The 52,835-nt window shown below is 44.7% G+C and overlaps 3 protein-coding genes across 6 annotated transcripts; 1 reads left to right on the top strand and 2 right to left on the bottom strand.

Moving 5' to 3' along the window:
• The first annotated feature begins 4,642 nt into the window (after positions 1–4,642).
• Positions 4,643–7,742, top strand: LOC117412864 (heart- and neural crest derivatives-expressed protein 1-like). The gene is made up of 2 exons (XM_034021468.3): positions 4,643–5,533; positions 7,017–7,742. The coding sequence occupies exons 1-2, from the start codon at positions 5,051–5,053 to the stop codon at positions 7,110–7,112; spliced, it is 579 nt and encodes a 192-aa protein (XP_033877359.1). The 5' UTR covers positions 4,643–5,050; the 3' UTR covers positions 7,113–7,742.
• Positions 7,743–15,757: 8,015 nt separating this feature from the next.
• On the bottom strand, positions 15,758–21,713 carry LOC117431256 (histone deacetylase complex subunit SAP30L). The gene is made up of 4 exons (XM_058997253.1): positions 20,635–21,713; positions 19,535–19,657; positions 18,773–18,871; positions 15,758–17,250 (listed from the first exon to the last, which is right to left on the bottom strand). Exons 1-4 carry the CDS (start codon positions 20,818–20,820, stop codon positions 17,122–17,124), a joined length of 537 nt encoding a protein of 178 aa, XP_058853236.1. The 5' UTR covers positions 20,821–21,713; the 3' UTR covers positions 15,758–17,121.
• Positions 21,714–22,849: 1,136 nt separating this feature from the next.
• On the bottom strand, positions 22,850–49,692 carry LOC117431673 (polypeptide N-acetylgalactosaminyltransferase 10-like). 4 transcript variants are annotated; one of them, XM_058997251.1, is made up of 12 exons: positions 49,505–49,692; positions 42,667–42,775; positions 42,441–42,579; positions 41,582–41,748; positions 33,889–34,074; positions 32,884–33,067; positions 29,343–29,460; positions 28,787–28,894; positions 27,340–27,561; positions 26,680–26,796; positions 26,217–26,366; positions 22,850–26,003 (listed from the first exon to the last, which is right to left on the bottom strand). In XM_058997251.1, exons 1-12 carry the CDS (start codon positions 49,538–49,540, stop codon positions 25,842–25,844), a joined length of 1,698 nt encoding a protein of 565 aa, XP_058853234.1. In that variant the 5' UTR covers positions 49,541–49,692; the 3' UTR covers positions 22,850–25,841. The 4 variants fall into 4 exon arrangements, with proteins under 4 accessions (XP_058853234.1, XP_058853235.1, XP_058853232.1 ...); XM_058997252.1 differs by having other exon boundaries at positions 42,667–42,772; XM_058997249.1 differs by lacking the exon at positions 49,505–49,692 and adding an exon at positions 48,555–49,315.
• Between the last annotated feature and the right edge of the window lie 3,143 nt (positions 49,693–52,835).

The following is a 52,835-nucleotide window of genomic DNA, read 5'->3' as shown; positions in this document are numbered from 1 at the left end:
TGTTAGTCGCAGACATTAACAGAATAGACAGTAAAACATTTTTAAACGGACAGTAATGTAAGTAGTGGCGGGTTGGAACGCTTTTTATGGAATCGCTGTGTAACTGGAATCCGACACCCTCTGATTTACAGCTATATTTAGATAAGAACTGCAGTAAATGGTTTCTAAATAGCCTCCGTGTCATGTAATGTAATAGGGTAACGTTCCAGGCCGGTACAGATAAGGAGAGGCTGTGTATCCAGCGGTGAGGAATGCTGCTTCATTGAGGTGCATGAGAATTAACAATACACACGGCTTTCGTGAGAAGCGAGGTGATAAAACCACAAGCGGGCCTCTCAGAGGACTCGAGAGGCGTCTCACACTGCTATAGCCGCTACACGTATCTAACTTCCAAATAGTGGAGAGGCGTCTCACACTGCTATAGCCGCTACACGTATCTAACTTCCAAATAGTGGAGAGGCGTCTCACACTGCTATAGCCGCTACACGGATCTAACTTCCAAATAGTGGAGAGGCGCCTCACGCTGGTATAGCCGCTACACGTATCTAACTTCCAAATAGTGGAGAGGCGTCTCACACTGCTATAGCCGCTACACGTATCTCACTTCCAAATAGTGGAGAGGCGCCTCACGCTGGTATAGCCGCTACACGTATCTAACTTCCAAATAGTGGAGAGGCGTCTCACACTGCTATAGCCGCTACACGTATCTCACTTCCAAATAGTGGAGAGGCGCCTCACGCTGGTATAGCCGCTACACGTATCTCACTTCCTCTTTATAAATAGCGTGGATGGCACACCGGTCAGCACCGTCATATTCTTCAGTGGATATGAACAGCAGTGTGCACATGTAATACAACACCTCCACATCGGTGATTTGTATACCGACCTGCCTACCTGCATGGAAACCTCTGCGGGGAGGATTTCAGCTTTCGCTCAGTAATCACTGGTATAGAAACAACAGGTACGCGTGCTGTGTGGAAACGTGAGACCACGCTGTGCTTCAATTAGGCATCTTAAACAACTTCTGAAAAGACTCCTGCGTTTTACCACGCGTGGCCCTGCCTTCCTTTTCTCTTTCTGTTTCATATGAATTGCATGCGTGTCTTAATAAAGTCACCAATTAAATTCGACAATGAAGGATTAGCCTGGTTTGACAATCTTCCAAGACGTTCAGTTCCAGCGGTTTGAATTTATACGCGCTACAAATCAAAGCAACACAAGCGATGCGGTGTTTTAATAAACGCGCACGCTGCTTTTGAATTCATTCAGCGCGACTGTAGGAGCCTCCAGTGATAGCTCTGCTGCAACGTGGAGTTCCCTATATCGACGACGTGTAGCGCTAGATGTACAGACTGTAACAGACGGGTTTAATAGGTTCGGTACACGTGCTTTCAGATAGTCGTACTGTCTGTGCTGTACATACCTCACGAGTCTGAACAGCGGGGGTCCCCGAGTCAGGCCAGTGAAAGAGGCACGTGTATCTGGGCTCCCATCACGGGGCCGGTGCGTATACTACATCACAGAGAATATCGTGTAGGGTGCTGTGCGGGACACGGTCGTGGAGAAATGGTTATGTGACATCATTTCCGTCTGACACAAACTACCCGATTCAAAGAAATATCAGGGTCTCCTGTATATTATGTAAAACATGTAACATGCCTGCATCAAATCATGCCTATTATAAAGACATTTCAGGTGGCTGTATCACATCGATTTCAGGATATACTATATATTATAAAGACATTTCAGGTGGCTGTATCACATCGATTTCACGATATACTATATATTATAAAGACGTTTCAGGTGGCTGTATCACATCGATTTCACGATATACTATATATTATAAAGACATTTCAGGTGGCTGTATCACATCGATTTCAGGATATACTATATATTATAAAGACATTTCAGGTGGCTGTATCACATCGATTTCACGATATACTATATATTATAAAGACGTTTCAGGTGGCTGTATCACATCGATTTCACGATATACTATATATTATAAAGACGTTTCAGGTGGCTGTATCACATCGATTTCAGGATATACTATATATTATAAAGACATTTCAGGTGGCTGTATCACATCGATTTCAGGATATACTATATATTATAAAGACGTTTCAGGTGGCTGTATCACATCGATTTCAGGATATACTATATATTATAAAGACGTTTCAGGTGGCTGTATCACATCGATTTCAGGATATACTATATATTATAAAGACATTTCAGGTGGCTGTATCACATCGATTTCAGGATATACTATATATTATAAAGACATTTCAGGTGGCTGTATCACATCGATTTCAGGATATACTATATATTATAAAGACGTTTCAGGTGGCTGTATCACATCGATTTCAGGATATACTATATATTATAAAGACATTTCAGATGGCTGTATCACATCGATTTTAGGATATACTATATATTATAAAGACATTTCAGATGGCTGTATCACATCGATTTCAGGGTCTGTATATTATAAAGACGTTTCAGGTGGCTGTACCATTTTACCCAAGTTTAGTATAATGTTAGGACTAAACGCTGTGCTTAATGCTTAGCCTATATGCTACCAAAATTAAGAAGTGGGGACTTTGCAATAACGAAGGGCGTCTGTTTAAAGAACTGCCCGTTTTTTCCTTGACGAGTTTAATCCTGTTTGTTTTATTTATATTAATTCTGTTTATTATGTTTATATTAATCCTGTATGTTATATTTACGTTCCTTTCTGGTTGTACAAAAGAGGAACGGCGTTGCATTGGTTTGCTTTGGTTACATGCATGTCAAAATGATAGATAGATTCTATATAGATATATAGATATAAACAGACCTTCATTTTTAAGGGGCAGATTTTTTTTTAAATACATTCTGACAGACGCTTCAATATACACTCTGCCGCAATTTGGAAACTTCCGGATAAATAATAATAATTTCAATAAAAAATCAATTCGGTGCGCGTGCATATCCGCTATTTTACATCACATTCTCCAATGTGTTACAGAAAATATACACGTGTGTTTGTGTGTGAACCGTAATCATATCCACTGTATTAAACAATGAAAAAAATATTATATACACACACACACATATATTTTTTTTTATTTATTTCTTAGCAGACGCCCTTATCCAGGGCGACTTACAAGATATCACATTATTTTTACATACAATTACCCATTTATACAGTTGGGTTTTTACTGGAGCAATCTAGGTAAAGTACCTTGCTCAAGGGTACAGCAGCAGTGTCCCCCTACCGGGAATTGAACCCACGACCCTCCGGTCTAGAGTCCAGAGCCCTAACCACTACTCCAAAACTGCATTCGTTAGAAACGGCATGGCATTTGTTTGGTTAACTTGTTTGTAGTTTATATCACCGGTATGAAAACCTTAGACATGCTCACATTGGCGTTCTCCTTGTTCTATTAAAGGTTGGTGCATTTTTGCAACAAAAAAGAGGTAACTAAATTAATATTTAAAATAATAATAATAATAATAATAATAATAATAATAATAATAATAATAATAATAATAATAATAATAATAATAATAATAATAATAATAATAATAATAATAATAATAATAATAAATAAATAAATAAATAAATAATGCTTAATTCTGAAGGTTTAACTTCATAACTAATGTAAAATGTTAGCCTGCACGGATTTGACATGTTGAGTATTTCCCGGACTCGCTGCTGCTGTGAAACATCCGCTCTTTTACAATGAGTGGGATTCTCTGCTGCAGAGGTATTATTAGACAGGCTTGTTATGTGTATGTTTAATTCTAAAATATAAGTAACACATTTTAGTTCTAAATTATACACGCTATAAAACAGTAATGTTAGTGTGAGCGCCCCTATCAACACCTCTACCATCACGCCGTGTTTCCTCCGCGGCTTATAAAGACACAATGCAAACTCTCAACGGAGAAGCATCAGCAGGTGAAGGCAAAGTGGGTTTAATACAATAAAACCGTTTTCATAGGATTAAAAAAAAACAAAAAAAAAAAAAACAGCAAAGCTTTACCGAGAACAAAACTTGAAACCTCTGAAAGTTTGCTTGGAAAGGACCCAATAAATACAACCTGGCAATTGTGCTTCATGAGATGAGATTTTCAACATCCTCGGTATGTGTGTGCATATATAATTATCGATACATATATACAATACAATATCTAAATAATTGGGATATAAATAAAAAAAAGCCCTTTAGTCGTTTCAATAAATGTATATTTACACGGTACACTGCAGAACAATATTCATGCACTGGCTATATACAGCGGTATTTCAAATGAGCCGGTATATGTACACTGCGCAGTGATCAGACTAGTAATCTGTGTGTTAACATCACGGTAACACGACAGGACCAGCACTTGATGTATTATGTTCCCAAATGTAACCCTTAGTATGGAGTCGAGCCGCACAGACAAGCAATGCAGTCGCTCCCTAATTAATGAAAGTTTTCGGGGATTCTGTATACTGTGTCGTGCTGTCGGTCCAGTTAAACAAACAAACCATTTGGAAAAGCGCACTACGCCAGTCCCGGGTCTCCGCCCCGAGGCACGGCTCCGCTCTCTCCATTGGCTCGCTCGAGTTTGCGCGCAGCGTGTCCGACAACATAAGCCCGTGCCACGGGAGCGCAGAAGGGTTAATTCTGCAGCTCCAATGAAGATAAGTGCGATTGTATTGCTCACACAAAGGCCTATATATAGAAGTGCATTGATTCATTTCATTCCTTAAATAGAAATATACACATAGGCCTGTCATTTATTTTGCGGTTAAATACTGCACATTAAAATTATTTCAGCGATAGTTTGGGGGAAGTTTTTTTTTTGCTTTTCGTTTTTTGGTTTGTTTTTTTAATATGCAGCTGAAGTTCGTGCCGCTCTAGCTGAAGTAAGAAACCATATCGTTATAATTTGGCATTTAGCGAGCGGGCAATGGGATCGTTTTAAATATCGAATTGAATTTGAAGCGGATAATTGAATTAGCTGTTTTATTTCGTGTGTGGAGGGGGGTGGGTTTGTCTGTTTCCAGGCATCTTTCAATATGAATTTAATTGGGAGCTGCCAGCACCACCATATGATGCACGAATCGTTTCCGTTTGTTCAGCGCTGTCGCCAGGAGAACCCCTATTTCCAGAGCTGGGTACTGAACCACGCAGAGGTCTCCCCGGACTTTCCGATCCAGCCTCCCTACAGCGCGGAGTTCGAGGTTCCGGGTGCTGCGCAGGATCACAGCCAGTTGGAAGCACTTTCGGGGCGGCTGGGGAAGAGGAGAGGAGCCGGTCCCAAGAAGGAAAGGCGGAGGACTGAAAGCATCAACAGCGCGTTTGCAGAATTAAGAGAATGCATTCCAAACGTGCCCGCGGACACCAAACTGTCAAAAATCAAAACCTTAAGACTCGCCACCAGTTATATTGCATACCTAATGGACGTGCTGGCCAAGGACTCTCTCTCCGAGGAAACGGAGGGCTTCAAGGCTGAAATCAAGAGATTCGACAACAGAGACACGAAAAGAAAACGAGAACCGGTAAGAGAGATCTCATAACGTGTGTCCATTTGTTTTGGTTTAAAGCATATATTCAATTTTAATTCCTACCAAATAATAATAATAATAATAATAATAATAATAATAATAATAATAATAATAATAATAATAATAATAATAAATACATTTATAAAAAGCATAAGCTATAGTCTATATTAAAATTAAATATTTTAGCCTACAAACGAGAAAGGCCTGTTGTTGCATATGTGGACAGTGACTTGTATAACGATAGATTTAAAACGGAACAGGAAAAGAAAAAAGACAACACAGTAGAACATACATACAGTAAATACAATTAAATCCGATAATAAAATCAGTGAATAAATACCAGTTTGCATTGTGTAAGTGTGCTTTGAATAATGTGGCAGTGTGTTCTTCTGTATGCTGACAACACTGACACGCTAACAACTGAAATGTACAGGCTGCCTTCAAATTCACTACTAACAAAAGAAACCGGATGATTTAAGAAACACCATGTTTGTTCTGTCCATGTGAATTGTATTTAAACATGTTTTAAGTCGTAGCTTGTTGTAAAATTTGCTATATATTTAGAATTTTGATGACAACAAGCTGGCTGTAATATCTCAAAATGGAGCGATTCGGTTAAACGTGTTCCTACGGTATATACAACGTGCAGCTGTTCATAACATTGTAATGTGGAGATAGCAGGACAAAGATGCCTCTGTTTCACAGGGGAGATTCATCCCCGTGTGCGTGGGTGTGCTAAATATACAAGTATATCATATTATCATATATAGTATTTCATAATATGAACATTCCTGTAAACGCTGTCAAGTTATTTCCTGTTAGATTAAATATTATTGTATTTTTAAAAATTAAATAATTACAAAAACAATATTTGTTCGCAATATAATATTGTGCTGGAAGATTTAAATGCCTAATTTACCGATTTTATTTTTAATAATAATAATAATAATAATAATAGCTAATAATACTAATACTACTACTACTACTACTACTACTACTACTACTAATAATAATAATAATAATAATAATAATAATAATAATAATAATAATAATAATAATAATAATAATAATAATAATTACGCAAACCCTTTCAATCCTCACAGTTCTGAAGCCGGAATGTATTTCAGGAACCCGCAATGCAAACGCTCGTTTTAACCTGCTATTTTTACACCGGTTTAGCTTCAGTTATATAGATGATGGTACAGTACAGTCTAGATCACCCCTTATAAATGCGCACCCGTGTATTTTGCACTTCCCCCATGCTTTGCCGCGGTTAAGAGGCTTTTTACCAGTGTACCCTGGTTTGCAATGTTTTTAGTATTTCTGTTAATTTGTTTTCCAGTGCCTCTCTGTACTTTCCAGTGCTTAGCTGTGTTTCACCATGGCCCCACTGTGCTAGCATTACACTTTGCTGCGCTTTGCCCGTGAGGAGACTTTTCTAAGGGAGACTAAGCGCGTTCTCAATGTTTTCTTGCAGAGCGAAGTCCATCCGGGATCGCTGGTGAACGGAAAGAAGCTGAAAGGCAGGACGGGCTGGCCTCAGCAGGTCTGGGCTCTGGAACTCAACCAGTGACGTGTGAGGGAGATCTCGAGCCCACATTTCACATGGACTCCGATAGAATCCACCAAGACAAGCAGGCACTGCATCGACGGGGAATACAAGCGCGCACGCACGTGTGCGCAATGAGATACACCGGCACGTAGAAATGTCACGCCAAACCAAGCAATACACGAACACAGACAAGCGTGCAAGCATCGACCACCTAACACGGAGCACTATGAATACACAGGTGAAGAAACCCACAAGGAGGAGAACACTTCATTTACTCTCACCTTCAGTTTCAAAAGACTGAAAATGCACGCTGCGCATTCCATTGGGTTGGGTTTCTTTTCGGTTTTATACTAAAATGTTGCAAGGACTTCATTGACAATATAATTGTTAAAATGACAGGATGCTGGATGTTTGCAGAATGGTTGTTCTTCAGATGTATAGTCTTCTCACTTTAGCATTAGACGATGATGATTATTGATATTGTGATTATTATATTTGATCATCTGCTCGCACTGAAGCCCCGTTGTCGCAGCCGAGCGACGTGTTTGTTGTACCGTGTGCTGTTGCTGTTCAGTGTCCAGATCTACCTCCGGTTTGTTACTCCACAATTATTAGAAAATAAAGCAAATAAATATGAGGTGCTGAATGAAACTTGACCATATCATTGTGATTTTCAGTCCCAACATGTAACCCTCGTAGTCTTATAAAATACAAATCAAACGAGAGAAGACCCTTCCTTGTACTTCAAGCATGCTAAATGAACCTGAAACGCGGTCTGTCCTGCTGGGTATAGAAGCGAGACATTGAAACGTGTTTTCAGGATAAGGCTCCTACCGAGGCACTCAGATTTTGGCCCAATTGATGTAATCCGCGTCCGATTAAAAACAAACATTTACAAACTGAAAAAAAAGTCTTAAATATGAGATGCACGTGTTTCTGCGTTATTTATGCATAAATCTTTACAGTCATATTAATAAGAAGAAAATATATCAATATATGAATCTTGCTAGACGCTCACATTTTTCATATATATATAGAGAGAGAGAGAGAGAGAGAGAGAGAGAGAGAGAGAGAGAGAGAGAGAGAGAGAGAGAGAGAGAGAGAGAGAGAGAGAGAGAGAGAGAGAGAGGAAGGAGACAGTGTATACATGTGTACCTGCAGAACCCGTTTTGAAATGGTGTTTAAAATCACACTGACTAGAGGCATTAAACATACCGAGTCAGCCCGTTCGATCGTGACCTGTCGCGACTGAAAGGGACTTTACTGCACAGAGGACGAACTCTTAAAAGAAGGTTCAAAAACAGGAGACGGACCAATCCAGACGGAGCTGTCAGTAAACGTCTTTATGCATTTGCAACTCGACCATTGCATTATTATTATTATTATGATTATTATTATTATGATGATTATGATTATTATTGTTGTAGTAGTAGAATGGTATTCTCTACTACAGTACTACAATCCAGTTACAATACAGCACGGTGTTGTGTTCATGTAAAGCGCTCTATGTTCTGTATAGGCTCTTTAGCTACACTATAGAGGGGCACTTCTTTCCCCTTTAAAATGCAGGCAGTTGTTTCAAGTCCTGAGGACAGTACCGAGCGGTGATGAGTTACATTGTTAAAATATTAACTGAATGGTGTGTGTATATAGATATAGACAGATATATCTATATAGATATATAGATATATAGATATGTAGATAGATCTATACTTCCATCCGGGATTCTACTGACGTACACCGACAGCCTGGAGCTGCTGGGTTTTTTTTTTTTTTTAATAAAAAGGGCAAATTAATAATGAACCATAATGACGTAAGATGCCTGAATGATAACGGTGCTGCACTTCACAGGGACGGTGTCGGACTGCAGTGGTTTAAATGTAATAACTGCAGCCCAATCTATCTACATTCCATTCGTACATTGCGTTTAGGTGCCCATAAAATGTATTATTAGTATTAGGGTTAGTATTATTGCTATTATTATTATTATTAGTAGTAGTACTAGTAGTAGCAGTAGTAGTAGTTATTATTACTAGTAGTAGTATTCATTATTATTATTATTTATTATTATTTATTAGCAGCGGCAGCAGTAGTGTGTAACTGTTAGCATGTCCAAACCAATAGATTTTCAGTCCTGATTTTCATGCTCCTCTGATGCTGTTGAATTAGTTGTCATGGTATTATAAAGTCGCGTGTTTATTAGCATGCCGAGACGTCTTTACTGATGACTTTACTTCAGCCTTTGAAGAGAGAGGGATCGGCTATTCGTGATTCACTTTAGAAAAGAAACAAACAGCGCGTTTAGCTGCGGTTCCAGCGCTCTTTCTGTGTGCAATGCGTTTTACACGGCGCTGGAATAATAATAATAATAATAATAATAATAATAATAATAATAATAATAATAATAATAATAATAATAATAATAATAATAATACTGCGTGTCTGCACGGAATGCACGCTCTTAATAAGAGCGAGCACGGTGCCTCTGTCCTGTGTAAAGTATCTCACACGGCTCGCTCTGTGCACACGATAACGGCGATGTTGCTGCTCGTTTGTCGTTCTGGTCGGCTCTATACAGGTTGTGTTTGTTTTTGATCATTGCCGCGGTGTGTTTGTTTACTCCCATGGGAGTATCTCTTATCTCAGCTCTCTGGGGGATGAAACAGCGAAGGGTTAAACTGCAGAGCCCGGCAGACACCATGGAGCCACATAAAATACCGAATTGACATCGAAATTCATTTAGGATGAAAGGCAAACGAGGGAGATTCCACATCTGGGCTGCTGAGGCGGAGGGGTGGAGGGTGGAGGGGTCCTGAAAGTCCTAATTGCTCTGCTAACGTAATTAGATACATGCACAGCGCATTAGTATATCGCTGAGTCTCATAGGCGCTTTCCCTCTTTCTGCTACCTTTCCCCAGAGAGCTGGAAAAGAAAGCAGCGTCATGGCTGGATATTATCACGTGCTCACATATGCAAAACAAAACGCTCGATTCTCTAAATTAGAAACGTCAGGGGAAGCTAAGGACGTTGCTATCACATTGCAAGACTGCATAGTATGTATAATATACCGCTGGTTTACATCACTTTAACATCCAAGCGTCATGCTGCAGTCCAGCACGTTCCTCGTACAGTTACCAGGGTCCCAGCCTCCCGGGATCCAGCCTGCGTGAGCTGCAGTCCAGCGCGTTCCTCGTGCAGTTACCAAGATCCCAGCCTCCCGGGATCCAGCGTGCGTGATCTGCAGTCCAGCTTGTTCCTGGTGCAGTTACCAGGGTCCCAGCCTCCCGGGATCCAGCGTGTGTGAGCTGCAGTCCAGCGCGTTCCTCGTGCAGTTACCAGGGTCCCAGGCTCCCAGGATCCAGCGTGCGTGAGCTGCAGTCCAGCGCGTTCACTCATGCAGTTACTTCACTTGTGTTTTCAAACTTCGTCTCAAAGGATTAAAGCAGCTTTAGTGCTAGATGCCCCTCTGCCCACGAGGTTAACTTGCACTATTAATCAGAATCAGATGGGGTTTCCACTAGCGCGATGTGCGATTGTCTCATTAGCAGCCGACAGACTTGTGAAGGTTTGATGGTATCTCACCAGAACTCCCTAACCTGAGCTTCATTAGTCTGCTGAAGACTTTGTGGATATTCTATTAAATGATAAGGGCTGCTGCCCCATAAGAGGCGTTTCTCTCACTCTGTAACTGACAAGACGCATTAATACAGTAGAACTCCCCAAGGCTCTCAATGTTAACACCTAATTAACATTCAATAGTCCTCTTTCACAGCTCTGGTTTTTATAAAGATTTATACAAGTGGCTTTTTCATGGAACTGGCCACATGACAGTGTTGAGCAGTTTGATTTTGTATCTGGGCTTGTCTGAGGTCCAGTTAGTCTGCCCTTGTAACCGGTTGACTAACCCTTTGGTTTTGTTGTGAACTGAATCGAGTCTGTCCCAGTCTGGCTGGCTTTTACTATCCCTGTATCTGTATCTTCATAACAAACTGACATCTTGAACCTGGTCGCAGATCCCAGCTTCCCGAAGAGCTGGTCTCAAAAGTGTGAGGAGGGCTGTGACGCACTGTCCAGTGATAATGTCCATTAATTACATGTGCGCTGATAACAGTGGCTTGGGAGAGAGAGCGAAACAGAAAACATGCAAATCATGAAATAAAATATTGAGAATTGAAAATATGAAACATTTCTAATTATACAGAACCTGCTTAATGATGCACACCTGCCTTTCAACACAGCACACCTGCTTAACAACACACACCCGCCTTTCAACATAGCACACCTGCTTAACAACACACACCTGCCTTTCAACATAGCACACCTGCCTTTCAACACAGCACACCTGCTTAACAACACACACCCGCCTTTCAACATAGCACACCTGCTTAACAACACACACCCGCCTTTCAACACAGCACACCTGCTTAACAACACACACCCGCCTTTCAACACAGCATACCTGCTTAACACACACCCGCCTTTCAACATAGCACACCTGCTTAACAACACACACCCGCCTTTCAACACAGCACACCTGCTTAACAACGCACACCCGCCTTTCAACACAGCTTACCTGCTTAACACACACCCACCTTTCAACACAGCACACCTGCTTAACAACACACACCCGCCTTTCAACACAGCACACCTGCTTAACAACACACACCCACCTTTCAACACAGCACACCTGCTTAACAACACACACCCGCCTTTCAACACAGCATACCTGCTTAACACACACCCGCCTTTCAACACAGCACACCTGCTTAACAACACACACCCTCCTTTCAACACAGCATACCTGCTTAACACACACCCGCCTTTCAACACAGCACACCTGCTTAACAACACACACCCGCCTTTCAACACAGCATACCTGCTTAACACACACCCGCCTTTCAACACAGCACACCTGCTTAACAACACACACCCGCCTTTCAACACAGCATACCTGCTTAACACACACCCGCCTTTCAACATAGCACACCTGCCTTTCAACACAGCACACCTGCTTAACAACGCACACCCGCCTTTCAACACAGCATACCTGCTTAACAACACACCCGCCTTTCAACACAGCACACCTGCTTAACAACACACACCCGCCTTTCAACACAGCATACCTGCTTAACACACACCCGCCTTTCAACACAGCACACCTGCTTAACACACACCCGCCTTTCAACACAGCACACCTGCTAAACATTTCACACCCACCTTTCAACACAGCACACCTGCTTAACAACACACACCCGCCTTTCAACACAGCACACCTGCTTAACAACACACACCCGCCTTTCAACACAGCACACCTGCTTAACAACTCACACCCGCCTTTCAACACAGCACACCTGCTTAACAACACACACCCGCCTTCCAACACAGCACACCTGCTTAACAACACACACCCGCCTTTCAACACAGCACACCTGCTTAACTCACACCCGCCTTTCAACACAGCACACCTGCTTAACAACACACACCTGCTTAACAACACAGCACACCTGCAGTTCGGTTGGCACTTCATCGGTTGCTGTTGCATGTTATTCCCTATCTTGACCCTAACCTATTGCGGATTGTGCAGCTGCGGATTTGTCACATGGTTGCATATTCACTGAGCATTGCGAGTGTGGTCGCGGGATGCTTATTTATAGAAACACTGCACGAGCCCTGTCGCCTCTCTGTCTATCGCCCCCCAGTGGATATCATGTTCACTGCATCCATTTCACGGTCATTTAAATGCGTGTGGATAAGGTGCAATATTAATGCCCAATCCACGTGAAAAAGGGCTCCTTTTGATAACGCTCCATACTGAGTATTACTGGCACATCTTAGAAGTGTGTTTGTTTTGTTAAGATGGTCTATACGTAATGCTCAGTGCGATACACTTCTGCTAAAATCATTTTCATTTTTCACTATTTTGTGGTTTGCTTTCCCATTACGGAAATAGAAATGCGAGTTAAACTTTTTTTTTTTTTTTTTTTAACTTAAACAACACCGCCCTCAAGTGGAAGAACTGGGACATTACACAACCATGCGTTTAAATATAGAGAAGATACAGTATACAGGGCATAGACCTGCTATGCAACCAAATTGAACAAACATATTATTACATGTTCAATTGTTCTTTTGATAGTTTTTTTTTCTTCATCTCTAATTTCTGTATCAACCCAATATTGATGCAACTGAACGCATAACCCATTCAACAGATTTCACCAGCATGTGTTAAGACTCAGTTCATTGTGGACCCAGTACTGCTTTTATTAAATAAACAGGTGTGTTACAGTTACCTCATGCTGTGCAGCTCACGCACGCTGGATCCCGGGAGGCTGGGATCTTGGTAACTGCACCAGGAACGCGCTGGACTGCAGCTCATGCACGCTGGATCCTGGGAGGCTGGGACCCTGGTAACTGCACGAGGAACGCGCCGGACTGCAGCTCACGCACGCTGGATCCCGGGAGGCTGGGACCCTGGTAACTGCACGAGGAACGCGCTGGACTGCAGCTCACGCACGCTGGATCCCGGGAGGCTGGGACCCTGGTAACTGCACGAGGAACGCGCTGGACTGCAGCTCACGCACGCTGGATCCCGGGAGGCTGGGACCCTGGTAACTGCACGAGGAACGCGCTGGACTGCAGCTCACGCACGCTGGATCCCGGGAGGCTGGGACCCTGGTAACTGCACGAGGAACGCGCCGGACTGCAGCTCACGCACGCTGGATCCCGGGAGGCTGGGACCCTGGTAACTGCACCAGGAACGCGCTGGACTGCAGCTCACGCACGCTGGATCCCGGGAGGCTGGGACCCTGGTAACTGCACGAGGAACGCGCCGGACTGCAGCTCACGCACGCTGGATCCCGGGAGGCTGGGACCCTGGTAACTGCACGAGGAACGCGCTGGACTGCAGCTCACGCAGGCTGGATCCCGGGAGGCTGGGACCCTGGTAACTGCACGAGGAACGCGCCGGACTGCAGCTCACGCACGCTGGATCCCGGGAGGCTGGGACCCTGGTAACTGGCTCTCTCACACACACAGCCCTCAGTAAACCTTGCACTCAGTCTTTAAATAGCTTCTCAAATAAAGAGCACAAACTCTACTGTACAAAGAAGGTTTATTAGAAACAGGAAGCAACCATTTGTATTTATTTCTATGGAAGAACGTACAGCACAGCAATCATATCTCACCTTACAAAAACCCTGAAAGAAAAACACATTTCCTGGGATTGCTGTAAAATAACAGAGGATTCAATCAAAATAAAGCTAATCTGTCATGCACTGGACAGCAGAGGAAATTCCTGATTCCACTCCTGCAGATTGAAAGAATGGATTCAAGCTGAACTGCAATTCACAATGCGCAGATCAACTGGGAAGTCAGGAGATTTCATCACCAATGTCATTCTAAGGCATCAGTCTTTATTATTAGCATCTTTAACAGCAGTATTTACATCCAGGTTTGTGCCAAGAGTTATTGTGTTTGAAACAACAGCTGCACTTATTTCTTAATACTTGAATACCAAATGCTCATGATTTTGGTTGAATGGATTTCTGTATAAAGATAAAATGAAGGGGACACAATGAAACAGCAGGGTGGTACTGCAGTACCAATGTATATACCTGGATTCTGCAGGGTCACCAAACAACTGGCTCCAACGCAGGCAGCGACACAAGCTAGGGGGCTTACAAGGAAACTGATGCTCCAGTAAAAAAAAAAAAAAAAACGGGAAGTTGCTACTTTCAAAGTGAAAAGTCCCTATACAGAATACGTGCAGGTGTGCATGAAGCACAGCTCACTTAAAGCAGTAGTTTTTTATTTTTCCTATGCGTGTGTATTTGAGGCGATTGTGCTGCAGTAAACAGTGCAGGAGGTTCAAGGGGGTTTTAAACCTCAGCCCAGCACACAAAGCAGTGCCACTTCATTCTCTTCCTAACACAGGTTCAGGGATGGCAGGAAGACTCCGCTTGCTTAGCTGTTTCCCCCACTGCAGGTTTTACGACTACGAGCTTGACTAGCCCCAGTGTATAGGGAACACGTGCAGGTGTGTCTTATTAAAGTCTTAGTGAAACCAGGAATGGATCACACTGCTACGCAATGGGAGTGTTTATTTGCATCCCTGTGTGTTGCTGCTTTGGTCTCGGGGCTCTTGTCATTCACATCTCGATACAGCGGTTCCCTGTTTAGTGCAGCTCCCCTGTACTTTACCTCAAACAAAAAACAGCACATGCGATGTGCAGATTACTAACCAAGAGCCCAGCCCACCCTCCACTGCCTCGAACAAGAACCAGCCCACCCCCCACTGCCTTGAACAAGAACCAGCCAACCCTCCACTGCCTTGTAACAAGAACCAGCCCACCCCCCACTGCCTCGAACAAGAGCCAGCCCACCCTCCACTGCCTCGAACAAGAACCAGCCCCCCCCACTGCCTCGAACAAGAACCAGCCCACCCCACTGCCTCGAACAAGAACCAGCCCCCCCTCCACTACCTTGTAACAAGAACCAGCCCCCCCACTGCCTCGAACAAGAACCAGCCCACCCTCCACTGCCTCGAACAAGAACCAGCCCCCCCTCCACTACCTTGAACAAGAACCAGCCCACCCCCCACTGCCTTGAACAAGAACCAGCCCACCCCCCACTGCCTTGAACAAGAACCAGCCCACCCCCCACTGCCTTGAACAAGAACCAGCCCACCCCCCACTGCCTTGAACAAGAACCAGCCCACCCTCCGCTGCCTTGTAACGTGCGTTACCATGGCAACAGGTCAGACCCGCGCACGCCCTCCTCACAAACTTGAATGAAGCTTTAAGTCCCTTTTAGTTTGGAACGCGTAGTATTTTCAAACCAGGTAGTGTTAAGATTTTCACATTGTAATAAATTAGAACACGCTGGCATCCATTCCCCTGCTTTCATATCGATGTTGTGAAACTTCTACAAAGACGCACAAAATACAGTATTAAAAAAAAATGACCAAGGTCACTAAAATAAAAACCAAAGCAATACAAAGACACAAACAGTTAGTAGCGCAAACACAGCTTAGCTTTAGGGGACACAACAACAACGCATTCAGGAATCTTAAAATCCACACTCGTGTCAACACATCAAATCACACACTTGCATGTGTTTCCATTCGAGCCCTCTGTGTAGAAAACAATATGAAACATGTGACCATGTGCTAGCTCTTAATGAGGGGTGAGCAGCACACACTGCCCCGAATCGAGATATTCAATATGTAAAACAACCCCCCCCCTCCACAATGCACTGCGTCTGCACCCAGTCTCAGGAACATGCCGTCCTGCACTGGGACAGTAACACATCTCTCTAGAGCGTGCACACGTTTCCCTAATTCTGTAACAATCTTCTCTCGGCTGCACAGCCCCACATCGATCTCAATCTGGTTTTCATGCTGGTCTTGTATCGTACGGCTTTCATCTCTTACTTTACAAGAACACAGATTTCTCATTTTCTTTGTGTTTTGGCACACAATCACATCACTCACGTGAAATGTTTTCATACGACATTTTCCAAACCAAATGCTTTTGCACTCATAATTTAATATACAATATCTACAGCTATGTCCAAAAGTTTTGCATCACCCTATAGAATGAACTCATTGTGCTTCATAAAACTGAATGAAACCTGCTGAATAATGTTACGCTAATAAATTGAATTACATACCGCTTTGTAGTTTTCAATATACTTAACGAAAACCTGACAAATTTAAATACTGTACTACTATGCTGGCTTCCGGTAGACTTTCGCGGTATCATTTAGTAGCTTCTTTGATTACATGATGTTAAATAAAACGATATAGTTTTATTTTGTTTTTTATGTCTCAATCCTAGTTCTGGGTAATGCAACACTTTTGTCCCAAGCTGTGCGTATGCATGTGTAATATACATCGTAGCTACAGTTTTGAATGGATCCGCAGTCTTGAGGAGGGAGGTCTGGCTGCCTGCAATGCACTCTCTCTCTCCAGCATGCTTGGTGTGCACCCCAGCAGTTGTTCAAAGCAGTAAAGAAAGAGAAAGGCGCACACTTATTCGAGCGCCTTGCTGCTTTCTGATTTGTGCTCCAGCCGGCTCTTGTTGCTTTTCACCATGTAGATGAAGTAGGTCAGGGTCTCCTTCTCGTTCACGGGGATATTCCTGAAGTGACGACTGACAGTCTAAAGAAACACACAGTGAATAATGAGCCTTCAGCATCACGCTCTCCGGAGCAGTCTGCAAACACACTCACTCACAGTCAATAAACAACTCCCATCACACCACACAACCCTTTCCATGCCTCTGCACCTCCAATGACACACACACAAACGCATGTTTCTACAGAGTCCTACTGGACAATGTGGGGTTTATAATCAGAATAATGACACCAGCGACGTGGCGCATTTTACTTTGCCATTAACAAAGAACTACAGTACAGACAGCACGGCCGTATCCAAACGGGTCACTAATTGGATAAACTGTTGACTTCCACTCTATTAATGGTGTGCAGATCACATTACAACATGTCTGGAACTTTGGAAATCCTTGGGAGCTCTCCACGACTGCAGAATAGGTCTGATTGTTCCACAAACCCCCTAACGACTCAGAAACAGACTGGAAACACGGAAACATCAGAAATAACTGGAAACACATGGCCAACCGTGAGCCACTCCACCTGCTAACTGACAACTGAAAACTACTGGTGAGGATGATGAGGATGATTATTATTATTATTATTATTATTATTTTTATTATTATTATTATTATTATTATTATTATTATTATTATTATTATTAACATTTCACTCAATAGCAGCAGCGGTTGAACCACAACAGCAAGGTTTTTCATTTGATTTGATATATTACTGTGCAACAGAGACAGACAGTTTAGTATTTGTGTTCAGACACATAAGAGAAGTCCATTGCCTGTTCCACACCCTGCCTTTTCTTTTATAGCTGCTCCACTGCAGCAGTGTCTGGATTAGAAACTGCTAGCAAGGCTGGGACCTTTCTAGCGGCGGTACAGTTCAGAGCAGCAGGACACAAGGCAAGGAAATGGGAGGAACAAGGAAGCTTATTGATTTTCAGAAGAAACAAGCCTGCACCAATAGGAACACTGAAGGTGGGGCTGGCTGGGGGTTCATTTAGCTCATAGCAGCCCCTTAACCTTCGGACAGCGGGAAACAGATGTTTTCCGAGGCAGTTTCAAATACATTCATATAGTCCTTAAGTCCCAAAGTGACTTTCACACTGGAAATCAAAAGGATGTCTGTGAGTTCAGAGCACTGCGCTTCACCACAGCACTGCACGCTGCTAACTAGCTGGGAGTCATTATTAGAACACGCTTACAAGAAATATATTAGCTAGTCCCAAGAAAATGAGAACGTGCTCCTTTCTTTAAATCAAACTGCGTATGTGCATCGTTTAAATAAAGTAAGTGTGCTATGCTATTACTTGAATCTGTTTCAGTACTAAATACATTTCCAGAAACACACCCCTCATATCACTAAATTACAAGTCCTATAAATAAAGAGAGAGAGAAAGAAATGCACATATCGATCAGCATGCAGGAGACTAGTCTTCTCTTTTCAGTGGAGTCGCTGGATCTTTCAGCTGCTGCAAGGCATTATCTGTGCTAGAGCTGTACAAACTTGAAACAGCTCCATTAAACAAAGGCAGGTGAACAATGTAAACGAAAGCGTACCTCCGCCAGCTGAGCTTTGTTGAGGCCAGGTCTGGTCTGTAACTTGTAATGCCTTTTGTAACGGCGCAGTGTGTTCACCTGCAGCTGAAACAAATCAACCTGGAAAACAGACAACAAAACCCATTGGATTATCCACAACAATGCTGCATTTCTACAGAGCGACACAGGGCTGAGATAAAGACTGCTCCATTAATGTGTGACCTGCTGTGAAGCCTTGTGAAGAAAATACCTGCAAAATGGGCTCACTTATTTAAAAATACACAGAATTCAGGAGCCAGTTTCACAAAGCACTGCCAGCACTTAGCAGGCTGCTAGCTAGCAAGCTATCTTATTTTTAGCAGTTTGGAAAAACAATATTTTAAGACAGAACGAGAAAGTTTGTATGATTAGAGAAATGTGTTACTTTCTATTTATGGAAGTGAATTGAGCACACTGCTTTGTGAAACATGCCCCGGGTGTTGCTGCTGAAAACAGCTACTCGCTGAATGACATGTTGCTCATTGATTGGTTCAGTGGCTGCTGTGTTACCTCTCTGCTCATTGATTGGTTCAGTGGCTGCTGTGTTACCTCTCTGCTCATTGATTGGTTCAGTGGCTGCTGTGTTACCTCTCTGCTCATTGATTGGTTCAGTGGCTGCTGTGTTACCTCTCTGCTCATTGATTGGTTCAGCGGCTGCTGTGTTACCTCTCTGCTCATTGATTGGTTCAGCGGCTGCTGTGTTACCTCTCTGCTCATTGATTGGTTCAGTGGCTGCTGTGTTACCTCTGGCACTTCTGCATCGTGGTCCGGAGATTCCCCCCCATCATCGCTGGTCTTTCTCTTCCTCTTGTTGCGAATGCTCTGGATGAAGTTCTTGTGGAAATCACAGATATACAGATGCCTGACCTGGAACACATACACACACACAAACCAGTGAAACCAGGAACGGATCAAACCGCAATGCAACGGGAGTCTATTGCCATCCCTGCTAGCTCAGCTATCACAGGAAGGCTATGAAGACATCAGTTACATTTGAACAGCTTGAGGCTTGTCATGAAAAAGAAACAAACAGACACAATCACTATTAACACACAAGGCTAGAAAACGTTTTTTGTTTTTTTTTTAAACGTTTTTCTATAAAATTCCAAGGCTGTGAAGTTATCTAATGATACAGTGTGTGGACCACCACGTACAGAAAGTATCACGTTTTCCATTCTAAACAAGGTCATTAATTCTTACATTATTTTAATTTGTGTATTTGTTTTACATATTGTAAATTGAAGGAGGCAGTTGCCTCGGTGTGAGTGTTACCTCCCTGTCGTTCTGCTCCAGCGGGGTCAGCAGCAGGACACTCCAGTCGGATTCTATGCCGGCTATTCTTTTCAACTCTCATCAGCATTCCTGACACGGATTTTTTGTCTCGCTCTACTAGCAGCTTACTCCAAATGGAGCTTCCTTAGCAACCGCCCTTAAGAGGCGTGGCGACCGGGATGACTTCCCAGCGCATTCTGATGCACAAGCCAGTCAGCTAGTGCAGAATTCAGACCGGACTAGTCCTGTGCAAACTACAAGCTCTTACTGAATATACATAACACCGAATCTCACTTCTTAAATAGATTCAATAAGAAAAATAAAGTACGTTTTTCTTTCTTCTTCTTATGAATCTATTTTTTTTTATACAAAGGAGATGTTCAAGGAGAAGGCGTGTGGGCAGGGTTAGGGTTACAGTTACACATTTATGTACACTGACTGGAAATAGTCCAACATCCTGCTGGCCATCTCTCTTATTTGCAGTCGTACCGGTACTTAGCTTGATAAAAAGTAGTCCCTGCAAAGCAAACAGAGGTTTGATGTTCACACGCACGCACATTAAAGATACTCACGCTTTTGTCGATATCCAGCTTGAGTTTCTTCTGAGAGATGCTTTTCTGGATCCGCTTGCTGAAGGAGGCGTTCCCGGCGGATCGGCCGCAGCGCTCCCCGTCCTCGATCAGGCAGCAGCTCTGGCCGTAAAACGGGGCAGCCGGAGGGCCGTCGTGGCTGTCCTCCTCGGTACTGAACCCATTCATCGCTTCCTGTCGTTTCTTAACCTCGAAAGCTTTACTTCGCTAGAATCTCAAACGCCACGAAGCTATTTAAAAATGCGCGCTCCGAGAATCCCTAAAGGCGACAGTATTGTTTTAAAACAACAGATATTCCGTGTATTTGTTATTATTGCGGTACTTGCGGTCTGTAGTGGCATTAAACAAACAGAAAAAGAGAATTTAAGAGCTGCAGTCGATCAAACAACAAGAGTAAACAACACTGCACGCAAAGTTAAACAAACAGCGAGTTTATATTTTAAAAAGTATATATCCTCGCCACTAATTACAACAATAACACTATACAGCGTGTGATACGATGTTACTAAAGATAAACCAGGCGATCTCCGAATAGGATCTGTTATTATGAGACTCAACCGGAGGCCTCTCGCTCAGCACGTCATGATAACGATGTGCCGGCAGCCACCCAACACAACACGACGCCAAACCAGCACTGAATCAGCGCTGCAGCTTTCCAAAAAGACTCGTCCTCCCGCACCAACATACAGCCAAGTCCTACTTAACACATTTCTGAAAACACACCGTCGCAAGCAGCGTGCGATTTAAAAGAAAATCATTTGAAATGCACTTTTTTTTCCCCCTTTGCTACTCCGCCACCGCTTACAGAGAACAGAAAGCGACAGACAGTGTGCAATTCAATGCCAGGCAGGACTTGACGTGCAAATGATAGTACCCTCGCTGTGCGGCTTCTGAGCACAACCGCCCGGGTCCTCCGGGGATTAAAACAACAAGGATAAACCGCCGGTGAAAAAAATAACCAAGCCTTTCATTTAGTTTAAAAACCGCTGCAATGCTTGCACTGCACAGCAAGCGAGATTTTACAATGAACACGTCCTGGTGGCGGAAGTGCCTCCCCGCCCGCCCTCATTGGGTAGTTTGGAAAATGGAAGGGCGGTAACGTGCGAAGTGAGTTTTGCTATTGGAGGAATGCGTTTGTCACTCAGCCAGGCCGTTTTACTTCCTGGATTAGAGCTGGTGTTTGTGTTTTAGTGAAAGGAGGTGAAGGCAGGCTGGGCACGCCAGAGGACTCCAGTTTCGCACAGTCCTGTACAGTTAATCAATCTCGCAATCTCTCTCTCTCTGTTTCTAAAAACAACACCCCTTTACGTACACTACTTTTTGTTTTGTTTTGAAAAGGAAACGCAAAAAAATGCGTTTTAAACAGGAAATCGTACAAAACATCTGAAACATATTTAGCACACGTTGCATGCTACACGTCTCAGTAAAGACAACACGTGTGTTGTATGCTGTGTCGTTGGTGTGCAGTTATGCGGTACAGTGCTGGGATTCAAACAGGGTTCCTACTGCGTTTATCATGTAGCTAGCAGTGCTGTGTGCAGGAGGCAGTACCATTACAGTACTATACTGTAAGCACCCTGTGTGTGCCTTGTTTCTAAACACTGGGGTAAAAAAGTTACTTGATCATCGTTCATACACTGAAGCGTCACATTACAGCATGCGGAACACTGAGTATTCTTAGAAGAGGATTCCACTGACCCACAGCACCGTCCATCACCCCAGTGCTGCAGCGAGGAGGCTGTGTGGTCCAGTGGTTAAAGAAAAGGGCTTGTAACCAGAAGGTCCCCGGTTCAAATCCCGGCTCAGCCACTGACTCACTGTGTGACCCTGAGCAAGTCACTGAACCTCCTTGTGCTCCGTCTTTCGGGCGAGATGTAATTGGAAGTGACTCTGCAGCTGATGCATAGTTCACACACCCGAGTCTCTGTAAGTCGCCTTGGATAAAGGCGTCTGCTAAATAAACAAATAATAATAATAGCGAGAGGGCTGCCCCCCTGTCCCTGTGTTCCCTGGATCATGCTGGTTTGAGGAAGGTGTCCCCAGACATGTCAATATGCCTTCAATCCCTGGACACTAAAATATCCTGTTTTAAACCTTGTACTTTCACATCCATGTAAATTACTACAGCAACACCAGTGCAGTTGGAAGGTACAATCATTTCAGTATCCATATCCATTAAAACAAACACACACGTCAATATATATAAGACACTTTATTTTACAATCTCAGCAAAAATATTATACAATTCTCATTTAGTTTTACAGTTTGTTAAATATTGAAATAATTTTTACAGTAATCTAAAAGTCAGTTAAAAAAAAAAAATTATTCCACTGCCACATCAAGCCCCTTTAATTTCATGACAATTCAAAGAGTTTCTTTAACAGGTCCTCTGTCAAGTGAAATGTGCTTGCATGGCAGCTGAGAGGCGGTGCAGAATGAAAGAATGAGATCTTCATCTAGAGCGTCATGTTGAACACACCGTCATGTGCTGATTCATGACACGGCTGCATTTGAAACAGGAAGAGCCAGGTGTCTGAATGGAATCACAGTCCATAATGATTCCACGGCAGCATGTTAGAATCGCCATAGCAACGCCACAGTTTACACTCAATCCCGGCTAGAACGGCAACAATTACACCCAGTTACAGACTTCATTTAGAAAACAACACCAAAGCCTTTTAATGATAACAATACAATTAATGATAAAACCCACACCTCTATCAACAAAGACATGCATGTGTGTGTGTAGAGGTTATACTGGAGATAACAAGGGGCAGAATCAACCCAGAACACACAGGGGGGGGCGACGATAACAAGGGGCAGAATCAACCCAGAACACACAGGGGGGGGCTGACGATAACAAGGGGCAGAGTCAACCCAGAACACACAGGAGGGGGGGGGGGGGGGGGGGGGGTGGACGATAACAAGGGGCAGAATCAACCCAGAACACACAGGGGGGCTGACAATAACAAGGGGCAGAATCAACCCAGAACACACAGGGGGGGGGGGGGGGGGCTGACAAAATCCACTGCACTGTAAATAAGACGACGTTACAACTGTCCCTTTCCAGCATGGGGAAAAAAAAATAAAAAAATAAACACACAACAGGGTGTAAGAACATTCAGAGACCAATTTCATTTATACCTGAAAAAAAAACTGGGGCAATGACAGATTACAATTAGAAAGCAAAATAATGCAAAATACAATGAAACACTTCAGATATATAACATTAACATGGGGATTCTCAGCAGACACACAGACAGGCAGGCAGGCAGGCAGGCAGGCAGCTAAACAATATATTCGCTAGCTGAGAAAATAAATCAATAAATCAATAAAACAATTCCAAACCTGTTCAAATCGTAATGTAAAGAGAGAGAGGAATCTCAAACTAGCATGCAGAGACAGTCCAAAGATAGCCTTCACAGTAAACAGCAGCAGACCTTCAAATGAAACCAAGAACCATCAACCCTTCCTTTATATGAGGGATGGCACCTGGCTCATCATGTCTTCCACATGTCCCCATATACAGACTAGAAGAGTTTATATATATCTGAGCCCACCATGTGAGGCGGCCATGCTGGAAATGGTTAAATAACCCTTGAAAGCCAGCGCTAGCTTTGCGATAGTCCTGGTCAATGTGAAGCAGCACAAGCAGCCTTTGCAGCTGGCATGTCTTAGTCTTGCATGCTGGTAATGAAGCTGTGAAACGCCTCCTATCGCATGAATCATCTAACAGGGTGTAGCAGATGAGAGCGGTGGAGACAACGCTGGGTCTGTCCAGTAAAGCTGTGGCACGGACGCCACTAGCAACGCTCATTTGGAGACTTTTACAAAGCATGATTTGTTCCTGATCATTTTGGTTAAGTGGAGTTTTCTCTTAGCTCTGTGTTATTTCACACTGCACTGCCTGCTTTATTGCAACAACTCTCAAATAGTGAAGAAGCTGCTTCCTGGCGATTCTGCACCTTTGAAGTTTGATTTTAAACAAACTCTGTTCAATAAATCCCTTTATTAAACTGTAGTTCTAAAGCTATATTACTCCACGTCTAAACCCAACCAACAGGCCTTTTGAAAACAGTTGTCCCTTTCACCGCGCTGTAGTTTAGAAATGATGTGTTATTTATTTCCTCAATGAAAACACACACACACGCGCGCACACACGCGCGCACACACACGCGCACACACACACACACAATAAAGGTTTGCAAATTCAAAACACACAGCTAACTAGCTCAGGACTGCAGCTTTACCACCAGATCAGGACAATCTGCCCCCCTATCATGTTCAGGAATGTTTCCAGCAGCAAGCCCAGAGCAGAGCCTCATGAAGAGCTGGTGTAATAGAGTATGAAGCAGGAAGGGAACGTCTGGGAACATAGATGATGGGAACGATCCCTCGAGGAGCGCGCGTTCGAAAGAGGAGGAGACGCTGCAAGGCACTGGAATGACATTCAAGTTTCACATGGCAAGAGCTCCTGCATTAAAACATCTCCCTTCACCATTTACACCAGTACGATTCAATCCAAAAAATAAAGCCAGAGCTGGACAAGCCACAGCAGAAGAATTGCACAAGGCACCCCCGTCTTCATGTGCAAAACGTTCCCTCCAAGTCCACTGGAATGCATTCAATACAAGAACATCATACAATGATGTGAAATGAAATTTCAATTCTTTAGTGAAGCGAGTCATTTCATAAACCTGTCTGCTCTTTGATTGCTAGAGTGCCTTCATGGTTTCTTTCCAAAGAGATCCCTGGTATTAAGTGTTTAACAGGCTGTACAAAATGGACTTGCCTGAATTTTAATTGTGCTTTCAGTGATCCCATTTTCTGTGCAATCTGGCAAAGCATCGAATGTGTCTGTCTTTGTTTGGTACCAGTTTGTCTCCGTCACTGTCCTGCATGAAGGAATATCTATTCTGCATGAAGGACACACAATTCTATCTCATCAAGTCTACAACATTATTCCAGCCATGCCGATTTCAATGCTGGACAGCAGCGAGATGTTTCACACAACTCTTCAGATTCGTTTGTACATTCAAGACAATGTATATCTAGCCTGGCTTGCCCATTGCACCAATAAAATCACTCCTGAGAAATATCCCTTAGAACCATTTTTCTTATAAAACCTTTAAAAAAATCCCCATGGCCCCCCCCTTAATAAACCCTCCATTGGTAAGAGGTGTGCGTGTTTAAGTGTCTCTGTTGAACTCCTCCAGGACCGTGGAGTTTGTTTTCTCAAACAGCCAGCGCTGTGTCTGTGATGCAGAGTCACAGCCACTCATGAAGACCCGTCTCTCTGGCACACTGCAGTCCAGGCAGCTGTTTGTGATCGGGTGATAAATACTTCTGTCCTGGAGAGAGAGTTCAACATTCATTAGCTTCAGGTAGACAGTATATCCCCTTCAGTCCTGAGTGATCTCATGTGTGTATGAAGTGCCACACGGCTCTGCTGTAACATCTATAAAGGACTGTGCTAACGCTAGCTCTGCCTGTGTAGAAACGGAGCTCCCTGCACTAAGCTGCTGTCATCAGGATGCTGTGAAGGTGTTCTTTCGGAGTCCTACCTTCCTGTATCTCCACTGCTGGTTCCCCTTCATCCCGTGGCAGTCGTACAGCGTGACGGGGCTGCTGTGTGAAACTGCATCGAGGCAGACCTTCTTCACATGCAAGGGGTCCCCCAGCCGGATATCTTCACGCCAGCCGAACGTGAACACCTTCAAACAGAGGAGGCTTGTTAACTCTCTTCATCCGTCATGTTTGATACTCAATGGAGCAAGGGCACTTTATACTACTAAGCTTGAATATGAAATACAAGGGCCTGCACTGTACACTCACTATGGAAATACAGAGGCTAACGCCTAGATGTGCCCGAAATTATTTTCAGCAACAGTTCTACACGGTCAGGCAAAATTCTCAACGTTTCCCACTAGACGAATGTTTAAGCTCTAACCCATTAGAAGGGATGGAAACAAGACTCCTATTGCACAGCCGCTTCACCCATTCCAGGTGTCAATGCAAGCTGATTACCTGTCTGTGATTCCATCCACCCTCCCCTCTTCCTTTGAGGCAGGACTCCAGTCTGATGGGGGAGCCCGAGGCGCTGTGCTTGCTCTCCACACACAGGTCAGTGCCTACGTTACGGATCTGGAGAGGAGCAGCAAATGCATTCAATTCAGAGATTTAAATACATGACTTTACCCTGCTGAGCCATTTCCATGTGATCAAGGAACAGCAGCAGGGCTCTGAAACCAGTTCAAATGGGAATACCAGAGTAAAACTGGAACGAAACCACTGAGCTGCTAGAAGGAGTAGCAGAAGAACTGTTCTAAGCATTTAAAAAATATATATACATCCCTCAGAGAGCTGGTCTTTGCATTTGCACTGTCTACAGTATATCGTGTGTGTATTTCAGCATCTCTTACATTAATATTGAGCTTTTGAAGGTGGCAGCGATCTTCTGATTTTTCTCCCTGGATTATTTTAACAGTGCGCACACACACACACACGCACGCACGCACGCACGCATGTGTTTCCCATGCTCCTCTGTTCTTTACTGGGTGTCAATGTGTGTTTCCCATCCTCCTCTGTTCTTTACTGGGTGTCAATGTGTTTCCCATGCTCCTCTGTTCTTTGCCATGTCTGCCCATGCTTTTGCTGTGGGACGCTCCTGTAAGGGTTCTGAATTACCTCTCCCCATGCTGCTGCTGGAGGCTCCACGGGTGGGTAGTGCTTGGGCAGATCCCAGGCCACCTCCGTCATGAACCACTTGAAGTTTTTACAGTTCAGGGCGCTCCTGAGCTGCTTCTGCGCGCTCATGTCCCCAGCAGAGAGGTGTCTGTACTCGGGCCTGCGCTGGTAAATGTACTCTGCATACTCGTCCATCCACACCTCGGCCACGCGCTTCAGGTTCTGTGAAAGGCATGAAAACACTGCGTGTGATGAACAGCAGAGCCTCCCCGGCGCTCACAGCATCCTGGGCTTGCCTGGCCTGTTTCCAGACAGCACAAGAAATGCCATGGGATTACATGCAACCAGGACTGAAGCGTGTCTGTAGGGTTCACAGCACAGGCTGTACTCTTCATAGAGCTTGGATCTGCCAGGGTTTATCAACAGGATGCTGCACTAACAGAAGCAGTCCAGCTGAGGGCGCCATTGTCTGGGGACATGACCTTACTTTACATGCAAACTGAAGGAACTTCAGCCACGTAGTTTTAAGGCTGTTTAATTGCTTTCTATCCCTCTCTATTGCTGCGTGTGTCCCTGGATTGGATATCTGCCTAACAGTGCAACACTAAACAGGAGTTTCAGCTGGCCTGTGTTGAGGGGAGTGAAAGCAGCAGCACACATCAGGGAGTGCAGACGCACTGACATTACCTGCAGAGGCCTTGGAAAGAGCAAGCCTGCAAACAGCACCAGACACAGGCTGTCAGTGTGGTAGCAGGTGCAACATGGGGTCCCATTTACACTGCATCCCTGACGCCTCAGCACCGTGCGTTCATAACAACAGCCTGCTTTAAATGAATTCAACACACCGGCACTACAGCCAGCGTCCTGTCTGTTTCAATAGAAGTGTTGGAGTGCTCTCAACGTGAATCTGCTTCATTATTCTTGAGCAGAAGCACAGCTCCCCTCAAGCCGAGGAGGAGATGCGGGTCCTTTCTTTGTCTTTGAAGAGCTCCTTACAGAAACACAAGCTTCTTGAAGCCTCCTGCTGCTGCTGCTGTGACAGCGCCAGGCATCAATGCAAAGAAAGAGAACTGCTTCAACACAAACTGCTAGGGAGAAACACAGCGCAGATTTACTTGCAAGTGCCCTCCTGACAAACAGGGCATCTCTGACTGCAAACATCCCCTTACCAGTCACCTTATTCAGGCTTGAGGGAACACGAAGCGAAGAACCAATTACGTGTGTCTGATGGAGCAGGAGCTTTTCATCTCTACATGAAATCTGTGCCACTCTTAATCAGGCAGAGGAGCGTACGTACAAACTTCACAAACGGAATGTTTAGCTCTTCCCCGTGTTGAACCAACGCAGGTTTGTGTTTGTCCGACTCCAATTTTTTTTTTAAAAAATCAACAACACACTGATCGAACACAAGCCTTGAAAATGTCTGACTGGTAAATAGCGGACTTACCCTGGCCAGGCTGACGCCCCCAGGAACCTTGTAGGGAACGTACTTCCTGTAGATGTGCCCCACCCTGGAGCAGGGGATGTCCTCCATGCGACCGCCGCACATCCACACCTGCAGAGAGCACAGCAACAGGACAAGCGCAGTTAGGACAGGGCTGCACTTTCTTCTGTGTGTTAGGAACTGAAAAGCAGCAACTCTGGCGAATCCCAGGAAACGCGCTGGAAACCCCTTCTAAATAGAGAGAGGGAGTCGATCTCGGCATGTCGAAGAAGATTAAAGAAATCTTACTAGACTCTCGTCTTCCAGGCCCATTACGATCCTAACAGGGGAAGGGACTGTGTTAAGAGACACATTCCTGGGATAAGACGAGGCATTACTCAATGTCATGCTAGAGATCACAGGCATTTATCATGATGTACAAAAACGTGGAAAACACTCCACTTTAATCAAGAGAAGAAACCACAGCCAATTAAATGAACGTCCACAAACCTGCCCGTCTCAGCTGGGCATGTCAGAGCCCGATGAACACAACGCCTTCACTTTGATGAAGAACACCTACCTTGAACGAGATCTCATACTGCTCTCCTCCCCAGATCTCAAGGCCAGTGTCGTAGCCCCCGAGTTCCCAGAACCACTTTTTGTCAACAGCAAACAATCCTCCGGCCATGACAGGGGACCTGCGAAAACAGAGAGGAGGGCTCTGTACTGAGAGACCCAGTGAAAACACACAGAGAGGAGGGCTCTGTACTGAGAGACCCAGTGAAAACACACAGAGAGGAGGGCTCTGTACCGAGAGACCCAGTGAAAACACACAGAGAGGAGGGCTCTGTACTGAGAGACCCAGTGAAAACACACAGAGAGGAGGGCTCTGTACTGAGAGACCCAGTGAAAACACACAGAGAGGAGGGCTCTGTACCGAGAGACCCAGTGAAAACACACAGAGAGGAGGGCTCTGTACCGAGAGACCCAGTGAAAACACACAGAGAGGAGGGCTCTGTACTGAGAGACCCAGTGAAAACACACAGAGAGGAGGGCTCTGTACCGAGAGACCCAGTGAAAACACACAGAGAGGAGGGCTCTGTACCGAGAGACCCAGTGAAAACACACAGAGAGGAGGGCTCTGTACTGAGAGACCCAGTGAAAACACACAGAGAGGAGGGCTCTGTACTGAGAGACCCAATGAAAACACACAGAGGAGGGCTCTGTACCGAGAGACCCAGTGAAAACACACAGAGAGGAGGGCTCTGTACTGAGAGACCCAGTGAAAACACACAGAGAGGAGGGCTCTGTACCGAGAGACCCAGTGAAAACACACAGAGAGGAGGGCTCTGTACCGAGAGACCCAGTGAAAACACACAGAGAGGAGGGCTCTGTACTGAGAGACCCTGTCTGCCGAGGCACGGGTTCATCACACAAGATCGCTGCATCTCAAAGGGTTAAGTGAGGAATTACACTGGTGACAGGAGCAATCTACTGATCGATTGTGCTGATTAGAGTCACATGTAAATGGGGCATTCAGGTGATAGGGAATAGGCTGGCTGTCATTAAACACCAAGAATTACTTACAAACAAAACAGATGTAGCGTTACAAAAGTGAATTACATAATCAATAAAGAAAATACCACATCGTGTATGAATTTTATGGTGTGGTTTTAACAAAACATTAACAAGAGAGTAATGAAGCCCTGAACCCAAATTAGACTCTGTGTTTGTCCCTCATTTATTTAGAAACACACACTAAATGAATGCAGAGTACTGGAGCAAAGCTCACCTCATATACCTCAAAGTTAGGCCCATGTTACAGAACTCTTTATACTGATTTAGTTTGATTAATTATTATTATTATCATTATTATTATTGTTATCATCATCATCATCATTATTATCATTATCATTATTATCGTTATTTTTATTATCATTATTATTATTATTATTATTCGTGGTGTTCAGTCAGCACTCACACATCCGGCCCTATGAAATGTTGACTTCAGGTGACGCATATCTGATATTTTCATTTTGGCCCGTTCCAACCGTTGTCCGTTTTTCAGGGAGCACAAAAAAGATGTCACAGTTCACTTGCAAATGAAAATGCACAAAAGCAACTAAAGATCACAGATTAAAAAAAGAAAATACATCACAGTATCTAAACCTGTTTAATGATTAGCTGTTACCTTAGACTGCATTTTCGTCAGGTGAAACTGGAGGAAGCGCTGTGTAACTGCACAATAAAACTAGACTGATTTGGCACATGAAAAAAAAAGCGGGCTGTGAAATTGTAACATTGAGGAGACGGGCTGTGACGGATAATCAAATAAATTGTAACATTGAGGAGACGGGCTTTGTATCAGAAAGCTGGTGACGGAGTCGGACATCGCGTGCATTCATTGTTACACACACACATAAATATATATATATATATATATATATTTATTTTTATATATATATATATATATATATATATATATATATATATATATATATATATATATAAACGGTGATTGATTTTATTCTTAAGGGTGGTAAAACGCTGGACGGATATCTGGGTAATGGATATCCGAGTGCTCACTGGAGTAGTAATTTAACAAATAACAAACAAGAAAGGCAGCCGAAGAGCAGCATAGCCATTCTTTGACAAAGGCAGGTCATTAAAACAGCATTGCAAAGACGATGCAAATATGCCTGGGGCAGCAGTGTGGAGTAGTGGTTAGGGCTCTGGACTCTTGACCGGAGGGTCGTGGGTTCAATCCCAGGTGGGGGGACACTGCTGCTGTACCCTTGAGCAAGGTACTTTACCTAGATTGCTCCAGTAAAAACCCAACTGTATAAATGGGTAATTGTATGTAAAAAAATAATGTGATATCTTGTAACAATTGTAAGTCGCCCTGGATAAGGGCGTCTGCTAAGAAATAAATAATAATAATAATGCCTTCCTAATTAGAGACGCAGAGCTTTGAAATGATCCAAATAATTCTTCCTGATCATCAGTAACAAGCAGCCCAAGCACAACAGAGCAATTACATGAATCATCAAAGATTAATAGAAATTGCGTTTTACAATTTTCAAGAGCCCTGTAAAAAAATGTTTAGAAATGAATGACAATGAGCTCCTGGCAACACAATGCTCTCTCTCTCTCTCTCTCTCTCTCTCCCCCAGGTCTGTTTGCACTGTGCTATTACAGCAGTCATTAACACAATGCTCTCTCTCTCCCCCAGGTCTGTTTGCACTGTGCTATTAGAGCAGTCATTAACACAATGCTCTCTCTCTCTCCCCCAGGTCTGTTTGCACTGTGCTATTACAGCAGTCATTAACACAATGCTCTCTCTCTCTCTCTCTCTCTCTCTCTCTCTCTCTCAGGTCTGTTTGCACTGTGCTATTAGAGTTTACAGCAGTCATTAACACAAAGACAGGGCTCTGAAACCAGGCACTGTAGCAGTTATCGTCATGAACACTGGGCACTAAAACCACTTCCAATACGAATGGAGAAATGCTTTGAACTCATATGAGGTCACCATGCATTTGCGTCTTCCGTACGTCCCCATATAAAGACAAGAAGAGTTTTTCTTTATCCGTCCCCAGATGAGGTCGTGAAATGAGGCAAAAAAGTGATGCAAGAAAGTAATACAAATGTAGAAGAGGCTGAAAAAAGAACAAAGAACAATCGCATATATACTGACAGGACTGAAGCGCACCATAGCCCAGTGGTGACAGCAGAATGGAACAGCATCACACAATAATCAAGGAGGAATCATGGACAAATATTCCAACTGTGTAAATTTCAACTTATTTCAATCTCATGCAATTCCGAAACACCCAGTAAAACTCGCCTTTTGTTGAATTGTCTATGAATTAAATTAATATTGTAAATGTTGTGTGCCTCTCCCAATACTTTGACCTCTGAAGAATGGACAAAACAATAATAACAATGATGATAATGATGATGATGATAATGATGATGATGATGATGATGATAATAATAATAATAATGATAATGATAATGATAATAATGATGGATAATAATGATGGATAATACTAATAATAATGATGATGATGATGATGATGATAAGCAGCACATGAACGCACAGCGCATCTCTCTCCACTCACTCGAAAGGCTCGCTGGGGTCTCTGTTCTGGATCTCCGAGGGAATGGGGATGCGCTTGTAGTACATCTCCCAGTCGAAGGCTCCTCGCATGGCATCTCCTGCCTGGGTTTCGTAGCCGAAGTTGTCGTGGTCGATCACATCGATCATGGGGCACACGATCGTCTTCCGGTTTTGGGCTATCCTGTCTGCCGTCAACAGAAGGGGGTGGGGAAGATTTCAGAAGTGGGGCTACTCTGTAATGCAGATGTTACTGCAGGACACAGACATGGACACTGAGCTGGGCTACTCTGTAATGCAGATGTTACTGCAGGACACAGACATGTACACTGAGCTGGGCTACTCTGTAATGCAGATGTTACTGCAGGACACAGACATGGACACTGAGCTGGGCTACTCTGTAATGCAGATGTTACTGCAGGACACAGACATGTACACTGAGCTGGGCTACTCTGTAATGCAGATGTTACTGCAGGACACAGACATGGACACTGAGCTGGGCTACTCTGTAATGCAGATGTTACTGCAGGATACAGACATGTACACTGAGCTGGGCTACTCTGTAATGCAGATGTTACTGCAGGACACAGACATGTACTCTGTAATGCAGATGTTACTGCAGGACACAGACATGTGGGTCTGTATTCATAAACCATGAGCGTGCAGTTAAATGTCTAAACTGAACTTACTGGCACATCAGTGGTTTGAGTTTGGCACGAAGAAACAAGAAAAGCTTCAGGATTATATCATGGTGTCCAATGTCATTTAACAGGATGTTTATATAGCGGTCAAATCCCACATGGTTTCTGAGATAGGACAATGCAATTGCGCAATGCATCGTTTGCAAGTGCAACTGGATTCATACCACCCAACCTCCTCTTAGCCAGCTACCCCTCCCCCCAAAAAAGTGTTTGCTAATTATGATATCTACTTCTGTTTGAAAGACATGCATATAGAACCCCAGAGTTGTTTCCCTGAAGGCGTCCGAGGGGCGCACTGGGGTGTGTACCGAGGAGAGGGGGCAGCCAGTTGACGTTGGCCTCGCAGTGCGAGTCCAGGAAGGTGATCACTCCCCCGATGGCCACAGAGGCCCCGAGCAGCCGCGTCCGGATCAAGCCCTCCCTCTTCTTGGTGCGGACAATCCTCACCTTGGGCAGGCGGACCATGTAGTCCTCCAGAGCAGCCTTCAAGTGCTCTGGTCATGGGAGAGGAAGAGCGACAATAAAGAAATGCATAAATCAGTACATCAGTACATCAGTACATCCATCCATCCATCCATCCATCCATCCACTCACACACATCCATCCATCCATCCATCCACACACACACACACATCCATCCATCCACACACACCCATCCATTCATCCATCCATCCATCCATACACTCACACACATCCATCCATCCACACACACCCACCCACCCATCCATCCATCCATCCATCCACACACACACACACACATCCATCCATCCATCCATCCACACACATCCATCCATCCATCCATCCATCCATCCATCCACTCACACACATATCCATCCATCCATCCATCCATCCATCCACACACATCCATCCATCCATCCATCCACACACACCCATCCATCCATCCATCCACACACACACACACACACACACACACACACATCCATCCATCCATCCATCCATCCATCCACTCACACACATATCCATCCATCCATCCATCCATCCATCCATACACACATCCATCTATCCATCCATACACACACACCCATCCATCCATCCATCCACACACACCCATCCATCTATCCATCCATACACACACACCCATCCATCCATCCATCCATCCATCCATACACACATCCATCTATCCATCCAATACACACACACCCATCCATCCATCCATCCATCCATCCACTCACACACATATCCATCCATCCATCCATCCATCCATACACACATCCATCTATCCATCCACACACACACCCATCCATCCATCCATCCACACACACATCCATCTATCCATCCACACACATCCATCCATCCATCCATCCATCCACACACATATCCATCCATCCATCCATCCATCCACACACATCCATCCATCCATCCATCCACACACACACACACACACACATCCATCCATCCATCCACTCACACACACACACACCCATCCATCCATCCACTCACACACATATCCATCCATCCATCCATCCACACACACACACATCCATCCATCCATCCACACACACACACACACACATCCATCCATCCATCCATCCACACACACACACACACACACACATCCATCCATCCACACACACATCCATCCATCCATCCATCCATCCATCCATACACACACACACACACACACACACATCCATCCATCCACACACATCCATCCATCCATCCATCCATCCATCCATCCACTCACACACATATCCATCCATCCATCCATCCATCCATCCATCCATCCACACACATCCATCCATCCATCCATCCACACACACACACACACATCCATCCATCCATCCATCCACACACACACACACACACATCCATCCATCCATCCATCCATCCACACACACACACACACACATCCATCCATCCATCCATCCACTCACACACATATCCATCTATCCATCCATCCACACACATCCATCCATCCATCCATCCATCCACACACACACACACACACATCCATCCATCCATCCATCCATCCATCCACACACACACACACACATCCATCCATCCATCCATCCACACACACACATCCATCCATCCATCCATCCATATATACACACACACACACACACACACACACACACATCCATCCATACACACACCCATCCATCCACACACACACACACACACACCCATCCATCCATACACACACCCATCCATCCACACACACACACACACACACACACACACACACACACACACCCACACACACACACACCCATCCATCCATCCACACACACACACACACACACACACATCCATCCATCCATCCATCCATCCATCCATACACACACCCATCCATCCATCCACACACACACACACACACACACACACACACACACACACACCTCCTCTGTGCTTCCTGCTGGATTCTTATCAATGTAAAAGTGGAAGCTGCTTCAAGCACAGCCTCTAGTCTAGTTTCAACCTTTCATCAATTTAAACAGCTTTCAAATGACTTTGTTCATACAAATTGATCCGGACAGCGTCCTTAAGGTTACAAAGTGTGTGACGAGCAGAGAAGCCCCTTGGACCCCTGATTGCACTGCCTGGTGAGTCCAGAGCACATGCAGCAAACCATAAAGCGACGACACAATCAGCATTTATAAACTAGATGGAACACGTCCACATTTCTCAGCCGATGCAAGAGAAGAAAGCAAGTCTCTCTAATTGGAAAATCACAAAGCGCCTGCAGCTGCCAGAGGGGTGTTTTCTCATGCTTCTCCTGATAAGTGGAGTCGTGCACCCGGAACACTCATACTCTACCAGAGTACTCTCCTGCATGATTACTCAACATTCATAAAACATCACCTCAAAACAGAGGAGCAAACAACACCACCACAGCACAGGCACAATCTGGAACGAAACGCAGCGTCACTGAAGCATCACAAGACAACTGCAGAAATGAAATCAGAGCGGCTGGTTTGAAACAGCAGCCCAGAGAGAGGGGGACAGGACAGGGCTGTGGGGGGAGTGGGACGGGCGCACGCACACACACACGCACGCACACACGCATACACGCACGCACGCACACTCACACGCACAAGTCCCTGCCCTGCTGCCTTATTCACCAGAATATTCTGCCTTTTGTTTCAGAGACATCATTCGCAGTCAGACTCCTCTGAGGCCTTTTTAAAGTCAAATGCGAAACGGATTAATGAAATGACGCTGCATTTCTGCAGACGTTTTTACTGTAAGATGCCATTTGTACATCATAGCCTGGCTCCCAGGGCACTGCCAGCACGTGTATAACTCACTGTCTGTGAAGGGAAGGGCGTGGAGGGAGAAGCACGGCTTTATTCTGGCTCGTTCTTTTCTGTCACAGTAGCAGGAAGTCCCTGGGTGCTAATTAATGTTTCTTTCCAAGCCCCTCCATCCCACGTTTATTTCTGTCTGCCGTTCAGACTCCAGACACACAAAGCTGTACATGGATTCTCTGAATGCACCTGACTGAATGAACAGCCATACAAAAAAGAAAAATCAAGGTTATGGAAATTGCGATGACAATGTAGGGTAGAAATTGCTCTTTGGTTACAAAAGTAAAAAGATGGCTTGTGTCCACAGGATTAAAATATCGTACCATCTACTACAGTCCTGCATCGGGTTGGGTGCCGGTCACAAAATGACATTTTCGGGTCAGGCTCAGGTCCGAATTTGAGAAATCGCCAAAAAAGGTTTTCGCCCTTTCAGCGTACTCACTGTAACCCCCTCCCAAATAACGAATTAGAAAGTCAGCGGGTTTCCTGCACCAGAGCAGGATGCGATCGGGGAGGAGGAGTCAGCTGACTAAGCAGCGTGCTCGGTTTGGTTTGCCGCTGGTCTGATACGTCGCAAGATCCTTCGATCACGTCTGCTTGGTGATATTAAAAATGCCTGCGGACGAGGTGAAACAAAAGACAGCGCAGGGTTTATATCATGTAGCGGGGAGGATGGGCAGTGCGAGAGGGAAATCACAAGTGTGGAATTCATTTAGAATCACAGCGAATGAAAATAATGACCATGTGACTGGATTCGTTGATAAAGATAAAGCAGGGACGCCCGCAGGAGAATGTATATGGGAAGGTGATGCACTGAGAGAAGTGCTATGCATGATAAAGCAGGGACGCCCGCAGGAGAATGTATATGGGACGGTGATGCACCAGGAGAGGTGCTATGCACATTTTGTTAGGACATCGTGGATGAAGAGGATACAAGGCATTGGAAAGCCATATTCTCAGAGAAAATATGCAGACAGAATTCATACTCCTCACAGTAACTGCAGCCTGTCGGAGATATTTTATTTGCGACCAGCTGTTTTATTATTAGTGTCATTTTCTAAAAAGCCAATCACCAAATGGCAAGACCCAGTATACCCCACAGGCAGGAAGAACAAGACTTCAGTCATTGTAAGATTATTTTATAATCTTCGTATTCTGCACAATAAAGGGTTTATATATGAAAAGCCATGAGAGTGGAGGATTTTTACACCAATTCCTGTCTTTTCTTATTCTTGTGTGTCAGGAGTGAGAATGTCTCCTCTGAGCTTACTGTCAGGGTCAAGGGATAGGCAGAATCTCACAGTAACCCACTGCACCGGCGAAAACAACGGAGCCATGCCGTCCTGTCTTCCGTTCTCACACTATATCATCTGCTTCTTATCTATAATAACAGATTTGTGAGAGCTACACATGTAGAAATGAATTCAACTACTTCTTAACAACCACATATGGAGCAGCAATCTCTGCGTTGCAGCATTACTCGTGAATATCGCCACAATCTGAGCAGATTCAACATTCAATTAGTGCCTCTGAAGAGCCAGCCGCTCCCCTGTGAGCCACAGAGCTGATAATGAGCTGAGCTCAGAGATCTCCCGAATGAGAAGATTCAAAACCAGAGCCGCAATCGGCAGGCATCTCTGCAGGAGACGGCTTTTCATTAAATCAAGCCAGGCCTGATGAAGAGGCATCAGAAACATGGAAACAGACTAACAGGTTCAACGTGGGAGTGCAAAACAGAGTCGCTTTCTTCTCGGTTTGACACATTTTAAAAACCTTCCCTGCAAATAGATAAAGCTATCCGCTATAAAAAAAAAAAGATGAATCTGCCTCTTCCGTAGTACACCAGCCAGTCAGCCAGTGGTTTGTGTTGATAAGTAAACCTGCAGCAATTCCCAGTACCAGCCTCTATGTACTGTAATGAACTACCCCCCAAAAGGACATGCAGTACAGTAGGCAGCATTCACCGCCTATGGGACCAGTCAATGCAGGACTGGATGCTGCCCAGGCTACTGTCGGAGCAGTTCCTGTAGCGTTGTTTGATCTGAAGTCAGACCTGCAGGCTACCTGGCCTGGGTGCTAATCGATAGGACAAGCTGCCTCAGGATTCAGAGCTGAATGAAGGGAGGCTGGCTGGTAAGCACGGCTGCCTCAGGATTCAGAGCTGAATGAAGGGAGGCTGGCTGGTAAGCACGGCAGCCTCAGGATTCAGAGCTGAATGAAGGGAGGCTGGCTGGTAAGCACGGCTGCCTCAGGATTCAGAGCTGAATGAAGGGAGGCTGGCTGGTAAGCACGGCTGCCTCAGGATTCAGAGCTGAATGAAGGGAGGCTGGCTGGTAAGCACGGCTGCCTCAGGATTCAGAGCTGAATGAAGGGAGGCTGGCTGGTAAGCACGGCTGCCTCAGGATTCAGAGCTGAATGAAGGGACGCTGGCTGGTAAGCACGGCTGCCTCAGGATTCAGAGCTGAATGAAGGGAGGCTGGCTGGTAAGCACGGCTGCCTCAGGATTCAGAGCTGAATGAAGGGAGGCTGGCTGGTAAGCACGGCTGCCTCAGGATTCAGAGCTGAATGAAGGGAGGCTGGCTGGTAAGCACGGCTGCCTCAGGATTCAGAGCTGAATGAAGGGACGCTGGCTGGTAAGCACGGCTGCCTCAGGATTCAGAGCTGAATGAAGGGAGGCTTGCTGGTAAGCACGGCTGCCTCAGGATTCAGAGCTGAATGAAGGGAGGCTGGCTGGTAAGCATGGCAGCCCCAGCCTGAGGGGTGCTGCTCGATTTAATCGATTACATCACACATTAAAGTACTATTGACTGCTGCTTTCACCTTTCTTCTAGCATTTTCCCTTCACGTCCCAACATGAACACACACTCCATTTATTTGCACCCTCCTAAATAAACTTATTGCTAATAAACAAGAAACATCTTTTGCGATGATCAAAGTAGTTCAAATGTAATTAAATGTTTATTTTTAGGCATCATTGATATTTCAGAAAGACTTCAAAACACAACCAGCTGGCTTTCCTTTCTGCAAACCCCTTTGTTTCTTTTAAAAGCAACAGAAGTGATGGAGCTACTCTGAAGCACCCCTCTTCACACAGGACTTCAGTGATACTCCAATCAATGCAGCACATGCTGAACACGTGACAGAGGAGGACATGCGAGTTCATTCCCAATGCTTTCACTGGCTGTGTTACAGAGGCCGTGTTAACAAGGTGCTCGATACATGCATAGCAACATGAAACCCAAACATACGCTGATCAGAACACAGGCAACCACATCCTTCACCACCCCATGTTAACACACCAGTGTTTAATTAATACAACAGAAAGGAAGTAGATTCTCATTAGCAACAGAGGTTACGACTCTTCAGAGACACATTTTCTGTATAGTAAAGTTTTATAAAAACTATATCAAATCAATATAATTGAACCCAGAAACAACGCAAACAATGCTCCACAAAAACCATGAGAAGGATAAAAGGATCAAAGTGGCTTCCGTCGTAAATGTGATTGTGGACAGACAGTCTTAAACAAAGCAGCACTCCTTTCACTAAAGATAAAAATCAATTCACGTAAAAGCATTGTCTGCAGTACATCCCAATATCGACTGACACAAATAGAAAAAAACTCAAATGCCATTAACAGCTCTCTCCTCCGAGCAAAGAGTATTCCCAGAAGTTTTAATAGACATCGTAACTGAATTAAAGTTCAACCCTAATCATTTACTCTGAAAGTTAGTTTCACTGCATGCAATTGAAGGATCTGCTTCTGAAGCCCCTAGAAACGTGTTGTAAAAGGCTTTGACGCTTATTACTGTAGTGGAAGTTTTCAAATACCCTTGAACCTAAGTATGGTAAGGGTTTATCCTTCCAGGTCCTTTATCCCAGCCCGCGTGTTGACTCAATGAGGAGACGCTGTAGTTCAATCAAAGATCTTTATTTTAAGTTTGCAAACTGGCGCACTCAACGGAATAACACAGACTCCGTTAGCAATCAGCAGAGATGCACACCAAACATGTGTTCAGTGTTTCCTTATATAGGCAGTTCAATTAATGTCTACGTGGCTTTAGTCACACATAATCAAATTAATCACATGAGGGTTATGTAATGTTGATTCAGGTATTAACATACCTCAAAAACATCTAGTTAATCACATGAGGAGCAGGTAATGTTGATTCAGATGCTAGCATATGAGAAAGCCTATTCATTGCTGTAGATAAGCAAGCAGGTAGCAGGATGGTAGTTTGAATGTATGTGCGGAAAGCCACGTCTAACACATCCTGCTATCTCACAGCTACAGTCAAAAGCACAAATACACTTTTTATACCTAGTACACATAAAGTTATTATTTCTTATAGCTCATGTTCCGCTCATCCTATAGATTCGGGACAGGTCTCTACTTAAACTTATCGTTGCAAACTATATGGTTATCTTAAAACCTATTTGTTTGCTATTGAGCAAGCTAAACAATTGCAATGTTACAAAAATTCCATTACAATTACATAGAGGACGTGGCACGGAAAACCAGGCTTACTTCCATCTTCAAATATTTCAGATTCTGTGAACAGAGCTTTCCAAGCAGTTAAATGAGAAGCAGTGTGCTTAGAAATCCAATTCCTAGCAGTGTCGTGTGTCACAATGTGATAAAGAAGATCTGATCACTAACTGCTCATGGGAAGTGCTGGAGGTGTAGTCACATGACTGGTTGGATAAGGGACGCTCGTCTGCCTCTTACCTTTGTCGCTGAAGTCGTCCACCAGGATGATCTCAGCGAGGAGCTGTGGGGGAGAGCGGTGCAGCACACTGTGCACGGTGCGCAGCAGGGATGACCAGCCCTCGTTGTGGAACGGGATTATGATGCTTGTATTGGGCAGCTTTTCCAAGTACAGCTTCGTTCTGCAGCTGCAACACAAACAAAAGCAGCGCAATGTCCTGACAGCTGATCACATGAGCCACTGAAGACTAAACCTCAACAGCTCGCTCAACTGCTCGGGCATTTGGGGTTTACAGATATATATATATACATATAGTAAAGTATGAACTGAACACCAGGGATGGGAATAAAACTCCTCTTGCACAGCAGTTTCACCCGTTCCAGGTTTTACTACAAGCTTGATTAGCCACAGTGTGTGAAGTTAACAAGGCCAGGTGTGTCTTATTAAACACAGGAATGGATCAAACTGCTATGAAATGGGAGTCTTTACAATCCCTGAACTACTTGTTCATAGTACCAACTTCTGAACTATTAGCCAGGAAAACCAACCCCCCCACCCCCCCCGACATGCATTACTGAAGCAGAGCCCGATTACACACAATCCATATCTCGACGAGCCAGCCTGATCAGCCACTTCAGAGAACAGGCTACAGGGCAGGACCAACTTCACAGCTCTTCACAGACCATTATCTGATTAAAGACTATTAGAGCTGGAATGCTGTCAAGAAGAAAAAGCAAAGTGATCTGGTGAAACACTGTAGATGGACTCTTTGGCATGTCTCCAACTTGCTCGCTCTCTGTCTCTCTCTCTGTCTCTCTCTCTCTCACTCACACACACACACACACACACACACACACACACACACACACACACACTTACTTTGGGTGTCTGATGTCCGGTATGGAGCGGTTCACAGAGATCCTGTCGCTCACGTAGATATTGAATCCATTCTCCCTGTAGGCCTGGTCCTCTCGATCTGCATCAGTCAAGGGGAAAGGCCTTCCTTGCTCTCCAGCTCCTACAATGCAAACACAGTCCACCCACTGTTACACACCTTGTACTAGAGTAGCATTGGCTTCTTCATGAAAAACTCCCGCCAGGCTACCTGAGCGAGCTGCGTCTCTCCTGATGGCTTCCTGATCATGCCAGTCCCTCCTTCGATCCCCGTCCAAGCCCAGTCTCACCTCCTTCTTCGGTCTGACGTGGAGTCCCTTCTAAAGAGTTAGACAACATCAATGAATAAGATTCATCACCACCATCCTCACCACTACCGTCATCTCAGATCTGGGCTTGAGATTGAATCTCTTCCATTGTAAAAACGTTTGGGTGCCAGGGCTCCGACAGGCGTAGCGGAACACGATCCTACTGGGGATAAACACCCACAATCCAGCCTGCAAAGCTTCTGGATAGAAGGCAAGCAGCTAAACGCAGCACAGCTTGAGCTGTGAACAAGAAAAATAAACAGCCATTTACATAATGACACAGATCCATTTAGCAACAAGCTGCTGAAGTCTGCATCATCAGTATTCAAACTGTGTATAAACATTAGAATAACAGGGCAATCGCACGCAGGCACACTCTCACACGTCACACATTTTACTGTCTTTTAATGGCATCCTGAAAAGCATTGACGTTCAAGCTTCAATTGAATTGAACGGAAAGAAATGAATAACTAAAGAAAGAAAGAAACTCTGTCCATGGTAGCTGCCTCAGTGCTTCTGAATTCACGTCAATGTCTTCCTGAAATGGTCTATTCTTCTGCTGGCCGTTGGAGACACATTGTGGCTGATTGTACTGCAGCTGTGTTTGTCATTGTGCTGAGGGAATAGCGGTGCCTGCAGGGACAGGGAAGCTACAGTACTACGGGCAGTCAGTCCCTTTTCAGGTTAAATATTATTGCATATTTGAATTAGGCTTGTATAGTCAGGGTGCTGCACGGCTTCTGTGCAAAAACAGCATTTTCAAAACACTGTATCTCAGAAAACCGTAAGTGCTAGAAATGTGCCTTCTGGCACTGCACACTGCCACTGGAAGAGATTCCCAATTTGTATTTGTTCATTTATTTGAATATGTAAATATGAGATACCCCCCATCCCGCAGGTCCAGTGCAGTCTGTGGAGAGAATCTCCGATACTGCAATAAAGACACACTGTAGTCAGACTCCACTTACTGTATCACAGGTAGAACTGAGCTCTACACTCATGACTCTCACAGCATGCATGCAGGTGATGCGGTCAGATCTCCCACTTGCAGTCCTTACATAATCAATCCTGCTGCGCTGAGCCTGTACCACTTCCAGGAGGGAACGAGTTCAGTGGAGCTGCGTTTCTGGGGTAGGGTTCTGCAGGCATTTCTGTTTGAAGCAGGAATGAGGGGGGTGGATTTCTGCATTCTCTTTTCACCTCTTACAGAACTCACCATTCAAAAGCATTACAGTGCAGAGGGAGAGACGGCTCAGTGCTTACAGCATGATTGAATTCATTTCCATGTCATTACATCAGTGTCATTGTTTCTGAAACATTTCTATGCAGGAGGGAAACCCAACAGGCTGTAGCGCTGCACACTGCAGGGCTTGTGTATTACTCTGCTCCACCAATCAACAAAATACAAACCATATATCAGCGACCAGGCACAGCAGCAATCTCAAACTTTCCACTTTCAAATCACACAACGTGGAGATCATGCTGTTGGAACAGAAGGTCGGAACGACCCTAAACAAGCAGACTTAACAAAGCCTTGCCTGGATTTATTATGCCTGTTGCAGATTGCCGAACAGCCAGCTGTTGAGTCAATGCAAAACCTACACTGCCTGGCCACTTCATTAGGACCTGAGCCTAATCTCACATTGAGCCACTGTTCAAGCTGACAGCAAGCAGCAGACAGCTCCTATGTTTCCAGGTCTGGTTTATCCCTGTGTGTTCAGGCAGTCTGTAACTGAACCCAAGTCATAGAGACACTGTGCTAACATGTCAACGTGTTCATGCTCAGTTCTGCAACTACTGGATTTTCTATAATGACGTATCATGTAGGTCAAGTTGGTGAATTGGAAAATCCTACTTAATGAGCATCTACAAAGAAATGAAATGTGCAGGACGTGCGAGTTAAGAGAAGAAAGCAGAGTCCTGGCAATGACACTGCTGAGAACCCAGAGTTGGGGAGACAGACAGAGAGAAACACTGAACCACGGCAGAGACCACACCACTGAACCAGCGACCAGACCCCTGAACCACGGCAGAGACCACACCACTGAACCAGCGACCAGGCCCCTGAACCAGCGACCAGGTCCCTGAACCACACCAGAGACCACACCGCTGAACCAGTGACCAGGCCCCTGAACCAGCGACCAGGCCCCTGAACCAGCGACCAGAGCTCCTTCATCCTGCTTGACACAAGTTCTTACTGCTTTAGACTGACTTACTAAAACTCAGAGCTCCTTCATCCTGCTTGACACAAGCTCTTACTGCTTTAGACTGACTTACTAAAACTCAGAGCTCCTTCATCCTGCTTGACACAAGCTCTTACTGCTTTAGACTGACTTACTAAAACTAAAAACTATTCATCTTAAAAACAAGACCAGAAGCCAGACCGTACCATTATGCCTTCTGTTTCATTTGTTTGTTCTATGCATTTTCCTAACAGCAAATCCTCTGTATTTGTAAAGCAAATATGAAGAACGCTTGGAGCACCTGCTTCCAATTGAATTGCACGCTTCTTCATGATTAGCATACAGAATAGCTGCACTACAAGCCTGTGCTTTTAGAAACACAAACGCAGATCTATTGAGAAAGACAGGCAGCCTGGCATCTGACCGTACACTTACCTCCAGGAATGCACCCTAAATGAATCCAATATGAAAACCCCTGTGATTGAGGAGCAGTCTGCTGTGAGAGTCACCATGCACCAGGACAGCCCAGCGCCCAGCACAGGACGCAGCGCCCAGCACAGCACCCAGCACCCCACGCCCAGCACAGCACAGCACCCAGCGCCCAGCACAGCACAGCACCCAGCGCAGCACAGCGCCGAGCGCAGCACCCAGCACAGCACCCAGCACAGCACCCAGCACAGCACCCAGCGCCCAGCACAGCACCCCGCGCCCAGCACAGCACCCCACGCCCAGCACAGCACAGCACCCAGCGCCCAGCACAGCACAGCACCCAGCGCAGCACAGCGCCGAGCGCAGCACCCAGCACAGCACCCAGCACAGCACCCAGCACAGCACCCAGCGCCCAGCACAGCACCCCGCGCCCAGCACAGCACCCCACGCCCAGCACAGCACAGCACCCAGCGCCCAGCACAGCACAGCACCCAGCGCAGCACAGCGCCGAGCGCAGCACCCAGCACAGCACCCAGCACAGCACCCAGCGCCCAGCACAGCACCCCGCGCCCAGCACAGCACCCCACGCCCAGCACAGCACAGAGCCGAGCGCAGCACCCAGCACAGCACCCAGCGTAGCACCCAGCACAGCACCCAGCGCCCAACACAGCACCCAGCACCATCTACTGAACGACAGCTCATTCCCAAAACATGAATGAAAACAAGAGAGATGTTTGTGGTTTAATTCCTGCAAACCTCTGCTCAGCTTGAATGAACCCAGCTGTGCTAAAAGCCAGGCAGATGACTTGTGTCCATGTTGCATGGGGTCCTTTATTACTGAAAGACTGCAAAACAATGGGGCCCCAATCACTCTGCTTTTATATACAGTAGAACACTTCCATTCATTCATTCAGAACAAAAACTACACACAGGGAGTTAGAAAGAATTCAATGAAGCTTAAAAGAGTTCTTTGCATATTAAGGCCATCCAAATGGGAAGGTTGGGCTGTTCAAATCTATAAAAAAATCGACTTAATCAGAATAATGGTTTTGTACCTGAGCTAAATGAAGCTAAAGCTGGAGTTGACTAGTCTGCAGTGCAGCTCTGTGGAGTGCATGGAGCCGAGCCCCGCACTGGAGCAGAGAAGCAGACAACTCTTCCCCAGCCCTTCACCTGGGCAGGGCATCTGTCATGCAGAGAACTCAACCCCAGCGCTTCACCTGGGCAGGGCATCTGTCATGCAGACAACTCCCCCCTCAGCCCTTCACCAGGGCAGGGTGTCTGTCATGCAGAGAACTCAACCCCAGCGCTTCACCAGGGCAGGGCGTCTGTCATGCAGGTTAATACAGACTCGATTATCTGTAAACCCATTCTGAAAATAATACAAATGACTTGCTGCGCTGAATACTAACATTTCCATATTTAAAACCAAGCCTCCGGTGTGTTTAAATGTTTTGCATTGTCCATGTGTCTCGACCTCCTTGTTAGAGAATAGAGGACCAGGCCAACTTTGAACTGCCTATTAAAATGAGCCAGTTCAGCTCCCTCAATAGATTAGATTAAATCATCCATTTCAGCTTCCATGCAACATTTACCAGCCACCCTACTGCAAACCCATAAAAAGAAGCAACCTGAAAATAATAATAATAACAATAATAATAATAATAATAATACTACTAATAATAAACCGTTTGTCCTGGATGTTTTTCGATTTGAAGTATCCAGCAAACCAAGCACAGGGTGTCCCAGTAGAGATGGGGCTGTTCTGCTGTTTGATTGCAATGACGCGACACTTGAATGCTATTTGAAGATAATTGTAAGGCAGGGTGATACTGTACCCTACCTGGAGCTCAGTTTGCAGACCGAGCTGCACAGGTCTTTATATCTAACAGTATTGAATTGTCATGACATTTCAAGGCACACTGAAAGGTCAGTTAGCAGTGGGAGGCTGTGCTTTACCAGAAATACAACTTCACTGTTTTTTTTTATTATTTATTTATTTATTTGTTTTATTATCATAAGAGTTTTAAAGCAACAATGATCCCTTATCTAGAAATACCTGTTCTGAAGTTCACAGCAGGCATTGTGTTAGCATTGAGACAGCCGCTGCCTTGAGAACACACGGGCAGAGTCTGAGATCTGAGTACAGGAACATTCACAAGGTGTTAAAGAATTGAAAATCGACAGCCTCAACCTCCGAGCATGCGAGCCCTGAATTTAACCGGGACACTGCATAATGTAGCTGTTTGCATTTCATTATAGAATCGGGCATGTTGACACGAATAGATGTTTACAGGATATAAAGAACAGATCCTATAGTAATAGAATATAAATAATCAGACAGATGACATCTGGCAAAGCTGAAACCGAGAGTACGCGTCATCCCATATCCTGGATCCAGCTTTCCTTTCCCTATCTCAGCATATTTAAAAGCTTACACGGCAGAGATTTGAAATGAAATGGCATTACTCCATTATACAGTATTTCAAATTGCGGACTCCATAATCCGCGGCAAAGCAATCCATCAACTGGGTTAAAACATGTTTAAATAAATACATGCAGCCACATTACACGGGACTGTATCTTCAGACAGCTCTGTGAAAATGACCTGGCAGCTGTGAGGTGAAACAATACCGATACAATCAACAGCATGCACTGCCCAAAGCAAACACTATCCCGCTGACGCCGCTGGGCTGGATCTTTCATATCTTACACCTTCGAAAAAGAAGCACTTTCATTTCAATTCAGATCAACGTTTTGCTTTGCTCTATGCTACTGAACAATCAGCCTTTTATTGCGCGGGCGTAGCAAGCAAACGCAAAAATGCATTTTACTAATCCATCGCAATAAACTGAAGACGACACGTCTTCCTAGAACTATGTAACGAGGCGTGCCAGACTGTCAACAAGCCGCTTACTTTGTGTGTGCGATCAGCGTCACTTCGAGGCTCTGCTAACATCAACACGCTACACAAAGTCAAGTCGTTAGTTACTTGGGGAGACACCACAAGAGATACACTTTAACCAAAACGAGCCATCTGAACACATGCACAATGCACGGCTATATAAGGCGCGCCAGCACAGCCTCATCCAGAGAAAGCGATGCACAAATAAAGGTGTTTGAAGGAGGTAAAGAATCCAGTTGAACTAATGGGACAGGAGGTGCGCGTCCTTCCTTACCTGTGCCGCGGCGGAGCCAGCGCCCCCTTCTCTCTCCGGCGAGTTATCCAGCACTTTGTCTCGGTACAGGGACCACAAGCCCACGTTTGGCAGGAAAAGGATCGCCGCGATCAGCAGCCCTGCGATCTGGAGCAGCCTCTTTTCTTTCCGTCTCATTTCTACTCGTGAGAGGCGAAGATCAAGCACTCCTGCTGCAGCGTGTAAACTCACCCGAGCTTTCAGGTTAAAATAACTTTCTCTAGAGAAAAATTACAGATAGCGCAACTAACTAAGGAACTTCCGCTGAGAGGAGCGAACCACTGCCGGGAATAGGGGGGTGCCTGGGCAAATTAAAGACTTCTGTTTCGGACTTTGAAAGATCATTTGAACGTATATAAAACTGGTTGTGCTATGTAAGTGGTTTTATTGGTGTAAAAACACGACGTTTCTCATAATATAATATTGTTGACTCGTTGACACGAACAACGCGTTGCTGCAGTAACCCCTCATCGGTATGCAAATCCTCTGTATACGAGTTACTCTGTAAACACTAACTAACTGAGAGTTGCTTAAGAAAGCGGGCGGTCACAGTTTTTCTTATTTAATTTGTTTTATACAGACCAGAAAAGCGACACCTGTTGATTTGTTTACTTGTTTTATCAGAGTTTTATGTTGAGCAATGGTTCTTTTTACGCACAGTTACTTTTTTGAAAACAACATTGCAATGACAAAAATGTTTTCAGCAGTCTGGGTGCATTCTTCTTCATTATATAATAATAATAATAATAATAATAATAATAATAATAATAATAATAATAATGCTAATAATAATTCTTTAAGCACACGCCAGATTGCTGTTTTAAAGCTGCTACCACCCGTAATAATATAAGCACAAAGCAGTTATCACGTCTAAACATGATGCTAACACAGTGACTGCGCTCCAGGTGCCCTGATAGTCAGATGTTTCAAACCTTCATTGCTCTCTTCCTCTCAGTAAACGCGCACATGCTCTGCTCGGGGTACAGATCCTCTGGGGATCGCTGCTTTCCACATGGTTTCACATGGCAGCAGTTTAAGTGGTGTTATTCCCTTCGGCTCGGAAGGTTTTGCAACTGGAGCTATTTAGCGACTGGCTCTCAGTTTCACCCCTGACCCCAGAGCCAGCGCTAAAGCCAACACGCTAATAGAGTCCCCGCGCTGAAGAGCAGCGGTGTGGGTGTGACCCGGAGAGACAGACCCAACAGCAGCCACGGAGTGCTCTGCGTGAGGTCTGAGCTTACCGGCTGTGAAAGGAACTCACACGAAAACAATGTGCAGAGACACGGGGAAACCACGACGCGCGCCCACGCCACACCCTCTCTCTACTTACAATGGGCCTTGGTTTCTTTTTTTTTCTTTTTTTCTTTTTGTAGGTATGTACACTTATTAAGACAGTCTGGTTTTCGTTTGTTTTAACGATCTAGGTGAGGCACAGATATTTAGGGATTTTACACTTTGATGCTTGTACCAAAGACCATGACTAAATACAGGTACAGCCTTTAGTCTACAGCAGAGGAGTCGTGTTGTACCTTCTGCGTCCACAAGGTGGCAGTAGCCCAGTGTCGGTATCAAGACATTCATGTCAATAACGTCATGCACTTGAAATTATGATATATATGGTCATCTTTAAGCACTGAAAAGTACTGTTCTTGTGTTTTTTAACAGGAGTAATTCAAACCATTATAAAGGCATTATGCTCCCAATTTAAGCATATCAAATGCTAATGCTAGCTCCCATAGTCTCTAAATGAGCTGCAGGATCTATCAGGTCTTCACTATGCAAACAGTGGCGTGACCAGCTGATGCCATCATCCGTGCTGTCAGCTCAACAGCTTAGTAATTATGCAATTACAGCCATTGGGCATTGCATGTGCTTTACCATGACGTCAGTGTGATATACCGTGCATGGCGTGGACACAACTGGGCATGCGTGACAGTTTGACATGCAGGCCGGCTGTATTCTGCAAACTGACAGCGGCAGCTCTGCCTGGCAGTACCCACTTAATTAGGGAAGGCTTTGATAATCAAGTGGCGTGCATGCCGATTCAATTATGCAGCTTGTGCTCAAATGTGTTATCTACGAAAACAAGGCAAATGCATTCGTCATCTGAACAAGCCCTGTGCACGCGGGCACCTGTTGTTTTCTTATTGATCATCACTCCTTTGTATTTGAAGAGCGCTTTAACTTGAGTCCTCCTCTCATGCAAGCGATACGCAGCTGTACCCATAGAGCGGAGGCACCGCGGCAGAGTCCATAATGACCGAGCGATCCTTCAGAACGAGGACGCGAGCGAGACTGGCAGAGGTGTCCGTTCCGCTTAAAACAAGCGACATTGGGCTTGCCTGTCCAGGCAGTCGCTTACAGCACATATTCGGGCTTTTTCTTGTTCCTGGTCGTTTACGTCAAAAGTAAAAAAACAAAACAAAAAAAAACATCACACATGTTTGTGGTCAATGCATGCATTAAAAGTGTAGATTCCCGGTCTCAGTGCGCAGCACAAGAGTGTAACACCCCCCCCCCGAATTCTGGTTCTGAAATATTGGCAAATGTGACCATAAACGAGCCGTGGCTAGGGTGTCGCTTATTTTCTGTTCGGTTTGCAGAACGAGCTCGCCTTTTTCTGGGTTTAGAAGAAGGGACACACAGAACGCGTGAGGTGTGTGCAGCTCCTTAGTCCCGTCACAGATAGGATTTCATAATCAGTAATGGTCAGGATTAGTGCATTCTGCAAAGCTGGATGCTTGGGACCTGAAGCAGATGTGTGATGCTCTGGAATATTGTGCTGATGTACTCTGTGTGTGTGTGTGTCCTGATGCCAGGTTACCACCGCGGCACATTAGCAGGGTAATGATGCCGTTTCCCAAGGTTATACCAGGAATTTACCATAGTTTACCATGTCTTTGAAACATGCTCTACCATACCTGGCTGGACCCCTTTTAAGGTATAATTTACAGCTCCCCTTTAAGGTATGTGAATTACAGCACCCCTTTAAGTTATAATGTACAGCTCCCCTTTAAGGTATAGTGAATTACAGCACCCCTTTAAGGTATAGTGAATTACAGCACCCCTTTAAGGTATAGTGAATTACAGCACCCCTTTAAGGTATAGTGAATTACAGCACCCCTTTAAGGTATAGTGAATTACAGCACCCCTTTAAGGTATAATTTACAGCACCCCTTTAAGGTATAGTGAATTACAGCTCCCCTTTAAGGTATAGTGAATTACAGCACCCCTTTAAGGTATAATTTACAGCACCCCTTTAAGGTATAGTGAATTACAGCTCCCCTTTAAGGTATAGTGAATTACAGCACCCCTTTAAGGTATAGTGAATTACAGCACCCCTTTAAGGTATAATTTACAGGACCCCTAAGGTATTTTTTAAAGCGTTCACTACTATTTTTTGAAAGGAATAATTCATCCTTTTGAAAAATAGAAGTGTTAAAACACTGCATTCATTTCCATACCTTGTGAGGCACAAAGACCTCAGACATCCAGCACCTTCAAATAGGTGTGAATGCAACACAGGCTGCTGGCAGAGTAAAAATAAAACCAAACGCTGCTTGCATCTGAAGTGGGAAAGCAAGCTGACATGACCCAGTGAAACACACAAGCAGACTGACTGATAACAGCAAAGTATTTGTGGGGCTGAGTATTTCAGGTTTTATTTCGTCGTTGTGGTGGATCTGCTGACATCAGATCACACCTCAATTTACATTATGAACCTGTGTGAGATCTATACAGATCTATAGAGATGCACGGATACAATCTATACAGATCTATAGAGATGCACAGATACAATCTATACAGATCTATAGAGATGCACGGATACAATCTATACAGATCTATAGAGATGCTTTTAAATGTCAAATTCCTCAAGCACAGCTGGCAATGACTGTGTGACAATGAGGGTGGTTTGTTCAGTAGAATGTCTCTCTGGTTCTTTTATCCAATGACTGAGTGACAATGAGACTGAAACTGAGTTCACTGTCACTCAGACTTGATGCAGACAGTCAAAGCTTCGTGCTACTGGAAGTGACCAAGACAATCCCGAGCTGGGTTCCTGGGAGAGAGAACACGGGAAGATGAAATGCCTGGAAATGTGTGTGTGTGCGTGTGTGAGTGTGTGCATGCGTGCGTGCGTGCATGTGTGTGTGTGTGTCTCTGTGCGTGTGTGTGTGTGTTCTGTATTTGTTTCATTATTGCAGTGTTAATGCTGTGCACAGTGTGTGTGTGTGTGTGTGTGTGTGTGTGTATCTGTGTGTG

Source organism: Acipenser ruthenus, chromosome 23 (genome assembly GCF_902713425.1).
Source record: "Acipenser ruthenus chromosome 23, fAciRut3.2 maternal haplotype, whole genome shotgun sequence".
Classification (NCBI taxonomy): domain Eukaryota; kingdom Metazoa; phylum Chordata; class Actinopteri; order Acipenseriformes; family Acipenseridae; genus Acipenser; species Acipenser ruthenus.
This window is presented reverse-complemented; position numbering and strand designations above follow the sequence as displayed.

Bases quoted from the DNA above. Each gene is read 5' to 3' on its own strand.
- LOC117431673 (XM_058997249.1), bottom strand. From the start codon at position 48,710: ATGAGACGGAAAGAAAAGAGGCTGCTCCAGATCGCAGGGCTGCTGATC. The intron at 34,075-41,581 runs GTAAGAGGCAGA...TCCCATGACCAG, and splicing joins GGACGACTTCAGCGACAAAG to AGCACTTGAAGGCTGCTCTG. The intron at 27,562-28,786 runs GTAAGTCCGCTA...TGCCTTTCACAG, and splicing joins GGGGCGTCAGCCTGGCCAGG to AACCTGAAGCGCGTGGCCGA.
- LOC117431256 (XM_058997253.1), bottom strand. From the start codon at position 20,820: ATGAATGGGTTCAGTACCGAGGAGGACAGCCACGACGGCCCTCCGGCT. The intron at 18,872-19,534 runs GTAACACAGCAG...TCTGTTTTCCAG, and splicing joins ACGATGCAGAAGTGCCAGAG to GTTGATTTGTTTCAGCTGCA. The intron at 17,251-18,772 runs GTACGCTTTCGT...GTGTTTCTTTAG, and splicing joins ACAAAGCTCAGCTGGCGGAG to ACTGTCAGTCGTCACTTCAG.
- LOC117412864 (XM_034021468.3), top strand. From the start codon at position 5,051: ATGAATTTAATTGGGAGCTGCCAGCACCACCATATGATGCACGAATCG. The intron at 5,534-7,016 runs GTAAGAGAGATC...GTTTTCTTGCAG, and splicing joins CGAAAAGAAAACGAGAACCG to AGCGAAGTCCATCCGGGATC.